The 72,089-nt window shown below is 44.1% G+C and overlaps 3 protein-coding genes and 2 long non-coding RNA genes across 5 annotated transcripts; 3 read left to right on the top strand and 2 right to left on the bottom strand.

Moving 5' to 3' along the window:
- The first annotated feature begins 27,090 nt into the window (after window positions 1-27,090).
- On the top strand, window positions 27,091-29,298 carry LOC123407466 (vesicle-associated membrane protein 714). Its single transcript, XM_045100599.1, has 4 exons — window positions 27,091-27,518; window positions 27,808-27,998; window positions 28,100-28,263; window positions 28,892-29,298. Exons 1-4 carry the CDS (start codon window positions 27,296-27,298, stop codon window positions 28,980-28,982), a joined length of 669 nt encoding a protein of 222 aa, XP_044956534.1. The 5' UTR covers window positions 27,091-27,295; the 3' UTR covers window positions 28,983-29,298.
- Window positions 29,299-37,788: 8,490 nt separating this feature from the next.
- LOC123408658 (casparian strip membrane protein 2-like) lies at window positions 37,789-39,190 on the top strand. The gene has a single exon (XM_045101716.1). The coding sequence runs from the start codon at window positions 38,276-38,278 to the stop codon at window positions 38,942-38,944; it is 669 nt and encodes a 222-aa protein (XP_044957651.1). The 5' UTR covers window positions 37,789-38,275; the 3' UTR covers window positions 38,945-39,190.
- LOC123408659 (serotonin N-acetyltransferase 2, chloroplastic) lies at window positions 39,153-40,013 on the bottom strand. Its single transcript, XM_045101717.1, has one exon. It carries the CDS (start codon window positions 39,893-39,895, stop codon window positions 39,296-39,298), a length of 600 nt encoding a protein of 199 aa, XP_044957652.1. The 5' UTR covers window positions 39,896-40,013; the 3' UTR covers window positions 39,153-39,295.
- A 2,062-nt stretch (window positions 40,014-42,075) lies between these two features.
- Window positions 42,076-43,709, top strand: LOC123410100. Its single transcript, XR_006612967.1, has 2 exons — window positions 42,076-42,387; window positions 43,484-43,709. It is a non-coding gene; the product is annotated as an uncharacterized LOC123410100 (long non-coding RNA).
- On the bottom strand, window positions 42,721-43,225 carry LOC123410101. Its single transcript, XR_006612968.1, has 3 exons — window positions 43,121-43,225; window positions 42,845-42,936; window positions 42,721-42,733 (listed from the first exon to the last, which is right to left on the bottom strand). It is a non-coding gene; the product is annotated as an uncharacterized LOC123410101 (long non-coding RNA).
- Window positions 43,710-72,089: the final 28,380 nt, after the last annotated feature.

Below are 72,089 nucleotides of genomic sequence, written 5' to 3'. Positions count from 1 at the left end.
ACGTGATGATCGGGTGTGATAGACTCAACGTTCACATACAACGGGTGCAAAACAGTTGCACACGCGGAACACTCGGGTTAAGCTTGACGAGCCTAGCATGTGCAGACATGGCCTCGGAACACATGAGGCCGAAAGGTCGAGCATGAATCGTATAGTTGATATGATTAGCATAGAGATGCTTACCACTGAAACTATTCTCGACTAACGTGATGATCGGACTTGAGATAGTGGATTTGGATCATGTACCACTCAAATGACTAGAGAGATGTACTTTTTGAGTGGGAGTTCTTAAGTAATATGATTAATTGAACTAATTGTCATGAACATAGTCTAACGGTCTTTGCGAATTACGATGTAGCTTGCGCTATAGCTCTCCTGTTTTTATATGTTCCTAGAGAAAATTTAGTTGAAAGTTGATAGTAGCAAACTTTGCAGAGGATTGTCCTCGTTGCTGCGCAGAAGGCTTATGTCCTTAATGCACCACTCGGTGTGCTGCACCTCGAGCGTCGTCTGTGGATGCTGTGAACATCTGACATACACGTTTCTGATGACTACACGATAGTTCAATGCAAAATACTTAATGGCTTAGAAGCAAGGCGCCGAAGACGTTTTGAAACGTCACAGAACATAAGTGATGTTCTAAAGAGATGAAATTGTGATTTCATGCTTGTGCCCTTGTTAAGAGGTACGAGACCTCCGACAAGATTCTTTGTCCACAAAGTAAAGGAGAAAAGCTCAATCGTTGAGCGTGTGCTCAGATTGTCTGAGTACGACAATCGCTTGAATCGAGTGGGAGTTAATCTTCCAGATGAGATAGTGATGGTTCTCCAAAGTCACTGCCACCAAGCTGTGAGAGCTTCGTGATGAACTATAACATATCAAGGATAGATACAATGATCCTTGAGCGATTCGCGATGTTTGACACTGCGAAAGTAGAAATCAAGAAGGAGCATCAATAGTTGATGGTTAGTAAAACCACTAAGTTTCAAGAAAGGCAAGGGCTAGAAGGGATACTTCGTGAAACGGCAAAACAGTTGCTGCACTAATGAAGAGACCCAAGATTAAACCCAAACCCGAGACTAAGTGCTTCTGTAATGAGGGGAACAGTCACTGAGGCGGAGCAACTCGAGATACTTGGTAGATAAGAAGGCTGGCAAAAGTCGAAAGAAGTATATTTGATATACATGATGTTGATGTGTACTTTACTAGTACTCCTAGTAGCACGAGGGTATTGGATACTGGTTCGGTTGCTAAGTGATTAGTAACACGAAATGAAAGCTACGACATAAACGGAGACTAGCTAAAGGCGAGGTGACGATACGTGTTGGAAGTGTTTCCAAGGTTGATATGATCAAACATCGCACACTCCATTTACCATCGGGATTGGTGTTAAACCTCAATAATTGTTATTTGGTACTTGCGTTAAGCATGAACATGATTGGATCGTGTTTATTGCAATACGATTATTCATTTAAAGAGAATAATGGTTACTCTATTTGCTTGAATAAATCACCTTCAATGGTTTATTGAATCTCGATCGTAGTGTTACACATGTTCATAATATTGGTGCCAAAAGATACGAGGTAATGATGATAGAACCACTTACTTGTGGCACTGCCGCTTGAGTCATGTTGGTATAAATTACATGAAGAGGCTCCATGCTGATGGATCTTTATACTCACTTGATTTTGAATCACTAGTGACATGCAAATCATACCACATGAGCAAGGCCTTGTTTTCATTGAGATGAAACAAGATAGTAACTTGTTGGAAGTGATACATTTTGATGTATGCCGACCAATGGGTGCTGAGGCACGCAGTGGATATCATTATGTTCTTACTTCAATGACGATTTGAGTAGATACAAGAGTATTTACTTAATGAATCACAAGTGTGAAATATTGAAAAGTTCAATTCTGTTTCGGAGTGAAGTTCGTCGTAACAAGAGGATAAACTGTCTACGATATGATCATAGAAATGAATATCTGAGTTACGAGTTTTGGTATGCAGTTAAGACAATGTGGAAATTGTTTCGCAGTTCATGCCACCTGGAACATCATAGTGTGATGATGTGTCTGAACGTCATAGCCACGCACTATTTGGTATGGTACATGCTATGATGTCTCTTATCGAATTACCACTATCGTTTATGGGTTATGCATTAGAGACAACCGCATTCACTTTAAATAGGGCACCGCGTATTTCCGTTGAGATGACACAGTATAGACTGAGGTTTAGAGAAATCTAAATGGTCGTTTCTTGAAAGTTTGGGGCTTCGACACTTATGTGAAAAAGTTTCAGTCTGATAAGCTCGAACCCAAAGCGGATAAATGCATCTTCATAGGATATCCAAAACAGTTGGGTACATCTCCTATCTCAGATTCGAAAGCAAAGTGTTTGTTTCTAGAAACGGATACTTTCTCGAGGAAAGGTTTCTCTCGAAAGAATTGAGTGGGAGGGTGGTAGAACTTGATGAGGTTATTGAACCATCACTTCAACCAGTGTGTAGCAGGGCGCAGAAAGTTGTTCCTGTGGCGCCTACACCAATTGAAGTGAAAGCTGATGATGGTGATCATCGAGCATCGGATCAAGTTACTACAAACCTCGTAGGTTGACAAGGTCGCGTACTACTGCAGAGTGGTACGGTTACCCTGTCTTGGAGGTCATGTTGTTGAGCAACAATGAACCTACGAGTTATGGAGAAAGCAATGGTGGGCCCGGATTCCGACAAATGGCTGGAGGCCATGAAATCCGAGAGAGGATCCATGTATGAAAACAAAGTGTAGACTTTGGAAGAACTACTTGATGGTCATAGGACTATTGAGTAAAGATGGATCTTTAAAAGGAAGACAGACGATGATGGTGATAAGTCACTATTAAGAAAAGCTCGACTTGTCGCAAAGATGTTTCCGACAAGATCAAACAGTTGACTATGATGAGACTTTCTCATTCGTAGCGATGCTAAAAGTGTGTTAGAATTATGTTAGTAGTTGTTGCATTATTTATGAAATATTGCACATAGGATGTCAAAACATTGTTTCCTCGACGGTTTCCTTGAGAAAACATTGTATGTGATACAACCAGGAGGTTTTGTCGATCCTAAAGATACTAGCAAGTATGCAAGCTCCAGCGATCCTTCAATGGACTGGTGCAAGCATCTCGGAGTTGGAATATACACTTTGATGAGATGATCAAAGATTTTCGGTTTGTACAAGGTTTATGAGAAACTTGTATTTCCAAAGAAGTGAGTGGGAGCACTATAGAATTTCTGATAAGTATATGTGGTTGACATATTGTGGATCAGAAGTAATATAGAATTTCTGTAAAGCATACAAGGTTGTTTGAAATGAGTTTTCAAAGGAGTACCTAGATTGCGCTACTTGAACGTTGATCATCAAAGATCTATGGAGATAGATCGAAAGCGCTTAATGGAAGTTTCAACAAGATCTATGCCTTGACAAGTTTTTGAAGGAGTTCAAAATAGATCAGCAAAGAAGGAGTTATTGGTTGCGTTGTGAGGTGTGAATTTGAGTAAGACTCAAAACCCGACCCCGGCAGAATAAAGAGAATAGACGAAGGTCGTCTTTTATGCCTTGGCCGTAGAATCTGAAGTATGCCATGCTGGGTACCGCACCTGATGTGTACCTTAATTCAAAGTCTGTTGAGAGGTACAGAGAGTGATCCATGATTGAATCACTAGCAGCGGTCAAAATTTATCCTTAGTAACTGATGGACTAAGGAATTTTTTTCGATTATGGAGGTGGTTAAAAAGTTCGTCGTAAAGGGTTACGTCGATGCAAGCTTTGACACTAATACGAATAACTATGAGTAGTGCAACGGATTCGTATAGTAGAGTAGATATTTGGAGTATTTCTGAATAGCACATAGTAGCAGCATCTATAAGATGACATAAAGATTTGTAAAGAACACACGGATCTGAAAGTTTCAGAACCGTTGACTAAAACCGCTCTCACGAGCAAGACGTGATCAGACCCCATGACTATATGGGTGTTGGATTCGTTGGAATCACATGGTGATGTGAACTAGATTATTGACTCTAGTGCAAGTGGGAGACTGTTGGAAATATGCCCTAGAGGCAATAATAAATTAGTTATTATTATATTTCTTTGTTCATGATAATCGTTTATTATCCATGCTATAATTGTATTGATTGGAAACACAGTGCATGTGTGGATACATAGACAAAACACTGTCCCTAGTAAGCCTCTAGTTGACAAGCTCGTTGATCAAAGATGGTCCAGGTTTCCTGACCATAGGCAAGTGTTGTCACTTGATAACGGGATCACATCATTAGGAGAATCATGTGATGGACTAGTCCCAAACTAATAGACGTAGCATGTTGATCGTGTCATTTTGTTGCTACTGTTTTCTGCGTGTCAAGTATTTGTTCCTATGACCATGAGATCATATAACTCACTGACACCGGAGGAATGCTTTGTGTGTATCAAACGTCGCAACGTAACTGGGTGACTATAAAGATGCTCTACAGGTATCTCCGAAGGTGTTCGTTGAGTTAGTATGGATCGAGACTAGGATTTGTCACTCCGTGTGACGGAGAGGTATCTCGGGGCCCACTCGGTAATACAACATCACACACAAGCCTTGCAAGCAATGTGACTTAGTGTAAGTTGCGGGATCTTGTTTTACGGAACGAGTAAAGAGACTTGCCGGTAAACGAGATTGAAATAGGTATGCGGATACTGACGATCGAATCTCGGGCAAGTAACATACCGAAGGACAAAGGGAATGACATACGGGATTATATGAATCCTTGGCACTGAGGTTCAAACGATAAGATCTTCGTAGAATATGTAGGATCCAATATGGGCATCCAGGTCCCGCTATTGGATATTGACCGAGGAGTCTCTCGGGTCATGTCTACATAGTTCTCGAACCCACAGGGTCTGCACACTTAAGGTTCGACGTTGTTTTATGCGTATTTGAGTTATATGGTTGGTTACCGAATGTTGTTCGGAGTCCCGGATGAGATCACGGACGTCACGAGGGTTTCCAGAATGGTCCGGAAACGAAGATTGATATATAGGATGACCTCATTTGGTTACCGGAAGGTTTTCGTGTATTACCGGAAAAGTTTCGGGCTCATCGGTACTGTACTGGGAGTGCCGGGAGGGGTGCCGGGGACCATCAGGAGGGGTGTCACGCCCCAAGGGGTCTCATGGGCTATGGGAAGAGATAAACCAGCCCCTAGTGGGTTGGAATAAGTTCCCACTAAGGCCCATAAGGTTTGAGAAGGAAAAAACACAAGGTGGAAAGAGTTTCCAAGTGGGAAGGTGGAATCCTACTCCAAGTAGGATTGGAGTAGGACTCCTCCACCTCCAATTTCGGCCAAAACTTTAGGTTTTGAGGCTGCCTCCTCCCCTCCCTCCCTCCTATATATAGTGGAGTTTTAGAGCTGATTTGAGACAACTTTTGCCACGGCAGCCCGACCACATACCTCCACGGTTTTACCTCTAGATCGCGTTTTTGCGGAGCTCGGGCGGAGCCCTGCTAAGATTACATCACCACCAACCTCCGGAGTGCCGTCACGCTGCCGGAGAACTCATCTACCTCTCCGTCTCTCTTGCTGGATCAAGAAGGCCGAGATCATCGTCGAGCTGTACGTGTGTTGAACGCGGAGGTGCCGTCCGTTTGGTACTAGATCGTGGGACTGATCGCAGGATTGTTCACGAGGCGGATCGAGGGACGTGAGGACGTTCCACTACATCAACCGCGTTCACTAACGCTTCTGCTGTGCAATCTACAAGGGTACGTAGATCGGAAATCCCCTCTCGTAGATGGACATCACCATGATAGGTCTTCGTGCGCGTAGGAAAATTTTTGTTTCCCACGCGATGTTCGCCAACACTACTTGCTTTCATGAGAGAAGCCACTAGTAAACACTACGGCCCCCGGGTCTATTCACATCCATCATTTACACCTCCGCTTTTACTTTGCTTTGTTACTTTGTTGCTTTCAGTTCTCACTTGGCAAACAATCTATAAGGGATTGACAACCCCTTCATAGCGTTGGGAGCAAGTTTTTGTGTTTGTGCAGGATCTTGAGATACTCCTCCATCGGATTGATACCTTGGTTCTCAAACTGAGGGAAATACTTACCACCGTTGTGCTACATCACCCTTTCCGCTTCAAGGGAACACCAACGCAAGGCTCCAAGGCCACGGGGGAAATCCTTTGCATACTTCCCTAGGAAGTCCCTTAAGGCGTAGCTGAAGCTGAAGGATTCCTGGTGCCGTCGACACGACATTTCCGGCGCCGTTGCCGGAGATCTTTTTTGAGATAGCAAAAGTATTTCTGGCACCGTTGCAAGGGAAGCACACCTGACATCAGAAGTATTTATGGCGACGTTGCCGGGGAGGAGAAATCAAGATTTATCCAAGTAGGTCTCACAAACTCTTCTCTTGCATTTACTTTTGTTGCCAGTTGCCTCTCGTTTTCCTCTCCCCCACTTCACATTTGCCGTTTTAATTCGCCCTTCGCCTTCGCCGTTTTCTTTTTCCTTTCCGTTCCCTTTCGCCCGTACGCTCTTAGGTCTGCTCGTGAGAGAACTTTCCTCATGGCCAAACCAAACTATTTCAAAAAATTGGAAGAGACTGAAACTAATGTCAAAAGTTTCATGTCTTCTCAGTTTGACCAAAATAGTTACTTCCGTAGGGAATTAAAAGAGCAAAATTGCTTTTTTGTCTGTTTGAATAAAGAGGTTGATGATATGCCCAATGATTTCCTGGCACTTAGTTCTCAGTTTGCTCACCTTGAAAATTGGTGGGCCAAATTTCTGACAGGCACGCTACCTTGGTCAATAAGATGGCAGCTAAACCTGAAATTTGTGATGCAAATCACGAAGATCTTAAAGTGCTTGGTGTGTCTCCTCTTGAATCTGTGTTTTCGCGTGTCAAACCTACTTATGGAGGGGCTGGATATGAATCCACTTTGGTTGAAAAACGCCCCAATGATTCGGAGTCCACCTATCTTGATGATAAAGGTGTGGAGAGTGGAGTAGAAGAAGTCAAAATTTTGGGTAGTAATGAAACTCCCACTTTGGTTTTCAAGGAATTCAATTATGATAATTGCTCCTTGTTTGAATGCATTTTTTGATGCAATCCATTGCAAACTCTCGACATTCTTATAGCCAAAGCAAAGCCTTTACCACGCATATCGTAGATGCTATGATGAAATCTCTTGAAGAGAAGCTCGAACTAGAAGTCTCTATACCTAGAAAACTTCATGATGAGTGAGAACCTACTATCAAAATCAAGATAAAAAACTATGAGTGCAATGCTTTGTGTGATTTGGGTGCTAGTGTTTCCGCGATTCCAAAGTCTTTATGTGATATTCTTGGTTTTCATGAGACTGAAGAGTGTTCTCTTAATTTGCATCTTGCAAATTCTACTGTCAAGAAAACCATGGGGAGGATCGATGATGTTCTTATTGTTGCAAATAAGAACTATGTACCCGTGGATTTCATTGTACTTGACATAGATCGCAATCCTTCATGTCCCATTATTCTTGGTAGACCTTTCCTAAGGACTATTGGTGCTATCATCGATATGAAGGAAGGGAATATTAGATTTCAATTTCCTTTAAAGAAGGGCATGGAGAACTTTCCTAGAAACAAAATAATATTGCCTTATGAATCTATTATGAGGGCTACCTATGGTTTGAGCACCAAAGATGACTATACGTGATCCCATCACTTTCGCCTAGCTAAGGGCGTTAAACAAAAGCGCTTGTTGGGAGGCAACCCAATGAATCTATCCTTTTTCTTTCTGTTTTGTGTTTTCCACACTTTCATAATTCTGTTATGATTGTGTCTTTTGTGTTTCTTTTTGCGTTTGTGCCAAGCAAAACCGTTATGATTAGTCTTGGGGATGATCGTTTGGTCATGCTGGAAAAGACAGAAACTTTCTGCTCACGAAAAGAATTTTCATTTTTTTCTGTAAGATCTTTTGAGTTGATTATTTTTGCTGCTGATTGCTACGCTAATTCTTCAGACTGTCGTGATTATTCCGAATTTTTGAAGTACCACAGGTATACGAAACATACAGATTGCTACAGACTGGTCTATTGTTAACAGATTCTGTTTTTGTTGTGTTGGTTGCTTATTTTGATGAAACTACGGATAGTGTCGGGGGGGTATTAGCCATGGAAGATTGAAAGTACAGTAACTCAACATCAGCACAAGTAGAATTTAAGTTTTCTACAATACCTAAGGAGTTGGTGGTTTGCTTTCTTGTACTAATGTTATCACGAGTTTCTGTTTAAGTTTCATGTTGTGAAGTTTTCAAGTTTTGGGTGAAGTTATTATGGACAAAGAGATAAAGAGTGGCAAGAGCTCAATCTTGGGGATGCCCAAGGCACCCCAAGAGATTCAAGTATGCCATAAAAGCCTAAGCTTGGGGATGCCCCGGGAAGGCATCCCCTCTCTCGTCTTCAATCCATCGGTAACGTTACTTGGGGCTATATTTTTATTCACCACATGTTATGTGTTTTTCCTTGGAGCGTCTTGTATCGTAGGAGTCTTTTATTTTTGTTGTGTCACAATCATCCTTGTTGCACACCTAGAGAGAGAGACATGCACACACCGTGATTTTGTCGAGCTTCACTTATATCTTTTGGTAGACAATTCAGCTCACATGTGCTTCACTTATATATTTTGAGCTAGATACTTTTGCTCTATGTGCTTCGCTTATATCTTTTAGAGCACAGCGGTACGTGGCTTGGTAGTTGATCTATGCTTTGAAAGTAGTCTCAAAAGGGGTAGTTATCCAAAGGGATACGAAAACTTCCACCTTCATGTGCATTGAATAGTTAGAGAAGTTTGATTCATCTCAATTAGTTTTGAGTTGTGGTTATGGTAATATTGAAGTCATGCTAGTAAGGTGTTGTGGATCTAGAAATACTTGTGTTGAAGTTAGTGATTCCTGTAGCATGCACGTATGGTGAACCACTATGTGATGAAATCTGAGCATGATTAGTTTATTGATTGTCATCCTTTGCGTGGCGGTCGGGATCGTGCGATGGTTTATACCTACCAACCCTTCCCCTAGGAGTATGCGTTGAATTCTTTGTTTCAATTACTAATAAAACTTTTGCAACAAGTATATGAGTTCTTCATGACTAATGTTGAGTCCATGGTTTAGATGCACTTTCACCTTCCACCATCATTATCTTTTTAGTGCCGTGCAACTTTCGTCGGTGCACAAAACCGACCATTAGCCTCCCTCAAAACAGCCACCATACCTACCTACTATGGCTTTTTCAAAGTCATTCCGATATATATTGCCATGCAACTACCACCATGACATGTGCCACCACGTCTACATTGCCATTGCATGATCGCAAGATAGCTAGCATGATGTTTCCATTGATGTCTATGCCATGCTAGATCATTGCCACGGTACACTACCGAACGCATTCCATATAGAGTCATCGTTACTCCGAGTTTTGAGTTGGAAGTGTGATGATCATCATTAATGGAGCATTGTCCCATGTGAGGAAATAAAAGAGGCCAAAGAAGCCCACCATATAAAAAAAAGGCCAAAGAGCCCACCAAAATAAATAAAAATGAGAGAAAAAGAGAGAAGGGACAATGCTACCACTTTTTCCACACTTGTGCATATTAAGCACCATGATCTTCATGATTGAGAGTCTCTCGTTTTGTCTCCACCATATAGCTAGTGGGAAATTTTCATTATATAACTTGGCTTGTATATTCCAATGATAGGCTTCCTCAAAATTGCCTTAGGTCTTCGTGAGCAAGCAAGTTGGATGCACACCCACTAGTTTTCTTTAAGAGCTTTCACATACTCATAGCTCTAGTGCATCATTTGTATGGCAATCCCTACTCATTCACATTGATATCTATTGATGAGCATCTCCACAGCTCATTGATATGCCTAGTTAATGTGACTATCTTCTCCTTTTTTTGTCTTGCAACCTCCACCATACTCCACACCATCTATAGTGCTATAACCATGGCTCACGCTCATGTATTGCGTGAGAGTTGAAAAGGTTTGAGAAAGTAAAGGTGTGAAACAATTACTTGGCCAATACCGGGGTTGTGCATGATTTAAATTCATTGTGCAATGATGATAGAGCATAGCCAGACTATATGCTTTTGTAGGGATAACTTTCTTTTGGCCTTGTTATTTTGAAAGTTCATGATTACTTTGCTAGTTTGCTTGAATTATTATTGTTTCCACGTCAATAGCAAACTATTGTTTTGAATCTAATGGATCTGAACATTCACGTCACATAAGAGGAATTACAAAGGACACCTATGCTAGGTAGCATGAAAGCATAAAAAATTCATTCTTATCACTTCCCTACTCGAGGACGAGCACGAGTTAAGCTTGGGGATGCTTGATACGTCTCAAACGTATCTATAATTTTTGATGGTTTCACGCTGTTATCTTGTCTTCTTTGGTTGTTTTATGTACCTTTTATATCTTTTTTGGGACTAACTTATTAATTCAGTGCCAAGTGCCACTTCCTGTTTTTTCCGTGTTTTTGACTCTTTTCAGATCTGATTTTGGAACGGAGTCCAAACGGAAGAAAAACCCCGAAATGATTTTTTCCCGAACGGAAGAAGACCAGGGGGCTTTTGGGCCAAGCCAGGTGGGCTCTAGGGAGCCCACAAGCCCCCACTCCGCCACCAGGGGGAGGCGGCGGTGGGCAGGTTTGTGGCCTCCCTGGCCGCCCCCTGACCTAGGTTTTTGGCCTATAAATTCCCAAATATTCCGCAAAAAATCAGGAGAGCCTCGAAAATACTTTTCCGCCGCCGCAAGCTTCCGTTTCCGCGAGATCTCATCTGGAGACCCTTCCCGGCGCCCTGCCGGAGGGGACTTTGGAGTTGGAGGGCTTCTTCTTCATCATCATCGCCCCTCCAATGACTCGTGAGTAGTTCACTTCAGACCTACGGGGCCGTAGTTAGTAGCTAGATGGCTTCTTCTCTCTCTTGGATCTTCAATACAAAGTTCTCCATGATCTTCCTGGAGATCTATCCAATGTAATCTTCTTTGGCGGTGTGTTTGTCGAGATCCGATGAATTGTGGATTTGTGATCAGATTATCTGTGATATATGTTTGAGTCTTTGCTGATTTCTTATATGCATGATTTGATATCCTTGTAAGTCTCTCCGAGTCTTGGGTTTTGTTTGGCCAACTAGATCTATGATTCTTGCAATGGGAGAAGTGCTTGGTTTTGGGTTCTGCTATGTGGTGACCTTTCCCAGTGAAAGTAGGGGCAGCAAGGCACACATCAAGTAGTTGACATCAAGGATAAAAAGATGGGGTTTTTATCATTGGTTTGAGATTATCACTCTACATCATGTCATCTTGCTTAAGGCGTTACTCTGTTCTTATGGACTTAATACACTAGATGCATGCTGGATAGCGGTCGACGTGTGGAGTAATAGTAGTAGATGCAGACAGTATCGGTCTACTTGTTTCGGACGTGATGCCTATAGAAATAATCATTGCATAGATATCGTCACGACTTTGCGCGGTTCTATCAATTGCTCGACAGTAATTTGTTCACCCACCGTCTACTTGCTTTCATGAGAGAAGCCACTAGTAAACACTACGACCCCCGGGTCTATTCACATCCATCGTTTACACCTCCACTTTTACTTTGCTTTGTTACTTTGTTGCTTTCAGTTCTCACTTGGCAAACAATCTATAAGGGATTGACAACCCCTTCATAGCGTTGGGAGCAAGTTTTTGTGTTTGTGCAGGATCTTGAGATACTCCTCCATCGGATTGATACCTTGGTTCTCAAACTGAGGGAAATACTTACCACCGATGTGCTACATCACCCTTTCCGCTTTGAGGGAACACCAACGCAAGGCACCAAGGCCACGGGGGAAATCCTTTGCATACTTGCCTAGGAAGTCCCTTAAGGCGTAGCCGCAACTGAAGGATTCCTGGTGCCGTCGACACGAAAATTTCCGGCGCCGTTGCCGGAGATCTTTTTGAGATAGAAAAAGTATTTCTGGCACCGTTGCAAGGGAAGCACAGCTGACATCAAAGCGCAACAGCCCACGAGGAAGGAGGCGAAGCACCTTGAGTAGCAAACTCCCGCGCGCCCCTTTCGTGTCTCCAGCGACGTGGACTCCAGGTAGTTGTTGGAGAAGCTGGCGGTGGTGGCATCCACCCCCGACCCGGACGCGCCGGCATCATGTCCGTCGTTCCTGCAGATCCAGCGGGTAAAAACGTGAGCTTTGACCTTGAAAGGACTGCGGGAGAGAGCCTGCGGTTGGGAGCGAGAGGAAGATGCCGACGGAGAGAGGGAGGGTAGGGCGACAGTGATACGGGGCCATGGATGGGCGACGACTGGGGCCGCGAAGGGCGGCAATGCCGGCGGCGGAGAGGAGCGAGAGAGTGTGTGGGCGAGCGGTGCGCAAAGCGATAGTGAAAAAGAAACGCCCGGAGTGAGGGCAAATCAGGAAACTTGAAAAGAAATTGAACGTGACGAAAGTTGTACGTGACCACCTCTAGCGCCTTACAAAAGTTAACGGAGGGAGTAATTTATTATTGCCTCTAGGGCAAATTTCCAACACCTTGGCCTCCTCCCTAGGTGGGAGGAGGGTTTACCCTCTGGTCCATGGCCTCCATGGATCCAGAAGGGCAGGAACCCCTCCGATATTGGATCTATCTCTCAGTTTCTCTTTTCTTTTTCGCTCCTCTTTTCTGGCCCTTCACCGTTTCTTAAATATCCGGAGATACCTAACTCTGATCAATCTGAAATTTTGAGGCGATTTTTATTTTGAAAATATCTTTCTTGCGCCCGAAGTAGAGCTCCAACCGTCTTAAGGGGTGGACACAAGTCATCAGGACGCAACCACCCCCTGGTCGCGCCATGTTGCCTTGTGGGAGCCTTAGGCATCGTGTGTCGTTGATTCTTCTTCCCAAAATTCACATATATTCCAAGAAAATCTTTGTAAATTTTTGTCGCGTTTGGACTCCATTTGTATGGAATTGCAGCAAAACAAAAAACACACAAAAACAAGAAGTGGCACTGGGTGCTGGATAAGTAAGTTAGTCCCAAATATAATAAAAAATATTGCCAAAAGTGTATGAAAGTTGTAGAACATTGGCATGAAACAATCACAAATTAAAGATACAACAGAGCGTATCAAGAGCTCATGGAGACACTCACACACTCGTCCAACATTGTGTTGGTTGTCAGCTTTTTGCAAATTAAAGCCACATGCCCACAACGGCTCGTAGGATGATACCGACCACTTGGCTTTTTGCGGTGTGGGGTTGGACATGGTGGGACCACTCAAAGGGGGTCTAAGAAAAATAAATATTTACTGGTTATGGTTGGTAAATTCACTAAGTGGATTGAAGCCAAACCGGTCACTTTTGCCAAGTCCGGACCAGTTATTGATTTTATATCCGGTGTGGTTCACCGTTATGGTGTCCCCCGTAGTGTAATAACGCACAATGGGTCCAATTTGAGAGCTCGAGAAGTGAAGGACTGATGCTAATTTGGGCATCAAGCTTGATTACGCCTCTGTGTATCACCCACAAACCAATGGACATGTTGAACGAGCCATCAAACTCATCATGAGAGGAATCAAACCGCGCCTCGTGCGACCTCCGGTGGAGTCTGATTGCCATTGGGTAGAGGAGATCGACTCCATACTGTGGGTTGCGCACCACCCCAAACCGGTCAACGGGGCATACTCCATTTTTATGGTATACGGGGCGGAAGCGGTCCTCCCATGCGATATCATCCATGATGTACCTAGAGCGCGCATGTACGAGGGAAAAGAGGCCGATCTAGATCGGCAGGACAACTTGAATGCACTAGAATAAGAACGCGGTATAGCTCTCGCACGTTCCACCTTTTATCAACAGCGGGCTTGGAGCTACGAGAGCAGGGAAGTTCAAGCGAGAGCATATAATGTGGGCGAGCTTGTGCTATGCCACCCGGAGAAGAGGAAGAGTAAACTTGGACTTAAATTGGAGGGGCCCTTCATAATTGATGAGGTACTTGCAGAAGGAGCGTATATTCTCTGCATCCACTCAGATAATCACCTTGAACCAAATCCATGGAAGGCAGCTCGTCTTCGGCGTTTCTACAACTAGACTCGTGTCGTCAAACTCAACTAGTTTTTCTTTTATCTTTTCAATTTTTATGTACCTTCTTTTCCTTTTAAGATTGATTAGCATATCTGAGGCTATGTTCGGCTAGATCGAACTATTTTCATGAAAATGTATTTTCGCGTAACACCTAGGGGCCTCTTAGTAAAAGCTGATCAAAGTGTGCATCGATTTTTCGCCTTTATGATGTATGTGTCCTTCCTATATTGTTTTAAAGCCATTATATGCATCTATTTGACTTAAGATTTGGCCAAGCTAGGTTGCCTTGCTCCTATGATTATCCTCTACGTTCCTGATTGTTCGACTAGAGGGTAAAGGGAGCACCACTGCAATTGTTGCGGTCGGGTCAGTCGGAAATGTACCTGAGACGGGTGAAGACGAAATCTAGGGTTCGTAAGGAAATAATTGATCAGGCACAAAGGAAGTAAAAAATAATTAGGTGAGCATCACCAAAACCGGGGGCTATTTTTTCCAAAGTAACCATCATCCGCATACTATGGATATTCAGTTATCATGTCTACGTTAGCGTAGCAACCCAAAGAAAAGATCCCATGGAGGAACTATTTTCTTGGGAAGAAGTTTCTTATGTTATAAAAGTAATACAACATAACTCCACAATCATGATCTATCTATTAGCACCATATAGTCGGATACCCTGGTTCTTCAAACTGTTTCCCCATTATCACAGGTTACATAGTACGGAACACTCGCCGACTACTATCAAGGGAGGTAGAAGTCGATGGCCGGTTAAGGCAACACATACAAATTGGATGGAGGAATATGTGATCTAAAGTACATAGTTACATCAAATGACACATCTGGCCATTGATCTAGATTATCTATTATCATGTCCAAATGACAGTCTTATTGCAAGAGGCGCGCAACACACATCACTTGACCATAAACCAAGTGGAGAGGCACCTCGTGACCATCTCGCCCTATCGGCCCAACTTGAGCCAGTTGCTCTCGGTCAAGTTTGGTGAACCTGGTCTTCACCATTGCACATGCCTCTCATGCACCTTTCTTGGCAGGCTGACGTTTTCCATAATTCAAACCAGCATCGAGTCCCTTTAAAGCGGTCTGTCAGTTTGGCCTTCTCCTCTCGGGCTTCTTGATCGGCCATAGTGCCTTGATCATGCTCTTCATTGCCTTTTTCCCTCGCTCATGCACAATGGAGAGTTCCTTTAAAAGGTTACCTATAAACGAGCTCGCTTCTTCGTCACGACGACGAGTTAGGAGAGCTACAAAGAGAAGTGGTATATTTCTTAGTTCGGGATTGTATGTATATAGAACTTCAAGTTCAGAGTTTTAATTACCAAACATGCCACCCTTCAATCTATGGTTCTCTTCGGTGGCATGTGCTAGTTGAGTATTTAAACTCTCAAGTTTACTTGCTGCTGCTGGCTACGCCTATAGGGATTTCCTTGGCAAATATGCAAAGGATTCCCCCGTGGCCTTGGAGCCTTGTGTTGGTGTTCCCTTGAAGAGGAAAGGGTGATGTAGCACAGCGGCGGTAATTATTTCCCTCAGTTTGAGAACCAAGGTATCAATCCAGTAGGAGGATCGCGTCAAGTCACAAGTACCTGCACAAACACAAAGAGCTTGCACCCAACGCTATGAAGGGGTTGTCAATCCCTTATAGATTGTTTGCAAAGTGAGAACTGAAAGCAAAAATTAAACAAACAAAAGTAAAAGTAAAAGCGGAGATGATAGTTGTGAATAGACCCGGGGCCGTAGTGTTCACTAGTGGCTTCTCTCATGAAAGCAAGTAGACGGTGGGTGAACGAATTATTGTCGAGCAATTGATAGAACTACGCAAAGTCATGACGTTATCTATGGCAATGATCATATCTATAGGCATCACGTCCAAAACAAGTAGACTGATACTTTCTGCATCTACTACTATTACTCCACACGTCGACCGCTATCCAGCATGCATCTAGTGTATTGAGTTCATAAGAACAGAGTAACGCCTTAAGCAAGATGACATGATGTAGATGGACAATCTCAAATCTATTATGAAAGCCCATCTTGTTACCCTTGATGGAAACAACACGATGCGTGCCTTGCTGCCCCTTCTGTCATTGGGAAAGGTCACCGCACGGTATGAACCCAAAACCAAGCACTTCTCCCATTGCAAGAATCATAGATCTAGTTGGCCAAACAAAACCCAAGACTCGGAAAGACTTACAAGGATATCAAATCATGCATATAAGAAATCAGCAAAGACTCAAATATAAATCATAGATAATCTGATCACAAATCCACAATTCATCGGATCTCGACAAACACACCGCCAAAGAGGATTACATCAGATAGATCTCCATGAAGATCATGGAGAACTTTGTATTGAAGATCCAAGAGAGAGAAGAAGCCATCTAGCTACTAACTACGGACCCGTAGGTGTGAAGTGGACTACTCATGAGTCATTGGAGAGGCAATGATGTTCATGTAGAAGCCCTCCAACTCCAAAGTACCCTCCGGCAGGGCACCGGGAAGGGTCTCCACATGAGATCTCGCAGAAACGGAAGCTTGCGGCGGCGGAAAAGTGGTTTCGTGGACGCCCTGATTTTTTCTGGGATTTCAGGGAATAAATAGGCCAAAGAGCTAGGGCAGGGGAGCGCGTGGGAGTCCACAAGCCTGGTGGCTGCGGGCCCCCCTGGCCGCGGCCAGAGGGCTTGTGGGCTCCCTGTGGGCCTCCTGCCTTGGCCCTCAAGTCCCCCGATCTTCTTCTGTTCTAGAAAAATTTATTTCGGGGATTTTATTCCGTTTGGACTCCGTTCCAAAATCAGATCTGAAAAGAGTCAAAAACACAGAAAAACAGGAACTGGCACTCGGCACTGAATTAATAAGTTAGTCCCAAAAAAGATATAAAAGGTATATAAAACATCCAAAGTTGACAAGATAACAACATGAAATCATCAAAAATTATAGATACGTTTGAGATGTATCACTTGCGTGTTGTTAGTTTTCTGCCTCAAGTATTTTCTTTTCATCAATACTCCGGAACAATAACCGACAACCGGTGTCGTGATGCGATTCAGCATATCTTTGCGATTCTTTGGCCGTGTCCAGATCTTTTTGCAATTGACCTATGGACTCGGCTACTATAAAGTAAACTTTAATTAGGAAATGTAAAACTGAAACTGTGAACCTTTTGGAGTAATTTCTCACCGTATGCTTCCCTTTTGAATTTCTTCACTTCCTCCAATTTGGCCTTCGCAGCCTCCAGCTGTGTTCGGTGGATTTCAAGGTCGTTGGACAACTTTTTTTCATCTCTCACAACCTGTAAAACATGGCAACATGGTTTTTTAGACCCCTAACTAGGCTTACCCGACCAACTTAAGGCTTGGGGGCTACTGGGTTGGGATTTGTGTGCAGTTGTCAAAATCAAACACATACCTTGAGACTGGTTAACATGCGGTTGGCGACTCCCTTAAGTCCCGCTCAGGAAGCTTCGAGGTTTTCATCCACCAAACTCAAAGCGTTAAACTCATGTTCGGAAAACTTAGGATGGTGTAGTGACTCTTTTCGACGACAATGACCTATAACGCTTTCAACTTAGGAATTAGTAACCGAAACCTCCTCTGGATCCTATGGAAGTTGGTTTGCAGCAAGAACCTCGGCATTACCTCATGCTACCGTGGAATGTGTTGGCTTGCGATCATTACCTTGAACCCTCTCGACGTCTTCGGATTGTCATTCTGGGCATAATTTTTCGGTTGGGGGGAGGGCGGTTAACTTCTTCTATCGAGTGCCTCCATTCCTATTTTAAAATTTTCAAGGGTCCAATCAGCCAAAATTACTATAAAAGAAAATTAGAATTATGAAAGTAGGGTTATGCTCACCCATTCGATGGGGTTATGATTTGAGTAGCCTTCCTTGATGCTCATACTGATGAAGTCTTCCTTTTCTCCTTTGAAGAGGTTGGCTAATATAGCAGATGTCACTACCTGGTTGGCGGGACCTTCCCGTTTGTACTGTGTGGCATCACTTGAGCCATTATAATGCCAGAGAGGATGGGATCTTTGTTAAAGAGGTTGTACACATTGGTTTATGGTCGCGGTCATCACATCAATAATGGTCAGCTTGAAGTGTGCCAACAGTCTGAACTTGGCAACCAACTATCTCACTTATGAACTATCCTCCTCGAAAGGACTCTTCGAGCGCCAGTTGAAGATCTTCTTTACGGGAATGGTTGAGAATTCGAGTGCCAAACAAGAGCGAATAGAGGAACGTCCTCAACATAGAACCATCCGGAGGTCCACTCTTCGGAGGCTTTGTTGGGGTCTCTCCCGGATATCCCGTCCGAGTTATGCGCCATACTTTGTCTCCGCCTACTTCACAAATTGTTCCTCCTTGAGTACGAGGGACGAGGAATAAAAACTTCCTCCACAGATCGAAATGGGCTTCACAACCGAGAAACATCTCGCAAAGGGCAACAAAGCCCGAGATGTGAAGACTGGATCCTGGGGTGAGGTGGTGGAGTTGAATCCCGTAGAATTCTAATAAACCCCTTAATAAAGGGTGAATTGGGAAGCCCAAGACTCGTAAGAGGAAGGGAATGGAACATACCCTCTCTTCCTTGCGGGGAGTAGGGAATTTTTGTGCGAAAGCTTTGCCATTTGCAGAAGTTAATCCGAAATGGGAAGGCACCAGATCCGAGGAAGGGAGATACCCTTGCACCTCTAATTCACACAAACGAAGACGAGAGATAGAACATCTTGCCGAGTCGCCTCGGGGAGGGCCATCAGAACGCGAAGAGGAGCTTAGAGAACTCGCCATGCCTCTGGGCTTTCTGGTGTTTGCTACGTCAACAAAACTCCATCCCCGGCAGTGGTGCCAAAGATCCTTCTGTCGTCTCTTGAGCTTGCGTTGGTTTTTCCCTTGAAGAGGAAAGGGTGATGCAGCACAGGAGCAGTAATTATTTCCCTTAGTTTGAGAACCAAGGTATCAATCCAGTAGGAGAATCTCGTCAAGTCCAGAGTACCTGCGCAAACACAACAGAGCTTGCACCCAACGCTTTAAAGGGGTTGTCAATCCCTTCAAGATTGTTAGCAAAGTGAGATCTGAAGGCGGAAAGTGCAACAAAGTAAAAAGTGTAAGGCTGAAAATATGGTGTGGAGTAGACCCTCGGGGCCATAGTGTTCACTAGAGGCTTCTCTCAAAATAGCAAATATCATGGTGGGTGAACAAATTACTATCGAGCAATTGATAGAACCGCGCAAAGTCATGACGATATCTAAGGCAATGATCATACATATAGGCATCACGTCCGAGACAAGTAGACCGATACTTTCTGCATCTACTACTATTACTCCACACATCGACCGCTATCCAACATGCATCTAGTGTATTGATTTCATGACGAACAGAGTAACGCCTTAAGCAAGATGACATGATGTAGAGGGATAATCTCAAATCAATGATGAAAACCCCATCTTTTTACCCTTGATGGCAACAACATAATACGTGCCTTGCTACCCCTTCTGTCACTTGGTGAGGTCACCGCACGGTATGAACCCAAAACCAAGCACTTCTCCCACTGCAAGAATCATAGATCTAGTTGGCCAAACAAAACACACAACTCGAACAGAATTACAAGGATATGAAATCATGCATAAGAGAGATCAGAAGAAACTCAAATAAGATTCATAGATAATCTGATCTCGACAAACACGCCGCAAAAGAAGATTACATCGGATAGATCTCCATGAAGATCATGGAGAGCTTTGTATTGAAGATCCAAGAGAGAGAACAAGCCATCTAGTTACTAGCTATGGACCCGTAGGTCTATGGTGAACTACTCACGCATCATCGGAGAGGTCATGGTGTTGATGAAGAAGCCCTCCGTATCCGAATCCCCCCTCCAACAGGGCACCAGAACGTGCCCAAGATGGGATCTTGCGGAGACAGAAGCTTGCGGCGGCGGAAAAGTACTTCCGATGATCTCCTGATTTTTTGTGGAACTTTTGGGGATATATAGGCGCAAACCCTAGGGCAAAGGAGGTCCAGGGGCCCCACAAGCCTGAGGGCCGCAACCTCCCCCCTGGCCGCGGGGTGAGGGCTTGTGGGGCCCCTAGGGCCCACTTGCCTTGGCTCTCAAGTCTCATGATCTTCTTTCGTTACGAAAAAAATCTTTTCGGGGATTTTATTCCGTTTGGACTCTGTTTCAAAATCTCCTCTGAAAGGGGTCAAAAACATGGAAAAACAGGAACTGGCACTTGACACTGAGTTAATAAGTTAGTCCCAAAAAATATATAAAAGGCATGCAAAACATCCAAAGTTTGACAAGATAATAGCATGAAACCATCAAAAAATATAGATACGTTGGAGACATATCAGTGTTCTTCTCGACGGCTGGGGAGACACGGTGTGTTGCTGGAAGCATGCTTGGCTTATGTAATAAGCGGTTTTCCCGATTACACGTGAAGGACTTTTGTGAAAATATTATTGGAACCGCCTATCTCTTGTTGGCGCACGAGAACTGAGGGGTGTGATTAACCCTGTATAAGAAAATTAATTTTGTGAACCATGCGACATTTCGACAATCGAGAATGCGATGCAAGCCGGACTCGAGTCAGCCAAACATAGGGGATGAGGGGAACTCGTCTCGCAAGATGAAGACTTTGGACGCGTAAAGATGCTAGATCAAGACTGCGACATTGGATGCTAGTTCAGGGGCTACTCAGAGAGTCCGGGAATAAAGGGTCCTCGGGCCGCTTACCTACTTTCATGGGCCAAAATCCTTGGTCGTCCTATAACTATCACTAGAATCCAAATTACAAGACAACACTATATCCAAGACGGACTCTTTGGAGACTTGGTGTGCACCCCATGGCAAGATAATAATCGGGATGTGTTCTACTTGGTATAACCGACATTGTGTAACCTTGCTACCCCCGGTATCTATATAAATCGTACGGCTTTAGTTCATAGAGGAGGTTAAGATCATTACTCATAGGGTTTTAGACCACAACATACAATCTCGAGGTATGTCAACTCTGTATTCGATACCCCACCATCAATATAAACAAGAGGATGACGTAGGGTTTTACCTCCATCAAGAGGGGCCAAACTTGGGTAAACATCGTCTCCTTTGTCTCCTCTTACCTATTGATCCAAAATCCACAATTCGAGACCCCCTACCCGATATCTACCGGTTTTGACACCGACAAGTGCCACTTGAAGTTTTGTATGCACCGCTTGACTTGTTGCGAAGTTTGGCATCATTTGGATCAATGTGCACATGGTGGCATACTTTCCATTCAAGGCTCTAAGAATCTTCTTGATGATGAATTTGTCAATCATCTCTTCGCTTCCTAAGCCGGCAATCTCATTTGTGATGAGAGCGAGCCTAGAGTACATTTCAGCGACTCCTTCACCATCCTTTATCTTGAACTTGTCAAGTTGACTTTATAGCACATCAAACTTAGATTCCCTGACGAATTCGGCACCTTCATGCATATCAACCAAAATATTCCAAATTTTCTTTGCATTCTCAAGACGACTAATCTTGTTGAACTCTTCGGGGCATAGACAATTAAATAGAATGTAGAGAGTTGTATTACAACATCTTCAATTCATTTGCATTCGCTTCACGATCCGGTTCCTTTCCATCACCAAAGAATTCACCTTGCAATCGAACACGAAGAACAGCCCAAACGGCGGGGTTATGACCAAGAATATGCATTTTCATCTTATGCTTCCAGCTAGCAAAGTTTATACCATCAAAATATGGACCTCTACGGTGGTAATTTCCCTCATTAGATTTCATACTCTCCTAGATTGTGAAACCAATGCAATGGAGACCAATGCTCTGATACCACTTATAGGATCCGGATTATGTCTAGAGGGGGGTGATTAGAGTACTTGACCAAATAAAAACTTAGCCTTTTACCAATTTTAATAATTGGAAATTTTTAGAAATTATATCGAGTCAAGCACACCCTACACATGCAAGTCTAAGAGTATAGCAGCGGAAAGTAAAGACCTGCACAGGTAAATAGAGGGTAGGGATAGGAATATCAAACGCGGAGTTCACACACAGATTTTTGGCATGGTTCCGATAGGTGGTGCTATTGTACGTCCATGTTGATGGAGACTTCAACCCACGGAGGGTAACGTCTGCGACAGTTCACGGAGGGCTCCACCGACGAAGGGCCCGCGGAGAAACAACCTTGTCTATTCCATCATGGCTTACGTCCACGAAGGACTAGCCACACTTGGGGTAGATCTTCACAAAGTAGGCGATCTCCTTGCCCTTACGAACTTCTTGGTTCAACTCCACACGAAGTCAGAGGCTCCCAAGTGACACCTAACCAATCTAGGAGACACCACTCTCCAAAAGGTAATAGATGTGGTAAGTATGATGAACTCCTTCCTCTTGTGCTTCAAAAAATAGTCTTCTCAACACTCAAGCACTCTCTCAGATATTTTTATTGGTAAAAGAGATTGATTGGGTGGAAAGCAACTTGGGGAGGCTAGAAATCAAGATCCATATGGTTGGAGTGGAATATCTTGATCTTAACACATGAGTAGGTGGTTCTCTCTCAGAAAATAGATGGGGCAAGTGTTGGTATGTTATGGGTGCTTCCTCTACGAATGAGAGGTAGATGGAGGGGTATATATAGGCATCTCCAAAAATCCAACCGTTACAACATTATTGCCCAAATCGGTGAAACCAAAGCAAAAATTCACTTGCACCGACTAGTGCAAAATGTGGCAACTTTTGGCATTTCGGTGAGACTGATATATAGATCTCGGTGGTCCGATTTGGCTGACCTAGGCAGTTATCCACACTCGGTGGCACCGATTTGCAAAAATCAGAAATTCTGATTTTCAGCAAATGGTAATCACGGAGTTGGTCACTCTTTTTCGGTTGCATCAAAATCAAGACTTGGTGGTACCAAGATTGTTGGGTTGGCTCTGGATTCTGTCTAGGGCAGAACTCGGTAGGGCCGATTTGGAAATATTGGTGGCACCGAATTTGAGTACTTAGGCTTTGGACAGAATATTTGTGGGAGAATTTCATGAGGATTTTTGGTGGCTAATTCTAATCACTTGAGCAACGATATTATCATAGATACTATTAGAAATATGCCCTAGAGGCAATAATAAATTAGTTACTATTATATTTCGTTGTTCATAACAATCGTTTATTATCCATGCTAGAATTGTATTGATTGGAAACTCAAATACATGTGTGGATACATAGACAACACACTGTCCCTAGTTAGCCTCTAGTTAACTAGTTCGTTGATCAAAGATGGTCAAGGTTTCCTGGCCATAGGCAAGTGTTGTCACTTGATAACGGGATCACATCATTAGGAGAATCATGTGATGGAAAAGACCCAAATTATATATGTAGCATATTGATTGTGTCATTTTATTGCTATTGTTTTCTGCGTATCAAGTATTTATTCCTATGACCATGAGATCATATAACTCACTGGCACCGGAGGAATACCTTGTGTGTATCAAACGTCACAACGTAACTGGGTGACTATAAAGGTACTCTAGAGGTATCTCCGAAGGTGTCCGTTGAGTTAGTATGGATCAAGACTGGGATTTGTCACTCCATGTGACGGAGAGGTATCTCGGGGCCCACTCGGTAATACAACATCACACATAAGCCTTGCAAGCAATGTGACTAAGTGTAAGTCACGGGATCTTGTATTACGGAATGATTAAAGAGACTTGCTGGTAATGAGATTGAAATAGGTATGCAGATACAGTCGATCGAATCTCGGGCAAGTAACATACCGAAGGACAAAGGGAATGACATACGTGATTATATGAATCCTTGACACTGAGGTTCAACCGATAAGATCTTCGGAGAATATGTAGGATCAAATATGGGCATCCAGGTCCCGCTATTGGATATTGACCGAGGAGTACCTCGGGGCATGTCTACATTTCTCGAACCCGCAGGGTCTGCACACTTAAGGTTCGATTATGTTTTAGTATAGTTGAGTTATATGTGTGGTTACCGAATGTTGTTCGGAGTCCCGGATGAGATAACGGACGTCACGAGGGTTTCCGGAATGGTCCGGAAACGAAGATTGATATATATGATGGTTTCATTTGGTTACCGGAAGATTTTCGGGCATTACCGGCATTGTATCGGGAATGATGAATGGGTTCCGGAAGTTCACCGGGAGGGGGGAAACCCACACGGAGGAAGCCCAATGGCTTGAGGGTGGCTCACCAGCCCTTAGTGGACTTGTGGGACAGCCCAATAAGGCCTTGGCGCCAAGAAGAGAAAAAACCAAAGAAAAAAAAAGGGGAGGTGGGAAGGAAGAGAAGGACTCCACTTTCCAATCCTAATTGGAGTAGGATTGCTCCTCTCTTCCTGGCCGGCGCACCCTTGAGGACTTGGTCCTCAAGGCAAGCTTCCTCCCCCTCCCTCCTATATATAGTGGTGATTTAGGGCTGATTTGAGACAACTTTTGCCACGTGCAACTCAGATCTAGACACCATAGTTCTTCCTCTAGATCGTATTTTTGCGGAGCTCGGGCGGAGCCTTGCAGGAGTAGATCGTCACCATCATCGAAGAGCCGTCACGCTGCCGGAGAACTCATCTACTTCTCCGTCCTACTTGTTGGATCAAGAAGGCCGAGATCATCGTCGAGCTGTACGTGTGCTGAACGCGGAGGTGTCGTCCGTTCGGCACTAGATCAGAACGGATCATGAGACAGATCACAAGACGGTTCGTGAGATGGATCGCGAGATGGTTCGTGGGACGGATCGCGAGACGAATCGCGGGACGGTTCGTGAGGCGGTTCGTGGGGCGGTTCGAGGGACGTGAAGACGTTCCACTACATCAACCGTGTTTCTTAACGCTTCCTACTATGCGATCTACAAGGGTACGTAGATCCAAATCTCCTCTCGTAGATGGACATCACCATGATAGGTCTTCGTGTGCGTAGGAAATTTTTTGTTTCCCATGCAACGTTTCCCTACAGATACCTCATCCCCTTTTAATGGTATGGGTTTCCTATGGACTCAATTGTGATTTCTCACATAGAAGCAAAATGTAGAGTCTTGAAGCTTGTTGCCAATTGATGTTCCTTGCACCTAGGGAATCTCCTCACAATCCTTTGCCAATTGGTGTCTAGATTTCTCTGAAACTGAAAGATTAGGACAAAATGTTCAATGCACTGGAGATATCGAAAGATATTCTTGAGTCTCAACCAATTGTGTTTGGTGGATCCAATGCATGCACGGTGATATGGAACCATAGGTCCCAACATCTTATTTCCATCTCCTCATGGTATAGATGAATCATTCTCTAAGTCTAGAGAACGAATAACCATGGAAATTATGAATGGATAATACTTGTCCATAATCAATTCCTTCAATAGAATCTGGATATAGACAACATGGTGTACCATATTATATGGGTGAAGGTGTTCGAGTTTTCACCCAAATCTTTCATCTCAAATTCCGTCATTTAGATGATCAGATGCTTAACATGAATGGGTAACCTCATCGTAGAAGTAATCCTTATGCATAAGGAACTCATTACGTCGCTTGTACCAAATGTTGCGACGATAATAATAAGTCATATGGTGACTTATTGATTTTACACAATGTATGTCGCGTTTTGCATTTTGATTCAGAAGCGAGATTCCAATGGGAACCATCTATGTCTGAATCTAGTGATCCACATGGATATGTAATCACTACATCTATCAACTGCATAGATAGATAATTTTGTACCGCCAATGCTATAAGTTATCGAAAAAAGATTCCACCTGTCGAGAATAATTGGGTATGTGCGTGAACCCTTGTGCTACAATACTTGCTCTATGTTTCACCACCTTGTTCTCAATTATATTTTTAAAAGAAAATTGGTGTAGGCATTTCTTATGTGAATACTTTTCAATTATTGAGTAAGATTATTTCTACCTAAATTATACCATTTGCTTGAGTTTAGTCCAAGTGTTGTTCACACTTTGCCATGGCTATGGTCTTTGGATCTCAATCACTTGAAAGCTTTTTTCAATCTAGTTGAGAAATGTATGTTAATAATTATAGACTTCCGGTTATATGTTCCTTCGAAATTTATATATCAATATATAGTTGATGAATATATCATTGCCTATGGTGACTGCTTGCGATTTTCCAATACAATTGAGTTGGGCATTCTGAGCAATAGGGCAACAACATACGTGTTAAATACAAGGTATTTTAATTTTTTACTTTTGATACGATCGGTATAAAATCATGTACTACCTCTGTACCTAAATATAAAAAAAATACAATGTAACATGCTTTTAATTATAAATACAAATTGGTTTTCGCTTAACCAGGGTGCCTATTTCTATACCATAGGTACCTGGGCAAACACCCGTACTATCAATCAATGAGTATGGTTGAGGATATGCTAGTTTTTTTATTAGATTTGATAGCCAGCGATATTGCTAAGTCCTGTGAATGAAATTTTTGTTTAATTATAAAAAAAAGCACAAATGCTTAAGGAGAAAACAATTCATTTCACACCAACACATCACATTTTACATGGGCTAACAAAATGAGATCCCATGCAGCCTGGCTAACAAGCAAACAGATAGCACAGATAGGTGTGGAATAATACTTTCTTCGTGAACTAATATAAAAACGTTTAGATCATTATTTTAGTTGTCTAAATACTTTTATACTACTTTCATCGTACCTAAATATAAGTTTTTCTAGAGATTCCACTAATAGACTACATACAGATGTATATAGACATATTTTAGAGTGTAGATTCATTCATTTTGCTTCGTATGTGGACTTTTAATGAAATCTTTTAAAAGACTTATATTTAAAAACGGAGGGAGTATTAGTTATGAGTATAAAGCAAATGATGGGAGCGAGGGAGGGAAACGAAAGGAAAGAAAATTGGGCGAAGAAAAGCGTGAATGTAGAAGAATAGAATAGAAAAGGGTAGTCGACGGCAGTACGGCACGGCGCCGCTCGAAATCCCGAAACCCCTTCCCACATCCATCGCACCTCTCCTCCCAATCAGTTATACTAGACGCCTCCCTCCCCTCTTCCTGGACCCAAGGTCAGATCAGATCAGCTCAGGCCGCCTCCGCTTCCCAGTTCCACTTCCAATTTCGATTTCCACCCCCGCCCCTTGGGAAGAGGAGGAGGAGGATGGCGATCGTGTACGCGCTGGTGGCGCGGGGCACGGTGGTGCTGGCCGAGTTCGCCGCCGTCTCGGGCAACGCCGGCGCCGTCGCCCGCCGCATCCTCGAGAAGCTCCCCTCCGAGGCCGAGGCGCGCCTCTGCTTCGCGCAGGACCGCTACATCTTCCACGTCCTCCGCTCCCCCGCCGACGGCCTCACCTTCCTCTGCATGGCCAACGACACCTTCGGACGTCAGTACTTACGACTAACCCCCTCCTCCTCCTCCTCCTCCTCCTTGAGTCTCCAGTTCTGTACTTTAGCCGATCGAGCTGTAGCTATATCAGTTTTCTCCCCTGTGTAGGGAGATTTTGCTCCCAGCCACGACATGATCTCGGATTTTTGGGATAGAATTGCATACTCAAGTTTTGTGTACTGAAGCAACCAATTATAGATCATCATGCCTTGCCAGCATCTAGTAGCTTATCTGTAATCGCTCTGCTCGTTGTTAACACTTTGGCATGCCGTCTGTTCGTGATGCAGGGAGAGTTCCCTTCATTTATCTCGAGGACATCCAGATGAGGTTCATGAAGAACTACGGCAGGGTCGCCCATTCCGCGCTGGCCTATGCCATGAACGACGAGTTCGCCAGGGTGCTCCACCAGCAAATGGAGTTCTTCTCCAGTAACCCCAGCGCCGACACGCTCAACCGCCTCCGGGGCGAAGTCAGCGAGGTGAGTGCCACAAAATGTTTGCATTTGGGACATTTCTGTCCTATTATGTTCTTAATTTGCAGTGCTGAGCTTACAATGCTTGTGCTTGCGAAAAACTGCAGATACACACGGTCATGGTTGATAACATAGACAAGATTCTGGACAGAGGCGACCGCATCTCGCTTCTTGTAGACAAGACCTCCACAATGCAGGACAGCGGCTTTCACTTCCGCAAGCAATCCAAGAGACTTCGAAGAGCTCTATGGATGAAGAATGTCAAGCTTCTGTAAGTGCTACACATCTACATCTTCAGTGATTTACTTTCTTTTCCTTCTTGTTAACTTTTGAGGACACTGGCCGCCAGCTATGGATCAGTAGCATGGCCATTGAAAGTTTGTGTGCAAGTCCCTATTGATACCACAAAGCACCTCCAGATCTGGCATCTACATGACCAGATTCCAGCCAGTTATAGTTTTCCATGTCCCCAGATTCAGTCTAGCTGGAAACTGTCGTTTCCGATCAAAAGCAACTGTTAGTTTTATGAGAAATGCAAGATATGTGCTTTGCTTAAAGAAAATATGGGGAAATTATACAGATAAGAGTACATTACACTGTTCGGGTAAGGTGTAATTTTAGAGGAGCTTTCGTAATTTGAACTAAATTCTAGAGCTCATCCAAACATCCCCCAACACTCTAGTTGAATTGCTTAAGTTAGTGTGTCATGACTGAAATCACTGAAACCCCTGTTCTGACTAGGAAACCCCTGTTCAACTAAATTCTAGAGCTCTGTATTGGCAAGTGCAGCTAAGCAGTAGCTGTCTATAACACCAGAGTTTTATTTGTTTTGACTTCTACATGTCAGTTCAACCTGTTTGGCAGCCCCTGAGATGTTCCTTGTTCTGCGTTTGTTGCAGGGCGGTGTTGACGGCGGTCATTGTGCTGCTACTTTACCTTATCATTGCTGCTTTCTGCGGAGGCCTGTCCCTTCCATCGTGCAGATCATAGAACACCAGCTTGACACCATACATGATGTTCCAAGTTTGGCTCAGCTTCCAAGGCGAAAACCCTATGTTTTGGTCGACAGATTCGTAGTTGAGTTCTCGGTAGATTGTTTTTGCTCATACAAGTCGATATGAAATGTTTGTACAAAACCGGGTCTGCGTGTACAGTATGAAATGTCGTTTGTGCTTCTTTGGGTATGTTTGTGGCAATAGTCAAGAGTCGTTCGGTGCACTGGTTTGCGGAAATTTTTACTGATGTATAGTACTTTCCTTTCTGGAAAAGATGTGAACACTGAACAGAGTATGTTTTCTTTCTTCTATGTTCTTTTGCTTGCTCTGCTTGTGCTTGGATGTTGAGCAAATTGTCAGCTGTATTGGGATGGATGTTTTGGAAGCAGTAACGTCTGTTGATCTGAATATTTCTGTGCTCGGCTTACATCCTGGTTGCTGTGGAAGCAGCTCAGGCTGCAACTGGATGTGGGCTGTCCCCGGTGTCCACATCCAAGCCCACAAAAATAGCATTTGTCGACACCCATAGTAGGAAAAAAAATATGCGGGACTTGGTGGGCTTTCCCACTTACTCCCTGCAAACGACAGGGCGAGGGCGAGGTGCTGCCACTGTTACGCTTTGGGCAGTGCTCTGCGCCGGCCGAAAGTTTTGGCCGGGCCGCACGATCCACCAACTCCCGCGCGTCCGCACTGTTGGATCTTCATGCAACATTTTTTTCTTCGATGTAGCAAAAATTCGACACAATGCAGTAATTTTTTCAACGGTTACAATAAAAAATAAAATTTATCTCCCCTAATAATAAAGCACGCATAGCTTCTTTCGTACGTCGTCGGTCATTTTGCAGAAACATCCCTTGCTTTTCCGATATTCAACCCGCGTTTTTAAGTTATAAAAAAATGTTTCGCTCATTTACATAAACCCCCTCCCCGGCTTATCCATTCCCGTCCTGAGAGAGAGGACGCACTACGCCGACGTTGACTTTGTCGGGGGAGGGGTCGGCGAGGAAGGCATCCGTGACGCCGAGGATGGGGTCCTTGGGCGTCGGCTCGGCGTGGCCGAGGAGCGACGCCATGGCCCGCGCTGGGAGCATGGGCGGGGCCCCGCGCCGCCGGATAGCGGACGCCGCGCGGCAGTACAGCGCCATGGCGGATCCGGCTTGAGGGATAGGCGGTGGGCTTCTTGGCCGGTCAGTCGGTCGTCGGAGCAGGGGAGGGGAGGGGAGTGGTGGAAGGAAATCTGTGTTTGTGTGTGTGTGTGTGTGTGTGTGTGTGTGTGGAAGCTCGCGGGAGATTGGGCAGGGGGAGGAGATCGCGTGGTACGCGGACGGCGAGACTGTCGTGCGCAGCGAGCACAATCCCAACATCGCTTATGCCTACGGTATGTAAACCGAGTGATTGATGGTGAGACTCACTAAATTTGAAGTGTTGAAGGATGAGTGGATTGCTTGAGGGCCCGAAGTAGTAACAGAAGCATAACTGCTACCTTCTGAACAATGCCACAATTCTGGTCTTCTGCACATATGTTGAGTAATAGTGTAACACAGTCGATAAATTATACAGAAATGTTGATATATAATTGTGTAGGCAGATTGTTCAATGGAATGACCAAATGTTTCTGCTTGAAATCGTTGCCGCATTCATTAAGTAACAGCAAACTCTGTTTTCAATTTCAAAATTCTCTTCTAAGTGGCTAATGTGAAATTTGCAACCAGATCGTGTGTTTGGACCAACTACGACAACACAGCAGGTATATGATGTTGCCGCTCAACATGTTGTCAGTGGTGCCATGCAAGGAATAACTGGTACTGACTATGTATTCTCTTATTCTTCTGCATTATGTTTTATAAAGAATTCTTAATGTTTTGTGGATAGGAACGAGAAAGCGGATGGAGCAACAGAACGGAAGAGAGGAGCGGTGTAGTTTGTTTTTTTGCTTTTGATAGCAGAGAGAGCGGTGGGGATGGAGATGAATGTTAAGTTTTTAGGTGGAGGTAAAGCTCCTCTGCCCTGCTTCCTCCTATGCGGCTGTAGGAGATCGAGCGAGGAAATAATCAGTTGAGACTTGAGAATGATTGGCAGAATAAAACGCAAGGAATTGTGGTGGTGGAACTCGGGTGAAGACTGAAGAAAAGAGAAACATGAGGATTTTTGTAGCACCTTTCACACAAGCGGTTTGGGGAGGCAGTGAACAATAAAGAAAATGCAATTTTTATGTGCAAAGATCCCGCTGAAAGTAACACCACGTTGCAGACATTTTACTAAGCTGGAACTCATATGCCGGCACTTCGCCAAAACGCGGTCATGCTCCACCCAAGGTTGCAATTTTCAGTGCCTGAATTTTTTGTTGGCCAAACTGTTAGAACAAAACCTGGAAGTATTTGTTGGAATTATGCCCTAGAGGCAATAATAAATATAGTTATTATTATAATTCCTGTATCAAGATAATTGTTTATTATCCATGCTATAATTGTATTGAATGAAGACTCATTTACATGTGTGGATACATAGACAAAACACTGTCCCTAGCAAGCCTCTAGTTGGCTAGCCAGTTGATCAAAGATAGTCAGTGTCTTCTGATTATGAACAAGGTGTTGTTGCTTGATAACTGGATCACGTCATTAGGAGAATCACGTGATGGACTAGACCCAAACTAATAGACGTAGCATGTTGATCGTGTCATTTTTGTTGCTACTGTTTTCTGCGTGTCAAGTATTTGTTCCTATGACCATGAGATCATATAACTCACTAACACCGGAGGAATACTTTATGTGTATCAAACGTCGCAACGTAACTGGGTGACTATAAAGATGCTCTACAGGTATCTCCGAAGGTGTTCGTTGAGTTAGTATGGATCAAGACTGGGATTTGTCACTCCGTGTGACGGAGAGGTATCTCGGGGCCCACTCGGTAATACAACATCACACACAAGCCTTGCAAGCAATGTAACTTAGTGTAAGTTGCGGGATCTTGTATTACGGAACGAGTAAAGAGACTTGCCAGTAAACGAGATTGAAATAGGTATGTGGATACTGACGATCGAATCTCGGGCAAGTAACATACCGAAGGACAAAGGGAATGACATACGGGATTATATGAATCCTTGGCACTGAGGTTCAAACGATAAGATCTTCGTAGAATATGTAGGATCCAATATGGGCATCCAGGTCCCGCTATTGGATATTGACCGAGGAGTCTCTCGGGTCATGTCTACATAGTTCTCGAACCCGCAGGGTCTGCACACTTAAGGTTCGACGTTGTTTTATGCGTATTTGAGTTATATGGTTGGTCACCGGATGTTGTTCGGAGTCCCGAATGAGATCACGGACGTCACGAGGGTTTCCGGAATGGTCCGGAAACGAAGATTGATATATAGGATGACCTCATTTGATTACTGGAAGGTTTTCGGAGTTACCGGGAATGTACCGGGAATGACGAATGGGTTCCGGGAATTCACGGGGGGGGGGGGGGGGGCAACCCACCCCGGGGAAGCCCATAGGCCTTGAGGGTGGCGCACCAGCCCTTAGTGGGCTGGTGGGACAGCCCAAAAGGGCCCTATGCGCATTGGAAGAAAAATCAAAGAGAAAAGAAAAAAAAAGGAGGAGGTGGGAAAGGAAAGAGGGACTCCACCCACCAAACCAAGTAGGACTCGGTTTGGGGGGGGGGGGAGTCCTTCCCCCCTTTGGTTCGGCCGACCCCCTTGGGGATCCTTGAGCCCCAAGGCAAGGTCCCCTCTCTCCCACCTATATATACGGAGGTTTTAGGGCTGATTTGAGACGACTTTTCCACGGCAGCCCGACCACATACCTCCACGGTTTTTCCTCTAGATCGCGTTTCTGCGGAGCTCGGGCGGAGCCCTGCTGAGACAAGATCATCACCAACCTCCGGAGCGCCGTCACGCTGCCGGAGAACTCTTCTACCTCTCCGTCTCTCTTGCTGGATCAAGAAGGCCGAGATCATCGTCGAGCTGTACGTGTGCTGAACGCGGAGGTGCCGTCCGTTTGGTACTAGATCGTGGGACTGATCGCGGATTGTTCACGAGGCGGATCGAGGGACGTGAGGACGTTCCACTACATCAACCGCGTTCACTAACGCTTCTGCTGTACAGTCTACAAGGGTACGTAGATCACTCATCCCCTCTCGTAGATGGACATCACCATGATAGGTCTTCGTGCGCGTAGAATTTTTTTTGTTTCCCATGCGACGTTCCCCAACAGTATTAGCTTACCACGTGCTAGAAATTTCAAACCTGCCTCGGAATGTTTTAGTCTGTTCATGTGTTTATCTTGGAATCAATAGGTAATCACATACCAGAACTTTGGTAGTATATAGCTCAAACACAAAGCTGGGTTGTTAAGCTTATCAGAAGAGAAACCTGACATGTAATGGTTCCATGAAACTGGTTTACATTCTTCATTGTTGTGCTTCTGGCACAATGGGTGTGTAGAATGGACAGATTTGCGAGACATACGTGTTTGCATCAATACATCAAAGTTTCTTTGCGTACTGGTAGTTCTACTTCCGATGTTTCTGCGGTATATTTCTGCGGGATATTGTTCTGTTGGTAATGGCTCTGAATGTGAGGGTGCTAAGAACTACTTGCTGTGTTGTGTTGTTCCCTTCATTACATGAAGTAGATTGAATGACAGTAAAGACTGGTGATGTGATATCTCACTATATGTCTATATGTCTATTTCAATCTACTCTTTCTGTTTGTAAATATAGAACCTTTTAAAGATTTGTCTTATAAATTAGTAAGAATTTATAACATACGTGTTTGCATTCTGCGGCATTTGCATTCTGCGGCATTCGTGTTTGCATTCTGCGGTTTGCATTCTGCGGCAAACACGTATGTCATTCTGCCGCAGAATTCCACTCTAACCTTGAATTCCACTCTAACGGTTTAAGTGAATTCAGATATCTGATTTTTTTTCTTGTTCAACCAAATGAATTTATGAACCTTGCCAAAAATCCTTGAGGTATCCGATTTTTTATTGTTCAGCCAAATGAGTTTTTGAACATTGCCAAAAATCCTTCAGGTATCTGATTTTTTCTTGTTCAACCAAATCAATTTTTGAACCTTGCCAAAAATCCTTCAGGTATACATTTTTTTTGTTCAACCAAATGAATTTTTCAACCTTACCAAAAATCCTTTAGATATCTAATTTTTTCTTGGCCAACCAAATGAATTTATGAACCTTGCCAAAAATCCTTCAGGTATCTAATTTTTTCTTGTTCAACCAGATGAATTTATGAAACTTGCCAAAAATCTTTCAGGTATCCAATTTTTTCTTGTTCAACCAAATGAATTTACGAACCTTGCCAAAAATCCTTCGGGTATCCGATTTTTTCTTGTTCAACCAAATGAATTTTTAAACCTTGCAAAATATCCTTCAGGTATACGAATTTTTTGTTCAACCAAACGAATTTTTGAACCTTGCCAAAAATCCTTTAGGTATCCGATTTTTTCTTGGCCAACCAAATGAATTTATGAACCTTGCCAAAAATCCTTGAGGTATCCGATTTTTTTGTTTGACCAAATGAATTTATGAAGCCAAAAATCCTTGAGGTACCGATTTATTTTCTTGTTCCACCAAATGAATTTATGAACCTTGCCAAAAATCCTTTAGGTAGCCGATTTTTTCTTGTTCAACCAAATGAATTTATGGACCTTGCCAAAAATCCTTCAGGTATCCAACTGTTTCTTGTTCAATCAAATGAATTTATGAACCTTGGCAAAAATCCTTCAGGTATTTGATGTTTTCTTGTTCAACCAAATGAATTTTTTAACCTTGCCAAAAATCCTTCAGGTATCTGATTTTTTCTTGTTCAACCAAATGAATTTTTGAACCTTGCCAAAAATCCTTCAGGTATACGATTTTTTTGTTCAATCAAATGAATTTATGAACCTTGGCAAAAATCCTTCAGGTATTTGATGTTTTCTTGTTCAACCAAATGAATTTTTTAACCTTGCCAAAAATCCTTCAGGTATCTGATTTTTTCTTGTTCAACCAAATGAATTTTTGAACCTTGCCAAAAATCCTTCAGGTATACGATTTTTTTGTTCAATCAAATGAATTTTTTAACCTTGCCAAAAATCTTTTAGATATCTGATTTTTTCTTGGCCAACCAAATAAATTTATGAACCTTGCTAAAAATTGTTCAGGTATCCGATTTTTTCTTGTTCAACCAAATGAATTTATGAAGCCAAAAATCCTTTAGGTATCCTATTTTTTATTGTTCAACCAGATGAATTTATGAACCTTGCCAAAATCCTTTCAGGTATCCTCTTTTTTCTTGTTCAACCAAATGAATTTACAAACCTTGCCAAAAATCCTTCAGGTATCCAACTTTTTCTTGGTCAAACAAATGAATTTATGAACCTTGGCAAAAATCCTTCAGGTATCCGATTTTTTCTTGTTCAACCAAATGAATTTATGAACCTTGCCAAAAATCCTTCAGGTATCCATTTTTTGTCTTGTTCAATCAAATGAATTTTTGAACCTTTCAAAAAATCCTTCAGGTATACGAATTTTTTTTCAACCAAACTAATTTCTGAACCGTGCCAAAAATCCTTTAGGTATCCGATTTTTTCTTGGCCAACCAAATGAATTTACGAACCTTGCCAAAAATCCTTCAGGTATCCGATTTTTCTTGTATGACCAAATGAATTTATGAAGCCAAAAATCCTTCAGGTATCCGATTCTTTCTTGTTCCACCAAATGAGCTTATGAACCTTGCCAAAACATCCTTTAGGTATCTAATTTTTCTTGTTCAAGCAAATGAATTTATGAACCTTGCCAAAAATCCTTCAGGTATTCTACTTTTTCTTTTTCAATCAAATAAATTTATGAACCTTGACAAAAATCCTTCAGGTATCCGATTTTTTCTTGTTCAACCAAATGAATTTATGAACCTTGCCAAAAGTCCTTTAGGTATCCGATTTTTTGTTGTTCAACCAAATGAATTTTTGAACCTTGCCAAAAATCCTTCAGGTATACGATTTTTTGTTGTTGAACCAAATGCATTTTTGAACCTTGCCAAAAATCTTTTAGGTATCCGACTTTTTCTTGGCCAGCCAAATGAATTTATGAACCTTGCTAAAAATCCTTCAGGTATCTGATTTTTCTTGGTCAACCAAACAAATTTATGAACCTTGCCAAAAATCCTTCAGGTATCCGATTTTTTTTGTTCAACCAAATGAATTTATGAACCTTGCCAAAAATCCTTCTGGTATCGGATTTTTTCTTGCTCAACCAAATGAATATATGAACCTTGCCAAAAATCCTTTAGGTATCCATTTTTTCTTGTTCAACTAAATGAATTTATGAACCTTGCCAAAAATCCTTCAGGTATCCGATTTTTTCTTGTTCAACCAAATGAATTTATGAACCTTGCCAAAGCTTTGTACTGATTGATAGTATTACTTGAAACCAATTTAACTAGAAATGCTATCTTGGAGCGGGGACACTAACTTGCTTAGCTTCTGGGCAACGCGATTCGCTCCTTATAACTGACTCACATAATGCACTGAGGCTGGTATGTGATACACCTCTCCCCACATCTGTATTATAAATACAACTGGTGGGGGTATTCTGTTGGTGACCTGTAAATTACAGGCGTATAGATTTACACGGGTAGAAAATATCAAACCATCCAAGCGGGGCCTGAACTGAATTTATGTCCCATAATTGAAGAATTTCAGACTTCGTTTGTGCAATATGACGAGCTGCATCCAAAACAGACAGCCCCATTGAAACAAATTGAAGCATTGGATAACACAAAGCAAGTTTACAATTGAGATCTTTAACTGACTAGTACATTCACTTGTTATGTTAAACTGGTGTGTCAATGATTTCTAACTTGGTGGTTGGCCTTCTTATTACTGCATGTTGCTTACTGGTACCGTATAATATACGGTGTTTGTTGAAGTGATGTTTAGGGATTTCAGTGCTGCTACTTTTCTTATATAAAGTTAGTCAAGCTTTATAATTTGGGAAACGATTACCTTTCATCGGTCGATCGCGCGCGGCTGTCCGCCAGCTCCGTAGCCGTTCGATTTGATCAGACAGTCGCACAACATCCCGCGTCTGCCAAAGCCGCTTTCATTTCCTGCAACTGGCCTATTGTTTCAGGATACGTATTCTTGATACTGGATAACAGTAGGGATGTTTCTGGGGCTCGTCTGGCTCCACTCTATTCTTGCTCAGTCAATTTGCTTTCCTCCACCGCTTGGTTCTCTGCTCCTCTTTCTGCAACATGATCTCTGCTGCGAATTTTTTTTGTAACATTATCTGTGTTGCAAAAATTTATTTACCAAGATCTATGTTACAAAATGTTTCTGCAACATGATCTTTGTTGCAAAAATAAAGGACCACAGGCGACCGCTAGATTGCGAGATTAGGACGGCGATCCACTGACTATTTGTTTCAGGAGTTATTTCTGCAACGCGGTTGTTGTTTATACAACGCGACTGTTGTTTCAGGAATTATTTCTACAACATGGCCATTATTTCCGCGACGGAGATGATGTTTCAAAAATTAACCCAGGCTTCTTGATGCCATCTTCTCGAAGACGGTAGTTTAGCTCCTACACGTCGACGGCGGACTAATTTTACGACGGGCTGGCGACGGCTTCGCGTGGGGCACAGCTGTGTAGAGGCCAAGGAAGAGTGTCTAGTTTCCGCAACAAACCGGTTGTTGCGGAAAATAAGGACTGGCCATGCGGCGGGATGCGGATGTTAGATCAGACGGATGTTAGCTCGGGCATCCAACGGCTGGCTAGGTGACGGATAATTTTTATAAATCATTCAACAGACGCGTAGCGTTTCCCTTATAATTTGACTTGAGATAAATTTTATATGCAGACTAAAAACCCGAGGGAGTACATCTTTTGCGATGCCGGCCACCTTGTTTGAACTTTTGCCTCTCTTTTTCCCGCTAAAATATGTGTGAGGATATCTGTACGCTTCGTTTTTTCAGTTGAACTGCTCCCGGTCCTGTCCTGTACTCCCGTTCCGGTATCGGTGAATGCAGAGCAGTTAGAAAAGCAAATTCCAGCAAACTAAAGCAACCACTCCTGCAAACCCAACCACACTCAACTTGTTCACCATCAAGCTCTTCGATCAATCATTCTTCCAACTATTCCATTACCTCTGTACCCGATCTGCATGGTGCCTGCTTGCATATATGCTGCATTGCGGCATGGCATCTACGCAACAAGCAATCTTCATCTCCATCTCAATCTCCCAAACAAGCAGGACGTACCTAGCAGCTAGCCATCCTAGCCAGCATGAGCAGCACCAACGAGGCCACCGTCATCCACATGGACGACACCACCGGCAAGGCACCGGTCACGTCTGCACCACCGCCAGCTGCCGCAGCCGCGCCGGTGCAGCAGCAGCAGCGCAAGTCCGGCGGCGGCGTGCCGTTCATCCTGCGCAGCGGCGCCGAGGGCTTCCGTCGCTGCATGGCCTTCGTGGACCTGCTGCTCAGGGTGGTGGCCTTCGGGCCCACGCTCGCGGCGGCCATCTCCACGGGCACCTCCGACGAGACGCTCTCCGTCTTCACCGAGTTCTTCCAGTTCCGTGCCAGGTTCGACGACTTCCCGGCCTTCACCTTCTTCATGGTCGCCAACGCCGTCGCCGCGGGGTACCTTGTGCTGTCCCTCCCCTTCTCCATCGTCGGGATCATCCGGCCCAAGGCGACCGGCGTCAGGCTGCTGCTGCTCGTCTGCGACACGGTGATGGTGGTGCTGGTGACGGCTGCTGCGTCTGCGGCGGCGGCCATCGTGTACGTGGCGCACGAAGGGAGCCGCCGCGCCAACTGGGTGCCCATCTGCATGCAGTTCCACGGCTTCTGCCAGCGCACCAGCGGCGCCGTCGTCGCCTCCTTCCTCGCCGTCCTCGTCTTCATCGTCCTCGTCCTCCTCTCCGCCTGCGCGATCCGCAGACAACGCTAGGCTGCCTACGTGCCATCGCCGACCGAGGTCGATCGCTCGAGACGCTTTCGAAACAATTCTGGTCTTGATTGCCCTTTCTCTACTTTACTTTGATTTGGTCGTGCTCATGAGTGAACTGCGTCGTTTCATATACTCCAGTGTCCTCTGGTGTAAGGTGTTCGTCAATCAATTGTTCGTCGATCACTGTGCAATGTAACTACTATACAAGTGTATCAATCAATTTCAACATTTCCGACCTGTCTCCAATCAATCAGCTGGCAGAACAAGGAAGAGGAAAGAAAGAAATGCACAGCAGAGATGCATGGATGAATGATGATGGCACATTATATAGAATATAGATAGTAGATTAGATCACTGTTGCTTCTGGTTTTGCTTGCTGCGGTAGTAGGCCATGCCCCGGATGCCGTCGGGGTCCATGGCGAATCCCAGCGGGCGGTAGAACCCGACCACCCTGGGCTCGGCGTAGAGCACGATGTTGCCGACGCCCTTGCGCCGGAGCTCCGCCACCAGGCGCTCCATGACGGCGCGGCCGAGCCCGAGGCCCTGGCACGACGGCTCCACCACCACGTCCCACACCACCGCATTGAACACCCCGTCCCCGGCCGCGCGCGCGAACGCCACGGGGCGCCCCGTCGCCTCCGACGCCAGCCACGCCACCTCGCTGTGCTCCAGCGCGCGCCGGAGACGCTCCTCCTGCCGCCGAGGGAACCCCACGCGCGCAAACACCTCGTTCAGCGCCGCCACGTCCAGGCCCTCCGCGGTGCGCCGCACCGCGAAGCCCCGGGAAGACAGCTCCGAGTCAGACACCGTCAGCTGGACGCCCGCGACGGCGCCGCCGGCCGACGCGGCGGGACGGCGCAGGAGGAACGGGTTCCTCCTCGGGTTGAGCTTGACGGCGGCGTGGAGGAAAGTGCGCGCGCGGAGGCGGGGCTGCAGCTGCGGTTGTTGCATGGCTGGTGTGCTGATGCCTTCGGACTCCTGTGGCCATGGACTGCTTGCTTATCCTTCCCGGCTGTCACCTTAGGTTTCTTCCCGCCACTAATTCTGTTGCACAGGTTGTCGGGTTATCTGCCAATGTTAAAACACTTTTATTTTGGTAGACCCCTTATACATTAAGGCCTCGTTCGGCTCTGGTGTATTCGCAGGCTTCAACGGGTATTTTACCGGTCGGTGTAGGAATCCCGAAAATTCCCAGCAGGTCCATTCGGTACCACGGTATTGGACCGGCCCATCCCGAAAATTACACCCCAAACCCTCCAGTATTCGTGTGAGAGGAGACGCGACCTAACCCTCGTGAAATTTCTCCCCCGGCTGTGACGGCGCCGCCTCCTCCGCCCTCCTCCCTCCCGTAGTTCGCCGCCGGGATCCAAGCCGAGCCAGATGCTGCCTCAGATCCCGAGGCCTCTTGGCTCTTGACGTCGTCGTTGCCGCTGCCGTTGCCGTCCGCGCCGAGGCCTCTTGGTTCTTGGCCTCCGTTGCCGCTGCCGTCCGCGCTCCGACGGCAGATCCTTCCGAAAACGTGTCATTTTCGCCGGTATGGACTGGTTTCACCTCACCCCTCCCCTCCCCTCGGTGCTCCTATGATTCTTTGACAGCCGGCAGATGCTCTGGTTTCATTTAAATCAGGTTCTTGCATTTAAATCAGGTTTTTCCTTCGGTTAGTAGTAGAAGTTTTGGGTACAGGGATGCAGCGGGTTGTGGGTACAGGGATGCAGCGGGTTGGGGTGCAGCTTCTAGTTAAGATTCAGAGGTCTGTATGTAAAGGGGCAAAGCAGAATGGTAAGATTCTAGTTAAGATTCACAGGCTTAAAGTGGAAGGTGGTTCTGTAAAAGAAAACTGATTAATTGATTCTAGTTAGAACCTGTCTGATTAATGAACTGATGTTACACACTATCTGTAAAAAAAAACTGAAACTAAGCTCTACTACTACACAGTTTCTGAATTTAATCAGCTAGCTAGCTGGCTAGTGTCTTCCTTGTCTGTTGTGGGAAGCTTCTCGTGCTGCCCTCCCCATAATCTCACCCTCTCCAGCGCCCTCGATGCCTGAAACCAAATTAGGACACGCATTTTTAAGATTCTAGTTAAGATTCTAGTTCATTAACCAGCTTCTAGTTAAAGTGGAAGGTGGTTCTGTACCTCTTGCTCTGTAGATATCGTCAAGTGCTAATGCTGTTATAATTATATGGATCGTGTTGCTAGTTGGAATTTGTTATGTGAATTTGTTCTTTTAACCGGAGAAGATGCTATATATTTACATGTCGACACATGCTTTCTCAATTATGTTGCTGTTTTGTTTTTTTATACCTTAGACCAACAGTTTTGTTTCTTTATAGGTACCCGAGCCTTGGTTTATAGTGGGAGTGGACGAGCCGCCACCTTCGTGGGATCCGTTAAGACGCCAAAGTTTGGTATGCCTTGTATTTACTAGGGCTTGTTAGCTCTCTAATTCTTGTTAGCTTTCTAATTCTTGTCATTGTTTCTTGATTGCTTCGGTATTAGTTTTGAAATGAAGTCACGGGGTCTAGATCATATTAGGAAGAGAAGAGAGGAAGATGATGATGAGATGGTCCTTTTCATCCTTCCATTATTGCACTCGTACTTAATGGACAGTAGAGGACGGGGTGAAAAAAACAAAGGCATAGCTCGATCCTTTATGGCAAGCAACGTGTTGACGAACTTCTTGAAGGACATGTGAAGAATTGCTTGGTAGCTTTTAGGATGGAACCATACATCTTTAAGTCTTTAGCATCATATCTTAGAAGGAAAGAATTGATAAAAGACACAAGACTCAAGGTGGAGGAGAAGTTAGCATTCTTCCTGTACATGTTGTCACATAATTCATCATATGAAGATATGCAACTGGAATTCAGGCATAGTGGATCCACCTTTCATGAGTACATCAACGAGTTCTTTGATATCATCCCTGCCCTATGTACTCGCTTTGTGGAGCCTCCACGCATTGACGAACCACATCCAGTAATTGCTACCGATGAACGATTCTATCCATACTTCAAGGTTCTTATCTTGACACTTAAAAATTCCTTACCTTTCTCCATTAAAATCTCAAAAGTTAATTAGCAAATCTGTTTTTTTTACAGAATTGTATAGGTGCTATCAATGAAACCCAAGAAGGAGAAGCGCAAGAACAGTGGTGATGTGATTGCTGGAGCATTAGAGAAGTATATAGAGTTGAAGAAAAGGCAAGTAGATGATGAAGCTACATATTTGGCCAATGAAAAGGCAGATGCAACAAAATTACATGAATTCTCTATCACCAAGTGCATGGATGTGTTGAAAAAAATGGAGGATGTGACCCGCGTCGAGAAGATCAAAGCATTCAACGTCTTCAAGGATGCTGCAAACCGTGAGATTTTCATCAATGCCGCTGATGATGATAAAGATACTGCTGTTATGTGGCTTCGGAGCCAAATGTCCCCATGAGGTATGTTCAAGACAGGTAGCAGACATAACTTCTTTGTTATATAATTATGTGATAGTTGATGGTATATTACATCTCTTCCTTGTTATAATTCTCTGATAGTTGATGGTATATTACATCTCTTCCTTGTTATAATTCTGTGATAGTTGATAAAACTTGCAGACATAACTTCCTTGTTATATAATTCTGTGATATATTAGTTAAATTTTGGGAGATTCACCATGTGGAGGCAGTGGTTCAACTCAGATCCTTTTGCAAACGATGTTATGTTTGATAACATAACGTCGAATGCTCTAGAATTCAGATCTTTAGTTAGTTTTAAACCACATTCCAGGCAGTGTCTTCTAGTCTGTACAGAAAGCATTTACACGTGGAAAAGGTAGTTAGCTCTACAGGTTTTGCTGAATTCAAATTATCTAAATCATAATATAATATACTAAAGCTCGGTAGAGTAGCTTACTGGTTCAAGAACCGTCCAACATATAGCTGAAAAGGGGACATCACGTGCAAGTTGTGCTCCCATACCTGTCCATAGAAGATGGTATCCCCGAGCTGTTTGCACTGTCAAAAGTATAGTTTAATCAAAACAAATGAGAATATAAAGCTACAATTATTGGTTCGTTTCTATAAATTTTTGAGAATAATGTAGCTGGTATGGACAATTGTTGTGCTGAAGTCATGCAATGATTTGACTGATTCATTAGTTACAGGCCAACAGACAGTATACTAGACATACAATTTTCAGGGTGGCTGATGCTTTGCCTGGATGAAAGTACGCCTAGCATAGTCTTCCACATTCCAGGGGGTTTCGCCCCACCACTTGATTGCATGAAGGCCTATAAACTGATGCTTTGCCTCGATGAAAGTATACCTCATGTAAAATCTGTACCTGACCACCTCGACGTGGTCAAATCTACAGGAGCAGTGGTGGTAGTACAAAAATTAGGTTCATTGTCAAAAATAGCAGTAGTGGTGGTAGTACAGGAGCAGTGGTGGTGGTACAAAAATTAGTACAAAAACAGTTGATGCTTTTACTTTCTCATTATGGGTGATCATTGACAGTTACACTGACTGCTGTTTGTTTTGTTTTGTTCCGCAGCCTGCAGCTATGAGATCGTTGCACTGGCAACAAGCACCCAATAAAGAAAAGCGCAGTCGGTGTTAGCCCCTTAGATCTGCCAGAAAGTGGTTCATCTCATAAACTGGCATTTTACCAGCACTCGTTTTGAGCCTCCTGCTGATCTTATGTCATGTAAAATAAAGCAAACTAGGTTGACCTTATTTGGGAGTCGCTTTCTATTTTCAATGCCTACTTGTTGCACAAATGGAATGTTTCATTTCTCCTAGGAGTCAGTTTGCTATTGATGATGACATGATTTTCAATAAATTGTCGACCTCGGATCTTTGATGATGCCCCTTGATGTCTGCTATTTTATGTCATTTGGTGTCTGTTCCAAACCATATCAACAGTTATTTTATGCCCCTTGATGTCTGCTAAGTTATGTCATTTGGTGTCTGCTATTTTTATTTTTTTGATGATGCACATTCTGGTTAGATATATTAGTTTTAAACCTTTTCAGCAGTTATCTGAAAACTCTAGTACCAAACAAGGTCTGGGGTGGGGGATTATTGGGGAATTGAGGGGATTTGGTGGAGGGGAGGGGATCACCAAATCCCCTCCAATCCCCAAGCGTATTTGGTGTGAGAAAACACCAGAGCCCGTCGGTGCCACCTCCCCCTCCCCTCTCTAGCCGGAGATGCACTCGCGCTACTCCTCTCCAAACCCACCGCCTCCGACGACGATCCCCAACCGCACCCCCACTTGGGACCGTATCCTCCTACCCCATCACCACCGGCGACCTCAGGTCCGACCCGCGAACTGGCGAGGCGACAGCACCCGAAGGACCTAGCCCCTCACCCACCCGCCCATGGAGGGATGGATGGATGGGGATGGGGAAGGCCGGCATCCAGGTCGGCAACGCGTGCTGGGAACTTTACTGCCTCGAGCACGACATACAGGTTCGTCCCCCGCATCTCATCCCTTCTCTATCCTTGCCTATTGGGATTTTAATAGCAAACATACATAATAGCTGGATTAAATTTTTGATGTCGATAAGAAGTATTGGTGTTTCGTTACAGATTGTTTGCAACTCAAATGTGTTGAACAAATCGTTACAAACTATCCATGCAGGTATGATTGTCTTCTGTACATGCAAGTATGATTGTCAGTTATGTAGTTGTGTATACGTTTTTGCTTTTCTTTTTGGTGGTGTCTCACTGATCTTCCTCTGTTTGGTATCATTATTTTACTTTCTTTAGTTAGTTCGTTATATTACTTGAGATGTTTATGTGATGGCTTTGGCCTTTGTGTCAAGAGTCATTGATAGATATGGTGCCGACTCCTCAGCTATAGTCAGGATTGTTATTCCACAATTGAACTTTGGATTATTTTTGAGAAATGTTCTCTGGTAGGTTTTTCTCTTCTATCAATCTATGTAATATGAGCTTGCTTGCTTTCACCTATTGACACACTTCCCTAAGAGGACTGATTAGCATTAGCTAGGATTGTGCCTTCTGATGGTATTCATGGATCTGGCTTCTCCATAGCATTACTGGTCCATTCCATAAGAACCTGAAATTTTGCCTTGATACAATAGAAATTTATTTTCTGTTCATCTGATCTATATTGGCTTGCTTGCCATGTCCATATTATTTTGGCATCATACTTAGCTATGTATGTGCTTCTGCAGGTGTTCTCAACCATTGCTGACAACCAGACACAAGTGGGTATGAAAGTGTTGCAAGGCGAGCATGAGATGGCAATAGACAACAAACCGCTGGGCAAGTTTGACCTAGTCGGCATTCCACCAGCAACAAGGGCTCGCCACAGATCGAGGTCACGTTCGGCATCCACGCCAAGAAAAGCCAGGTTGGTAACCATGTTGTCATTCCTCCTAATAATGATTCTCAAGTACTGTGATTGTTGGTTACTCCACCAGTTATATATATAGTGTTGCATGTTCTTGTCATTTCCTTGGTGGTGTATCTAGGGCTGGGCGTTCGGTTAATGTGGTTAATACGGTTCGGTTTATTCGGTGTTTTATAATTTCGATTTTGTTGAAGTGGCCACCGAAATAATCATACAGAAATTAGCAACCGAACCATATTAACCAAAATATATTGGTTTGGTTTATTCGGTTAACCGGAAAACCAAAATACATGAACCCATCAAAGCCGGGACGTATAACAAATAGAGAACAAAGTCTCACGTAGGAACGTATAACAAATAGTCTCGCTTATGTAGCAGCAAAAAAATAGCATAATTCTTATTTTCTCACACACAAGTGGAGGGAAATCAAATGAAATGATGTAAAATAGATGACTGGTGATAGAAACGTGAATAAATGGGACTTCATCACAGGAACAAGGCTTCAAGCTCTCAGATCTGCAGTACTACTTCCATGGCTTCATACGACAAGGTTGCCGGAAACAAACATCTGAGGATTTTGTACAATAAATTTGCCAGCATACCTCGGTTGCAACTACATGAAAAAATGTATATTTTTGAACCTGATAAGCTGTAGTAAAGTTAGTAAGGGTCCGCACCATATTTAGGAAGTAGAATCATCGACGATGGTCGAATTAACCTTATTGGAGTTGTTGTTAGAAATATTAATTTCTTCAAGTAATGCTGAAAATATATATAAAAAAATTAATTAACAAGTGACATGGGAGAACTTAAAGAAAAATAACTCAAGTAAATTATCGACTTACCTTCCTCTAGCTTAGTTAATTCTGTAGTGTCCTCCTCGTCATTTATAGAAATAGATCGCCTCAACCAATATTGTGTGCACACAAGTGCTTGAACCATGAATGGAGTTAGGGAGCTCCTGAATTGATCTAAAATACGACCACCAGTGCTGAAGGCCGACTCCGATGCAACCGAAGATATAGGAAGCTTTTATGATCCCCCAATATTTATTGTACTTAGCTATCATCCTTTTAGCCATGTCCCTACGCAAAGAATCTTCGCTTTCACACCATTGCCGCAGGAAGATGATAACATCAGCTATCTCATGAAAAAATATGTGAGTTGTACAGTGTAGTGATGCGGAAACACGAACAGTAAGCTCGTAGAAGTGTTCCAAAAATTCTGTCATCTTTCTTGCATTAACCCAATCTGCGGCTTCTCGAACTCTAGGACCTTTCTCACCATTTAAATCAAGTGCATAGTATGGGTCATCATCAACATACCTATAGAAAACCTGCTCATACGATTGATGCAGCTCTCAACATAAGGTATGTTGAGTTCCATCTAATAGGTACAGTAGCTCGCACACGTGCCCCTGAAAAGTCGATTTCCTTTAGTCCATCAGTAACCATCAAGTTTATAACATGTGCAGCACATCTCATATGAAGATACTTCCCTTCAGCAATACTAGTTTCTGGGCAAAGTCCATGTCACCATCAATGAAATGTGCTATAACACACATATAGTTCTGTTTCTGGGCAGAAGTCCATGTGTCAGTGGTGAGGCATACTCTCTCACATGTTTCCTTAAAGATTTTTTTCAGCTTCTGTTTCTACACATTGAACATGCTAACAACTTCTCTAGTAGTTGTTCTCCTAGATGGCACATTAAAACGTGGGCATGCCTTGGACATAAACTTTCTAAACCCTTCTTTCTCAGAAAATGCAAAAGGGAGCTCATCTGTAATAATCATTTCAGCAAAAGCCTTCCTAAGCTTGTAAAGTGGGCTGCTTATCATATCTATTCCTATTAGGATTCTTCTTGCATATTTTTAAATGAGATTATTCTGCAGACAACATTTTTACCTCATGTGTGTTTTTATTCGAATAACATGATGATGGTTGTAACATGTAGTGAATTCCTTGGACAAAGACCAAATGTGTTAACGGACTACCTTGTATAATTTGTCACACATATTAATTATAGTACTTATTTTATTTTATGGCTACATGAGGCCACGATTAATGTTGGGTACTAGTTTACTAGTGGCATAATTCTTATGTATTGATGGCAGCAACAATACTTATGTTAACAATTCTTCACCCTGCGTGACGAATAGTTTCCTTGTTCTGAAAGCCTTACAATCATTTTCTTCTTGCAGGTGGCAATGGCAAGAGCATATTATGCAGAGGAAGAGGATGAGAAGAAACTTGTGGTTCTCATCCAATCTTTGTGGAACTTTCTTTATGTGCGATTGTGCATTTGTTGGGTCCCTTTTCTGTGCACTTGGACTTGCAGAAGTATCCTGTTGTGTACATGTAAAATTATTTTGATGTGCCCTTGTTAGGCGTTGAACCTTAATATGCATGGAGTCGGTGGATGATGTATTGTATTTGATGTGATATGCTACTGAAATGAAATATACATTTTATTTGCAATCTTTTATTCTGTTGTACTTATTTTTGATGGGCCTATCCTGAGATATGCATGCTTCTAGCAAAAAAAAATGCTTCAACCCAAACAAATCAGACATTTTCAATAGTAAAATAGGTATTCGGCCAGGCCCATGTAGCTAGATTGGTGGACAGGGATCTGTAAGTTATGATGATTCCATTTGGTCACTAGCAATGCCACATCAGCTTGGCCACGTCAGATCCTAAGTTGCTCACATAAATGGCTAATGACCAAACCAAAATTTTGGTCGATAGAAACCTCTGCCCAAAATTTTAGAAAGGTCATGTTTGTTCATTCTTGACGGCCAACTGTTGACGTTGTAAATTTGGTCAAAAAACGACAACAATGACGAATCAATGACCAATATAGGGAGTCATAATTGACCTTATTTCTTGTAGTGTCCGGAGATTTCCTCTGCGTCTGGTTTTGACGGCTACGAAAGGAAGACGAGATAGCGGAAACACAATGAAAAGAAACTCCTGGATGAAAATTGAATCACTGAGAAAAAGGGCGGGAGGGTGGGAAAAACAAAGACAACATGGGACAGATGAGATGAACTCCGGAATAAAGAGAGAATGATCTTGCAAAATTGGAGAGGATTGATTACACTTGGAGAGAAACACACCGGTTGGAAAAGAATTAACATGACGACTCCGGTTGACAAGAATTAACAAGAGAATTGATTAAGCAAAAGGATTTACATTCTCACATAAAAAATATGAGAACACAGATTAGGAAAGATCTGAAATCACCACTTGACATCGAAGCAACTTGAATTACGATATTCAACAAAACAAAGGATGAGGCTTACGAAACAAGCCAGAACAAACTCATGAGAAAGATTTCGTTCGACATTTTCGTGGACGGGATCGCACGGGCACGATTTACAGTAGCCATCAAGTGCAAGGCAGTGCACCCGACAAACAAAGCGTCCCCGAGTCGTAGCAAGCTACAAGGACTCTTTAAGACACAACGTGTACCGCTGTAAGTCGACCGTGAACAAAAGAATCCACTAGATGTCGAACCCCAACCTAACATCATGCATTTGTTGGAAGATTGTCCTATAAGCAACCACTTGAATTCCCACCTATGAATTCCCGAAATATCTGGTCATGCAATCTGGTACACGGATACAAGGAGTAATAATCACACAACTCCTATACTAACCCGTCACCTGTATCACATCCGTCAACACACGACCAAAATCTCGGACCTTCATCTACAACAGACCCTCGTGATCACAACGATACAAAGTATGGAAGTACTCCCGAACAATCTGCACCAGTACTGGGGACATCGGGGTTATCTCGCCACTACTAGTATTGAAGCAATTACGAACATCCTTCGTTCTGAGATACTAAGAAATCTGAATGATAACGATGTGCTCAAAAATCCCCTGGAGCTCAACTCCGCGGAAGAAGATCAAGTCAGACAGGAGGCACCAAGACAGAACTCCGTCACATCGGTATCATATAGATCGCAAGAATATCCGGGTGATCCTAATTTTTTTTTAGTGGGAAGAGGAGTAGAATAAATTATTACGTCAAGATTCCTCACCAGAGCATAGAAGAGGAGAAAAAAGAATCCTACTCTCCGATATATAACTAAGACTCAAATAGTTTTTCACTAGACTCGACTCGGCCAAGTTCGATCAATCAAGGGGGCTCCTAGGTCGGTCCTTGCTCTGATACCAACCTGTCATGCCCAAGATGCGACCCTATCCTCAATTTGGCACGAAGGCCTCGTCAGGGATAGAAGCGCATCTCGTCGTGTCGCAAGAATGGATATCGTTACAAGTACATGTACTGAAAAGAAGAGATATATATATTCAGAGTTGGCTTACACTCGCCACAAGCTACATCAGAGTCACATCAGTACATTACATAATCATCAAGAGTAAGAGCAGGGTCCGACTACGGACAAAAACAAACGACAAAAGAAGAACGACGTCCATCCTTGCTATCCCAGGCTGCCGGCCTGGAACCCATCCTAGATCGACGAAGAAGAAGAAGAAGAAGCAACTCGAAATGAACAATCAACGCGCTCGCGTCAAGTAACCTTTACCTGTACCTTCAACTGGTGTTGTAGTAATCTGTGAGCCACAGGGAACTCAGCAATCTCATTTCCAAAGGTATCAAGACTAGCAAAGCTTAATGGGTGAGGCAAGATGAAGTGGTGAGGTTGCGGCAGCGGCTAAGCACATATTTGGTGGCTAACTTACGAGTACCAGGAATAAGAGGGGGAAGATCTACGCATAACGGACGTGAACTACTGGTGATCAAATGAATGATCCTGAACACCTACCTACGTCAGACATAACCCCACCGTGTCCTCGATCGGAGAAGGAACTCACGAAAGAGACAGTCACGGTTACGCACACAGTTGGCATATTTTAATTAAGTTAACTTCAAGTTATCTAGAACCAGTGTTAAATAAAGTATCCACGTTGCCACATAAGCGCGGGCACGGCTTTCCGAAAGATTTAACCCTGCAGGGGTGCTCCAACTAGTCCATCACAAATTACCACAAGCCGCATAGAAATCCTCAATCACGAAGCTCGCGATCTCGTTGGATCTCCTAGTGGAAAACCTCAACTCTGAGATTACCCAAAGCATCACCAGAATCCCGATGCACAAGATATCTCGTCAAAGGTAAAACTAATCCAGCAAGGCCGCCCGACGTGTCGACGATCCCGATAGGAGTCGCGTACCTCGTTCTCAGGACACGACGGATGAGCTATGGTTACCACGCCAAACGCCGAGTTGCCCCGGGTAGCGTTAATAAGCTGCTCTGTTTTGGACCAACACTCATGAGGAGCACTGGCCCGGGGGTTGATTAAAATAGTCCGCGGGTGCCGGCGGGTCCCTATGCAATTTTATTAGGTGATTAGGCAAATGCAGTACCAATGTTGGGCCTTGCCAGACCATCTTTAATCTAAAACGAATTATCAAGGGGGTCCCCATAACAACCCCGATCGTGTTAGGAGCGCTCAATTATGGAACATAACACCGGTAGCCGGTATCTAAAGGGGGCAAAGGTGGAACAAAACACCAGGCTAGAAAGGCCGAGCCTTCCACCTTTTACCAAGTATATAGGCGCATTAAATTAAATAGCATTAATATGGTGATATATCAAGGAACCCATGCTTTCACATGGAAGCATCTGCACCTGCAACTAGCAACGCTACACAGGGTTAAGCAAGCAGTAACATAGCCAATCAGTGGTTTGCTAGGTCGAACAGGCTGATGGTAATCATGGCATTGTTGAGAGGCTGAATTTAACAGGTGGTAGGCAACGAGACATAAACGATAGAAGCGGTAAACTAGCATGGCAATGATAGTAATGGTATCTGGGGAAATGATCATCTTGCCTGAGATCCCGCTTGGAAGAAGAACGACTCCGTGAAGCACACGAACCGACGTGGTCGAACGGGTCCTCACATCCGACACGCTTGCGGAACTCTATCGAGACGGGGAAACCGGAAACAAGCATCAACACACGATATTCACCACACGATGCACAACACATATGATGCATGAGCTACTGAATACATGCAAGTCACGACATGACAATTCACACAATCACACCTACACATTAAGTGAAGTTCAATATGCACGAGCTGCATATTGACGAAACTGCACGTTAATTATTTAGTTCACTCCCGGTTATCTACACGACAATATTAATGTTGTCAAACATGCAAGAGGTGAAGCGGAAATTAACCTACCTATCTAGGCATTTTAAATGAGGTCGGAAATGACATATAGCATCTCCGAGACGACCTCACATGTTAATTTACAATTCTGTCCAGATCTGAACTAATGCATTTAATTGGTCGTTAAACAGCAAAACAAATAGGTTCACGTGATTCTACGCGTCAAGGCAGGCAATCTACACGTACAGAACATCTCCAACGGAGCTACGGATCAAAAGATACAAGCACCGCAAGATATGATGGCATGAATGCAAAATGTGTGCAATGGCGGCTACAAGCACTTCATCACATACAAACAGCCAGAGAAAATGAAACTACACGAGATTCTAAGCAAGTTTCATGTAGGACACGACCAAATCGGAGCTACGGTTCGGAAACTACGAGCAAAACAAGAAAACGCTACAATCTGCCAAAATCAGCCACATAGCATCTTCTACGCCCCACAACTACGGCTACACAACTCCGATGAGCTCGAGCAAGGCATGGCACGGAAGAGGGCAAAAGTCACAACTACAAACAACTAACAACAACTAGCATGGCAACAAGGAGCACTAGGAAAAGAAGACACAAAATGGCATCTCACACACTATTTCAGACTTAGTGAAAATAACACCTCCTGAAAGTGCACTTTTCAGCCTGAAGCAATATTGACAGCAGCAAAACCTAAAGCTACAGGACTCCAAAAGGCATGAAACTTAACAGCATGCTAGAGAAACATAAGGGGTACCACTAACTCCATTGGACCAACCCCAAAAGAGCTACAGATCACAAGCTAGAAGCAAAACAAAACAGCAACAAAATAATATCAGAACCCAGACTTAGAAATATTTCAGCTCCTCCAAATCAGCACTATTTCTAGCAACTAGAGGGCAGTCAAACAACACCTAAACATGCATTTCTATTGCAACTAAAAATACCAGGGGCTAATCAAAACATCCGAGATCAACTCTCTAGTTGACAACTAATTCAAACGAGGCACGGAATAAATCCTACGAATTAAACAAAAGGGCTTCACGACAAAATATCTCGCGAACTAACTTCCTCAAAAGCTAAAACTAATTGCACAGAAAACTCCATGGGATTTTTCTACCCCGGAAACATATACAATAAGTGGGGTTTGCAACGCAAAATAAAGCCACACAATAATGCGGGAGAAAACCTATATACGGGAAAAACAACTACCGGCAATCCCCTACATGCAACAATACAAAAGACCACTCTAAAATGCATGCAAAAATGACCCCTAAACCATAGGCATTTCTATCTTGGCATTCGAGTAACTCAAACACGCGAGGAAAATAAATGCGGGCACCTGCTCATGGAGACAGCACGTAAATCCACGCGTTAGGCACTCTCAATGGCGTCAAATAAATATGCAAGTTTCAAAATCATATTCTACGTGAAATTGTACGCCAAAACGATATACCGATCACCTCGATCCGACTAACGGAAGAAAAGATACATGCGTTTGAAATTTACGTATATCTCTGGAATTAATTACAATTCCAAAATGCCTAATAAGCTATTGGGCCGAACAGGGGGCGCGGCTTAGTTACCTGTCGCCTAGGCGAGGAGTACGAGCTGCTCATCTCGGTTGGGCCGGCCTGGGAGGGGCGGTGGCATGCCGAGGCGGCCAACTGGGCCTGGCCGGTGGCTCGGCTCGCTCGGCCAGGGGCGCTTGGAGGTGGGCCGGGGAGAGCGGTGCCAGCTGGGCCGGCTCGGCAGGAGGCCCACGCGCGGGCGCAGGAGGCGCTGCCGTCTCCACTCTCGATCCCGAGCGGCGGCGCGACTGCTCCTGCCGCGGCGGCCGGCGAGGGGGGGGACCACCAGGGGCGCAGGGCCACGACGGGGAGGCGAGGGCGGCGCACGCGGAGGGAGAGCCGGCGGGGCTGCGGGGTAGGCCGGCGGCGAGGTCGATGCCGGCTGCGCGGGATCTCGTGCGGGGGCATACCGGTGGGGAGGCCGGCCTGCGTCGGCGGGCCGGTGGCCGAAGGGAGGCGGCGGCGGGCTTGCCAGTGGCCGGCGAGGAGGCGCGGCGGCGCGGCCGAAGGGCGAGGTCCCGGCGGCGGCGGGTTCCACGAGGCGGCGGCTGGCGCAGCTCGGCTGCTGCTGCGTGCACGGGCGGCGGCGGCCGGATCCGGGCCTGGAGCGGGCCTGCTATGGGCCTCGCGGGCCGGTGGCGGGCAGGGAGAGGGAGGAGAGGCTGTGGCGGCTAGGGTTAGGTTTATGGCGCGGATCCCGAGGAGGATTAGGGGGGCGCCCAAAATAGGCAGGGAGGGGTGCTTAAATAGGGAAAATGGGCTAGGGTGGAGGGTATCTGGGGTTTTTCGACCCTCTGGACGCGTTCGTGCGGTCCGATCGGAGAGGCGGGTTAGGGTTAGGTGTGTAGAGTGGCGTTGGCTAAGATGAGAGGGAAGTGGTGCGGCGCGGCATCGACTTTTAAAACACCGACAGACGCCCGACGAGTAACCGAAGACGGTGCCGCTACGGTCGACCGTTCGGGTATCAGGCGGTCTCCGATCGCGACGAAATTCGACAGGCGGCCTAGCTAAAACTAATCGCGACCGCGTGTCAAGTTTCACCTCGATCAGAGAGAGTTTAAAACGCACATTAAAAACAGGGTTTCGACGGTGCCGCGGGCACGTGCGTGTGCGGTCGGACTCAGAACGAACGACGACGAGAACCGGCAACTACTAACGAATGCAAGTTTTGACAACGGGCGGCAACGGAGATGCCGATGCAATGCAGATGATGCGCATGATGCGATGATGATGTGACAAATAAATAAATCACATGACGAAAACGGAAAGAGAGGGGAATCTTCTGAAACGTCGGCGCCAGGGTGTCACAGTTCTCCCCAACAACAAGTATTTAGGAACAGACGGAGTAATACCGATTGTATTTCGGTTTAGACGTGTGTTTTTTGTTTTTTAATTATTGTCGCCACGTCAGCCCGCACGGACGCAATGTGCCACTGTTTTTGCCGATTGGCGCGCATTCCGTGTGCCTGCCTTTCATGCATCGCCGTTAGCATCGCTGGTCTCCCAGGCCTCCCCTTCGTTTCTTCTTCCCCCGCCGCCGAGCAGATCTCGCAACTCCCCCGCCACCTAGCAGATCTCGCAACTCCCCCGCCGTCGAGCAGATCACGCAGCCCCTCCGTCGTCGACGATGCCACGCGGACGTGGCTGCTTCGGACGCCGGTGGTTTGGATGCAGGGCCGGCAGCAGCCGTCGTGGAGATGGCGTTGGCGGCAATAGGAGTAGCCACCGCACCAGCATGCTACTGGTCGTCGAGCCTTACGGGGCCTCAGACGGTTGACATCTACCGTCACGGCATCATGGTCCCACCGTCGTGCCGCCTAGCGCACTGGTGGCACGTGGTGACGGACGGCTATGCCACGCCGGGCCCCGCTCAAGCAGGCCCGTGGAATCCCGAGGGCCGCCAAGCGTTTTGGGAGGGCCGCGACTTCGACACTGTCGTCACCTTCTACAAGTCTCGGGGCCTTCGCGCCGACGGGCAAAACGCTCCCGTGGCGCCCCCCGCCGTCCCGGCCCTACGTCCGGTCCGCCGAGCACGTGCCCCCCAACCGCTCTCGCCGCGGCCCCAGCCAAGCCACCGAACATTCCTTCCAAGCTTGCCGTTATGCAGGAGGAAGGAGATCCTTTAGAGTCACCGGGTTTAATCCGCACGATGTGAGACTCAACGAGGGAGACGACCTAGGTTCCACAGCCAGAGTTGGTTGACCCAAGGGATCCGGCGGCGAGCCGGAGTTATGGCAGGCGATAAGGAATTCGATGGATATGCTAGCGTGGGAGGCGGCGTCAAATGAAGAGTTTTTTGCGCACTTTGGTGCACCCGACGGCACCGACGACTTTGACGACTCAGACGATGGTGAAGATGGCGGCGGCGCTGTAGAAGTTGTGGATCTTGTCGATAGCGACTAGGGATAGTTTGGTTTTATTTCATCATCTAAATTTCGAATGCAAAATTTCGTTCAATAAATGATGTAAGATATCCTAAAATATGAACGAAATTGTGTTGCTTTTATGAATTATGTAATGTTTTAATATTTTATTAGTTTATTATTAACTGGTTTCAATTTGTTTTTAAAATTTTAATTGGATTGAATCGAAAAGTATTGACAAATATTGTCATAAACTATGTAAAATATGATACGTTTATGTTTACTTATTTAAATTGCATAATACTTAAGTGCATAGTAAAATAAAAAATTACGACCATGTGTGCATGACCAAAGAATGACCCCAGCCAAGATTTCGATCAAAAATAGAGACCAAACGCGCGCTGCGTCATGTCCGGGCGTTGTTATAGGTTTTTTTCACCAATAAAATTGTATAAAATGCATACCGTGTTGAAAAGCTACGAAACTTGGCATACATGCTTGTCATGATGATATAAAAAATTGGTTTCATCTAAAGGATGTCGAAAAAATGTGCTTAGAGACGGACCCTTCACTCCTACCCGAAAGGCCTCGGCAAAAGAAGATCATTTTTTGGTCATCTTCAAAATAACCATATATTTTGCAAGCGGGTTGACATGTCCAACAGACTATTCAATGCAAAATGTGATCGAGTTCCGACAACATACGCATGTTGCGTCACGTCTGGGTGTTGTTTTAGGGGGTTTTCACGTGTAAAATTATATAAAATGCATATATTGCTATGAAGCTTGGCGTTCATGCTTGTTATGATGGTACAAGTGCATAAAAAAATTGGGTTCATTTGAAGGATGTCGAAAAAAGCGTATTTCGCAACGGGCCTTTTCGCTCCTACCCGAACAACCTCGGCAGAAGAAGGTGAAATTTTGGCCATCTTCAGAATGGCCCCATATTTTGCAAGCGGGTTGACATGTGCAAGAGAGTACTCAGTGGAAAATTTCATCGGGTTCTGACAACATACACACGTTACGTCACGTCTTGGCGTTGTTTTAGTGTTTTTTCACCCGTAAAATTGTATAAAATGCATGCATTACTAAAAAACAATGAAACTTGGCATTCATGCTTGTCATAATGGTACAAGTGCATAAATAATTGAGTTCATTTAAAGGATGTCGAAAAAATGTGTTTCCGTGATGGGCCCTCCGATCCTACCCGAATGGCCTCCGCAGAAGAAGGTCAAATTTTGGTCATCTTTAGAATGACCTAATATTTTGCAAGCGGGTTGACATGCTCAACAAAGTACTCATGGCAAAATTTCTTCCGATTCCGACAAAATACGCACGTTGCGTCACGTCTAGGCGTTATTGTAGGGTTTCTTCATCCTGTTAAATTGTATAAAATGCATATTTTGTTAAAAATCTATGAAACTTGGCATTCATGCTTGTCATGATGGTACAAGTTAATAAAAAAAATTAAACGAATTCTAACACCAAACGTAAATTGCGTCACGTCCGTCCGGTGTTTTCGGGTATTTTCCTCCCGAAAATCGTAGAAAATGCATGTAACGTAGAAAACAGTCGAAAACTAGCATCGATGTTTGTGATGGCCATGCCAACGTGTGAAAAAAATTGAGCGAGTTTTAGTCGTTTGAAACGGAGAACGTGTTGGACACGTGCCATACCAGCATAGTAAGTCGGTACTGCTTGTACATGGTCTGCATCATGTCACGCATGAAATGACACCAACTTTTAGCAGCACGTGCCAACATCCAATCTAGCCCCCACACAAATAATGAACGAATTCTGACACCAAACGCACGTTGTGAGGTTGTGTCACGTCTGGCCAATGTTTTCGTGTATTTTCTTCTGGAAAACCGTAGAAAATGCATGCAACGTAGGAAACGGTCGAAAACTGGCATGGCTGCTTGTGATGGCCATGCCAATGTGTGAAAAAAAATTGAGTGAGTTTTAGTCACGGGAAACGGAGAACGTGTTGGACACGTGCGCTATCGGCACAGTGAGTCGGTACTGCTTGTACATGGTTTGCATCATGTCACGCATGAAATGACACCAAATTTTGACAGCACATGCCAACATCCAATCTAGCCCCCCGCACAAAGAATGAACGAATTCCGACACCAAACGAATAATTGCGTCACGTCGACTGGTGTTTTCGGGTATTTTCCTGTGGAAAACCGTAGAAAATGCATGCAATGTAGGAAACAATCGAAAACTGGCATGGGTTCTTGTGATGGCCATGCGAGCGTGCGAAAAAAATTGAGCGAGTTTCAGTCATGGTAAACGGAGAACGCATTGGACGACACAGTGAGTCGGTACTGCTTGTAAATGGTCTGCATCATGTCACACATAGACACCAACTTTTGGCACCATGTGCCAACACCCAATCTAGCCCCCACACAAAGAATGAACGAATTCCGACACCAAACGCACCTTGCGTCATGTACGGCCGGTGTTTTGGGGTATTTTCCTCTGGAAAACCGTAGAAAATGCATGCTACTTAGGAAACGGTCGAAAACTGGCATGGATGCCTGTGATGGCCATGCGAGCGTGTGAAAAAAATTGAACGAGTTTCAGTCATGGAAAACAAAGAACGTGTTGGACACGTGCCCTACCGGCACAGTGAATCGGTAGTGCTTGTACATGGTCTGCATCATGTCACGCATGAAAAGACACCAACTTTTGGGAGCACATGCCAATATCCAATCTAGCCCACCACACAAACAATGAACGAATTCCGAAACCAAACACGTGTTGCGTCATGTCCGGCCGGTATTTTCTGGTATTTTCCTCTAGAAAATAGTAGAAAATGCATGCAACATAGGAAGCGGCCGAAAACTGGCATGGATGCTTGTGGTGGCCATGCCAGCATGTGAAAAACAATTGAGCGAGTTTCAGTCGTGGGAAACTGAGATTCATAATAATCCCGCATATCCTTGAAGTAGGGTTTAATGAACACATACGCTTAACCAATCTGGACCCGCCACATGGAACTAAATTTTGTTGGGGAACGTAGTAATTTCAAAATTTTCCTACGCTTCACAAGGATCTATCTAAGGAGAAACCAGCAACGAGCAAAGGAATAGAGCATCTTCATACATTTGAAGATCGCAAAGCGGAAACGTTGCTAGAACGCCGTTGATGGAGTCGTACTCGCAGCGATTCAGATCGCGGTGGATTCCAATCTATGCACCGAACAACGGCGCCTCCGCGTTCAACACACGTGCAGCCCGGTGACGTCTCCAACGCCTTGATCCAGCAAGGAGGGAGGAGAGGTTGATGGAGAGCTCTGTGAAAGTGCGTTATATCGACTAGAGGGGGGTGAATAGGAGATTTTTCGAATTTCATCACTGAGGAAATTCCTTTTGAGGAAATTCCTCACTGATGACTAACTTAAAGTGGAAACATCAAAGGATCAGGAGTGCAAAGTTTCACTACAGCAGTTTTTCAGGATGAAGAATATGAAAACAGTTTGCACAGTATACATGCACGCAGAAAACAGATGAGGATTAACTTGCGTGAAGAATTTGGGGTTGAGGAATTTCATAGAAAGTCTTCAGCAAATTCTTCAAACAGTGACAGTGAAAATCATCAACACACAATCTGAGGAATATAAAGAGTTGAGGAAATAGAACCCGTTTCACAGTGAAGACAGTGGTTGATGACCCAGTTCCAACTGCTGTGACAGTTGTACATCTGGTTTGGAGCGGCTTGGTATTGAAACCAAAAGACACACAGTCCCGGGACACACAGTCCCGGGACACATAGTCCCTACCGTATTCTCCTTGGGCTAAGAACACACAGTCCTCGCCCAACACTCGTGGTAAGTCTTCAGGGCAGACTTCCAAACCCTCACAAACTTGGTCACCCCGCGATCCACAATTTATTGCTGGATTTCTCTAGACCATGACGCCTAACCGTCTGGAGGATGCATAGTCCTCAAAGGTAAAAGGCTTCAGTCCCACACAGGAACAACTTCTTCAGTGATGTTCAATCACTTGGTTCTCGGTTTGTGGTTTGGTTTTTGGGGTATTTCCTCACTGATGAATTACTCTCGAAGTCTCTGAGGAATTTGGGTTGCTCTTATGACAAGTGTCAGTTTCTAATGGAGCAGTCAACCAGCTAATGGTTGTGGGGGCGGCTATTTATAGCCTGGGAGCATCCCGACATGATTTGACATTAATGCCCTTAAATAATATGACCGTTGGTGTGGATAAGACCAATGATGTGGCGTGGCTATCGATAATGGTCGGGACCCTCAACTGTGAGAGTCCTCATGTCACTCATATTCCTCACTTGAGGCTTTTGGTAGGATTAGGCTTGGGTTGAGCATCATGAGGAAATTCATTCCAATTTGTTACCTCGACCCCCTTTAACAATACGGTGTTCCTATTACTCAAGTGTGAAGAAAACAAAACAGAAAGAATAAATCTTCATGCTTCAAAGTCTTCAGAATGATTTTCTTCAGGACACACCGAATTCCTCAATTTCAATATCTTCATGAGGAATATCAATTTCAACCCAAATTCTTCGTGATTCAAGTTTTCAGGTTCAGACCAATTTCTTCAACTGAAGATATACATTTTTAGGGGTCCATATTCATCGAATATTTCAAACTCCTCAGCGACTTATAGATCTTGTGTACACTCAAGAATACATTAGATACTTAACCTATAAGTCTTCAAACCACCAAAATCACTAAGGAGCACTAGATGCACTTACACTCCGACAACATGATGACATGGTGACGGTGAAGCTACGTGGCACTCCGACAGGGCTTCGCCAAGTACTACGGAGGAGGAGGAGGAGGAGGAGTAGGGCTGCGTGCGTGCATTAAAATTTTGAGGAATAAGCATGCGAACAAAAACGTTCAAAAGCTTGAGAGTACCATCGGTCTTAAGTTACAACTCATTACATAAACACTTCAGAAGAGCCAAGAGTTTGTATCTTAAATATAGTTCATAAGCCCCCAAAATATCCCGCGTGAAGACTAACTCTCAAGTTTCTCCCCCTTTGTCATCAAGTGACAAAAAGGGACAAACTGAGGACTAACGCCCGTGAAGACTTTCACTCCTTGGCAGTTGATGAAGACGCGTGAGGATTCTTGGGAGCAGTCTTCCTCCTTGGACCGGTGGCAGTGTCTTGTTGTTCTTCATCAGATTCGGCAGTGCGGAATGAAGAAAAAGAACTGTCCTCAAGGTCTAGAACTGGAATTGGCCTGAATTTCTTCTTTGTTGGCCACGACCAGTCGAAGTCCCGCACAAACTCCAATTCTTCAAGTTCTGCCGGAGTCTTCAGATGAGCTAGTGTAGCCCAGGTGCGATCAAAAACCTCATGAAGATAATAATGGTTAAGCTTCACAGCATTCTATGTTTCATTGAGGGTTTTCACAATGGCGCCGAACTGGCGTTTGACCCACTTGTGATTCCGATCCACCTTCTAGTGAAGACTGAGAAGAAGCTCTCTGGTATTCATCACCCGAGGAGCAACATGACTTGGAGGATGGGTCTCGGTGTCATCCCATGAAGAATAAGCTTCGGGCTCTCTGAACTGGCCATCAAGGGGCCGACTGCCTTCATCAATGACGGACTTGCCTTTTCCTTCAACAGGCTCGAAAGTCTTCTTGTTGACCCTTATAGGAGGCATATAACCGACATGGTTGTTGAAATCAGCGTGATAATTGATGCCTGACCTTGTTCTGATGAATCTCATGATCCATGGAGCATATATCTTGTGGTCAAAAGGAGACATTGCATTCTCGGCCAAAGTCTTGAAGAAGAAATCATGAATGTTGATGGGAATACCATGTAAGATGTTGAAGAGGATATTCTTCATGATGCCTACAACATCTTCTTCATCATCATGGCCCTTGATTGACGCAAGAACGCTGGAGAGGATTCTGTAAACCGTCCTGGGTTCATATTTGAGCTCATGGATCAGGAAGGTTGTTCTTGGTGGTTGCCTCTTAGCCAAAGGCTTCATGAGGACATCCATCAGCTTGTTAGGCAGCTCACGTTCATCATAAAGCTTCACGGCCTGCTCTGAGGGAATTGATACTTGTAGTTCACCCAGCAGCTCATTGGCAGGAGCCTTGAAGTGTGTGGTTTGCGTCATCCAATCGAGCACCCATGTGTTGATGTCTGTTGGATCTCCTGAGATGTGAAGAGTTGCATAAAATTGAAGAATAAGCTCACTGTTCCAATCACAAATATCCGAGCACATTGGGAGGAGTCCATCTTCAAAAAGGACGTTGAGGACTGGAGCAAAGCATGGTATTTCTTCAAGCTCAACATGAGGAATATGCCCGTGTTGGAAAATCTTGTTCCTTCCACACAACACAGAGGCATAGTAGTTGAGCCGTGTCCTTGTCCAAAACTTCAGATGCCTGATGCGAGGCTTGTCATAGGGATTTTCTCCGATGAATAACATGCGTTCTTCAAAGAAGGACTCCTTTTAAAACTTTGGCCGCTTGGAGAACGGCTGACGCTGCATTGGCTGAAGATTTTGCGGCTGGACTTGAGGGGAGGCAACTATTGCAGACTCTGGGTTGAGGACGACAAATGCATTTTCTGGGTCTGGTGCATTTTCCTCAGCATGGTTCTCAGGGTGAGGAATTTCATCAACTTGAGCTTCAGGCTGAGGAACATGCTCTGGTTGAGCTTCAGGCTGAGGAATGTGGTCTGGTTGAGCTTCAGGCTGAGGAATGTCGTCAACTGGAGCATCCTGTTGGGGGTTTTTCTCTTGAGGAGGAATAGGTTCATCCTGAGCCTCAACTTGAGGGTTTTGCTTAGGAGGAGGAGGAGTTGGGTCAGCCTGATCCTCAGGTTGAGGATTTTGCTCAGGACTGTGACTTTCATCAGGCTGAGGATTTTCACTTTGTTCTTCCTCAGCTTGCTTGGTGACGGAGCCAGATTCATCAGCTGGTGCAGCTGATCCTTGTGCAGTTTCTTCATGAGGAATGGAAGGCTGAGGACTGTCGTCAATGCGAATTTTCTCATCAATATGTTCCTCAGATTCAACATTCTTTATTTCCTCATCTGGCCCTTGCTCCTGGTCTTCTCTTGCGAAGGGAATCATCTCGTAAGAAGGAGCGTTGTTAAGAGGCACATGATCCAGAGGAGCATTTTCTTCAAGTGCTTTGAGGCGCTTGGCCTCAGTGTGTTCTACTGCTAATGAAGCTTTTCTCTTCTTGGCTTCCTTTTCAGCAGCCCTGGTCTTTTTCACGTCTGATGCAGACAGAGTCATTTTCTTCACCTTTGAAGCTTTTGGTGAAGGTGTTTTCTCAGCAGAGACATTTTCATCAGCTGGCTTTGAGGCACCAGCTGGAGCAGAGTCATCAGCTGGCTTTGAAGCATCAGCTGGAGCAGGGTCAGTCTCACCAGCTGTAGAAGAGTCATCAGCTGGATTTTCCTTGGTGATTTTCTCAATCGCCGGTTCATCCACACGGCTTCCTTGAGGGAATGTCCTCAGCATGAGCAGTTTCATCAGCTGGTTCTTCAATCAGAGGCTGAGGAGTTGGTACAGGAGGGGCAGCCTTCTTGTTGTAGTCGTCAACAACTTTAGTGACAAATTTGATGAAGTTGCTTTTGAGACTTTGACGGTCAGAGAGTTTAGAGTACTTATCTATCAAAGTCTTCAACTTAGCCTGTGTTGACACAAGTGCATCAGGCGTCAGGTTGAGGAGATTATGCCTGAGAAATTTCTCCTTTTTGAGCTTGGCAACCTTGGCCTGTTTGGCTTGCTGCTCCTTCCACTTGGCCTCGTTGATGAATGTGGCCACCATGTGGCTGATGCCTGGGGGAAGTTTCAAATCATCAAGTGGAGTGTTGGGGTCCTCATACCAGATGTTGATGTAGTCGAGGAGGACTTTTGGGTCCATGGCCAGAGGAATGGAGCTGCCAGAAGCTTGAGCTACCCCCTCTTGCTTGTTTCTGATGATGGCCTACAGAGTGTCATCATCAAATTCATCACTACCTTCTGATGCAGAAGGGACCTTGATGATTTTGCTTGGGCTTGGTCTTGTTCTTCTCCCAGCAGTCACTTTAGTCTTTAGAGGAGTTGGTGAAGATTTTCTCTCCGAGCTTGTTGCAGATGGGACTGAGGAGATGGGGACAACGGGCAATGGCTTCACTATTGGCTTCTGTTCAGGCTTTGAAGCCTTTGGAGCTGAGGGTTTTGGTGCTGATGCTGGTGCAGTTTTCTCTTGAGGCTTTGAAGCCTTTGGTTTTGGTGGCACAGACTTCAGTTGAGGAATTGCCGTACCAGAAGTCTCAGCTGCAGAGGAAGTAGCGGTAGTTGCAGTAGCAACAGATTCTTCATTAAACTTCCTCATAGCAGCCTCTGCTTGCTTTTGAAGCTTTGACAAGTGTTTTCACTTTTCCTCAGGATAGTCATCAATTGTTTTGAGGCTTGAGGGGTGTGCTTCTTGATAATCCTCAAGTGGAGCCCGTTTGCCAGGAGGCTTTAGAGCGAATTTCTTCGCGTATTTGGGAGTGACGAATCTGTACTCCTTCCACTCCTTAGCCCATCGACGTTGTATCTTTTGAAGCCGGATCTTTCTCTTGGACATAGTTTCATTTTCATCAGGAGTGCAGTAATCCAGGTATATATCCTCAGGGATATCTGTGGCAGTGTTCTGCTCAAGTTTCTTGCCTCCTTTTTGCTTTCTTTCATCCTCCATTTTCTTCAGCTGAGGCTTTTGCTGATGAGATTGAACTCTTGAGGATTCTGATGAGACTTGTAGATTTTCTTCAAGAAACGCTGCAAATGAGTTAATTTGATGAGAACAGAGAGATTCATCAGCTGACATGTGTGTACATGTGAACAAAGTATAGTTGCGAGGAATTTGGAGAGGTCATATGCGTTCTCAGATTTGATGAAATGAAATTTTTTGACAGTTGAGGAATTTTACCAGTGGTTGAGGAATTCGTCTAAGCATACTGTTCTTGGGTTCCAGAGTTGTACAGATCCAAAAATTCGCACAACTGAGGAATCTCGTGAAAATCTTAGATGCTTAGTGAAGTTCATCAATAGTTTGGTGATAGGCAGTGTTTGAGGAAAAGAAACTGAAGGATTCTTGAGGAAAAACAGATTTCACATCTCAAAGGTAAAATAGTAGATCAAACTGGCTGTAAAAATAGGGTTTTTATTTACCCTAGATGGCGCGCACGGAGAAGAGAGAAGTAGTAGCAGTAGATGCTCTTTCGGTGCGTGTCCAATGCGCCTAACTCGGCAGCAGAGGACGACTATGGCGGCGGCGGACGAAGATGGTTCGGCTCCGGCGTAGTTTCGACGACGGAGAGGTCGAGGCAGTCAAGCTCTTCTTCGCCGGCGTCGAGACTTCTAGCGGTGGCGCTAGGGCTTGGAGCTTTGCTGTAGCAGGAGGGCGATGGGACGAAGAAGATTTTACCGAGGGAGATGGGGACATATTTATAGTCAGGCGGTAACTGTTGGCGCGAAAATATCGGACCAAATAACCCCTGTCTCTACATCTCCGCAGGACACGTGTAGCTCACGAGAGAAGCGGTGGAGATCGTGAAGATCGTGGAGATCGTGGTTATCCGAACGAGGAAAGTGGGGTTCAGTTACTGTGTATTAAAGAACATTTTTGAAGATTTGAGGATTTTGCTACAAAATCATCAGCTGACAAGGACGCAGTGAGGATTTCGAACAAAGTTTCAAGTAGAACGCATATGAAGAATTGAATAGACTAGGTGAGAATAGCATAGAGGGAAAGTAGGGTCCGATCACATTCATTTAGATGAAATATCAAATTGAAGAAATAGATATAACTGAATGTTGTTGAGGACTTGAAATCACAGTCTATCTAGGTAAACGAAAATCATCAAGTGTTTTTGAGGATTTCTAATAACTTGAGGATTTTGTGACAAATCGTCACTATGATGAATTTCAGTTTTGAAGAAAAACGATTTTGAAGAACAACTATTTTGAAGAAAATCAAATTTTGAAGAAATTCAGCTTTGAAGAAATTCAACTTGAGGAATTTCACGTTGGGGTGGTGGCGTGACCCACCATATAAGAATGTTGATTACAGACGCCGCGTACAATTGTCGCAGGGCCCTGAGAATCAATTTCTTCGTTGATTTCTTCACACTTAGAGTGATATTCTTCATTAGTTGAAGAAAATCGATTCATCATGTGTTGCACATCTAAGTCATCAATTTTGCGGAAGTGTTAGGATGTGTGCATGTTTTTACAAAACATTTGAAGATTCTAAGATATTTAGCTCACACCGCAACTTGCAAAACCTTTTCTCATCCAAGGGCTTAGTGAAGATATTTGCCAGTTGATCATCAGTCTTCACATGGTCGATGAGGATATTGCCCTTGAGGACATGGTCCCGAAGAAAATGATGACGAATCTGGATGTGCTTGGTCTTCGAGTGCTGTACTGGGTTGTATGCAATCTTGATTGCACTCTCATTGTCGCAGTAGAGAGGCACATTCTTCATGTTAATGCCGTAGTCCTTGAGGGTTTTCTTCACCCATAGCAATTGAGCACATCATGAACCAGCAGCAATGTACTCAACTTCGGCAGTGGAGAGTGAAACACAGTTTTGCTTCTTTGAGGACCAGCAAAATAGTGATCTTCCGAGGAAATGACATGTGCCAGAGGTTGACTTGCGATCCACACGGTCACCAGCATAGTCAGAATCAGAATATCCCACAAGATGAAGATTTGAGCCCTTGGGGTACCATAATCCTAGTGTTGGTGTGTGAGCTAAGTATCGAAGAATATGCTTCACAGCCTTATGGTGTGATTCCTTCGGTTTTGCTTGAAAACGTGCACACATGCAAACACTAAGCATTATATCTGGCCTAGATGCACATAAATACAATAAAGAGCCAATCATAGAGCGATATACCTGCTGATCGAATTCTTTACCATTTTTGTCAGTGCAGAGGTGGCCGTTGGTAGGCATTGGAGTCTTGGCACCTTTCCAATCATGCATGTCGAATTCCCTCAGCACATCCTTGAGGTATTTCTCCTGTGATATGAAGATTCCATTGCGACGTTGACGCATTTGAAGACCTAAGAAGAATTTCAGCTCCCCCATCATAGACATCTGATATTCTTCACTCATCATGTAAGCAAATTCATCACTGTATTGTTTGTCAGTACAGCCAAATATAATGTCATCGACATATATCTGGCACACAAATAGCTCATTATCATAGGATTTAGTGAAAAGAGTTGGATCGAGTGAACCAGGTTTGAAGCCTTTCTTCATGAGGAATTTCTTCAATGTATCATACCATGCCCGAGGGGCTTGCTTGAGACCATAGAGCACCTTTTTGAGTCTGAAGACTTTGTCTGGATTATTTGGATCCTCAAAACCTGGGGGCTGAGCAACATATACTTCTTCCTCAAGCTTACCATTGAGGAATGCACTTTTCACATCCATTTGATATAAGATGATGTTATCATGATTAACATAAGCAATTAGTATTCGAATAGCTTCAAGTCTAGCAACAGGTGCAAAAGTTTCATCGAAATCTATTCTTCAACCTGTGTGTAGCCTTGGGCTACAAGTCGTGACTTATTCCTCACCACTTGACCATCCTAATCTTGCTTGTTTCAGAAAATCCACTTGGTTCCGATGATATTGTGCTTGCGAGGATCTGGTCGTTTGACGAGCTCCCATACATCATTCAGCTTGAATTGAAGAAGTTCGTCTTGCATAGCTTGGATCCACTCCGGTTCCAGGAAAGCCTCAGCAACTTTTGAAGGTTATGTGATAGAGACAAAGGAGAAATGCCAACAAAAGTTAACTAAGTGTGAAGCTTTTGAGCGAGTGAGAGGACCTGGCGCGTTGATGTCATTGAGGATTTTGTCAAGTTCCACTTCATTTGCAATCCTCGGATGAGCCGGTTGAGGATTTTGTCTGGACTGAGGAATTGGTTCTAGAGAAATTTCCTCACGAGCATCTTCTTGATTTTCATCAGTGATGGGAATGATTTCTTCATCAATTTCCTCAGTGGGAACAATGTCTTCAGTAGCTTTGAGCTTTATTGCTTCCTCAGGAGACAACTTATCTGGATCAGGAGGCAATTGCTCTCTTTGCGAGCCATTAGTTTCATCGAACCGCACATATAGAGTCTCAACAACTTTGTTGTGGTAGTTGTTGAAGAATCTGTAGGTGTGCGAGTCCTTTCCATAACCGAGCATAAAACCCTCATGTACCTTAGGTGCAAACTTTGAGCTATGGTGAGGATCTCTAATCCAACATTTTGCACCGAAGACTTTGAAATAACTTACATTGGGTTTCTTGTCAGTGAGGAGTTCATATGAGGTTTTCTTGAGGATTTGTGAAGATATACCCTGTTGATGATATGGCACGCAGTGTTGATTGCTTCAGGCCAAAAGCGACGAGGAGTCTAATATTCTTCAAGCATGGTTCTTGCCATCTCTACCAGAGTCCTGTTCTTCCTTTCAACAACACCATTCTGTTGAGGAGTATAAGGAGCAGATAATTCGTGAGTAATACCAAGTTCATTAAGATAATTATCAAGACCAGTGTTTTTGAACTTTGTTCCATTATCACTCCTGATATGTTTGATCTTGATGCCGAAGTTCGTCGAGGCCCTTGAAGAAAATCGTTTGAAGACTTCCTCCACTTCAGTTTTATATAGAATGATATGCACCCATGTATATGTGGAATAATCATCAACTATGATGAAGCCATATAAAGATGTTGCATTTGTTAGTGTGGCATAATGAGTAGGTCCAAATAGATCCATGTGAAGCAATTCAAATGGACGAGTAGTGGTCATGATAGTCTTCGAGGGATGCTTGGATCTGGTCATTTTCCCAGATTCACAGGCACCGCAGAGGTGATCCTTGAGGAATTTGACTGATTCGATGCCGATGACATGCTTCTTCTTCGCGAGCGTGTGCAAATTCCTCATGCCTGCATGACCGAGTCTTCGATGCCATAGCCACCCTTCTGAGGTTTTTGCTAGTAAGCAAGTGGCTGGTTGAGGACCTGTAGAGAAATCAACAATGTACAAATCCCCTCTTCTGACACCTTCGAAGACTTTGGATCTGTCAGATTCCATGATGACAACACATCTATATCTACCAAAGATAACAATCATATCAAGATCACAAAGCATCGAGACTGACATGAGGTTAAATCCAAGGGATTCAACAAACATCACTTTGTCCATGTGCCTATCCTTGGAAATAGCCACTTTGCCAAGTCCCAATATCTTGCTTTTACCTTTGTCAGCATATGTAATTTGCTTCAGAGGTGATGGAGTTAGTGGCATATTCATCAGCAAGCTGTTATCACCAGACATGTGATGTGTGCAGCCACTATGAAGAACCCACTCAGTACTCTTGGGTTTGTCATTCTGCAGATGAATTAGTATAGCTTACCATCTCATATGCTTGAGACTTGAAGAATATGATATCAATTTCATCAGATAGGAATTTCATCATAACAGAATTATAAGGACATGTGAAATATTTCTATTTCATCAATATTAGCTTGCGTCCTATCAAGCATTTTCCTCAGGTCTCCAGCAAATTATTCAGATGATGATTTTCATCTGGAGACCTCACTTGCAGAAGTGATTAGTTCGATTTCTTCACCATCCACATCTGAAGGGGTGGTAAAGCCTTCATCATCCTGCGAGCACCATATGAGAAAGGGGGCATTGAAGCTAATGCACTTCTCTTAACAGTAGGGGGGTTAAAGTACTCATATGAATATGCAGAGAACTGGTTTAAAGATTTATGAACATAATGATTTGAAGAATAACGCTCATATTCATATTCCTTGTAGTTTCCCTGCATGTTAGAAGCATTAGCACGGGTACGAGCATAGTTTTGACCAGTTGAGGATTTTGATCCTCTTGAAGACTTTGGTCCTCCTGAGGAATTTGATCTGGGGTTCAAGTTCTTCATCGGCGGTGTCATGAAGACATTCACGTGAAGATTTTCAAGGCAACTTTTGGGAACCCAGATTTTCCTCAAGGGAGGGCCATTCCTGCAGTTAGTTCCAACATATCGAGCAAATACTTCACCAAATTGATTTTTGAACAGTTTATAGTTGGAGTCCAATGACTCATCTAAGGAATAGGATAATTCACATGAAAACCCAGTTAGATTGGATGGATCAAAAGGAGGCCCAGTAGAAGCAACCCATGAGGTTTTGGGATACTGCTCACGTTTCTAATAAGATCCATCAGCATTCAATTTCCTCTCAAAGGCAATTCCTTCTTTCCTCGGATTCCTGTTCAAGATCTGCTTCTTGAGCACATCACAAAGGGTTTGATGTCCTTTGGGACTTTTGTATATGCCTGTCACATACAATTCCTCCAGCCCTGCATTTTCATCAGTGACATTTGTGTTTTCCTCAAGTGAGGAATTTGACACTACAGGAGCAGTTGAAGAGTTTGTAGCATTTGATGATTCTGGTGGAAAATTAGCAGTTTCACGTTCAATGCACTTAAGACACGGAGGAATGAATTCAGCTTGAGCAACGCTGATATGTTGAGCTAGTAATGAATCATTTTCCATTCGAAGATCATCATGAGAAATCCTCAACTTCTCTAGATCAAGCTTCCTTTGAAGAAATTCATAGGAAAGTTTCTCATGATTAGCGAGGAGTGTAACATGACGATCTTGAAGGTTATCAAATCTAGACTAAAGACTTTTCATATCATCAGTGAAGATTTGGGTGAGATTCATTTCATCATTCAACAGATCATCACTTCTATCTAGCAGTTTTTGAAGCTTTTCCAAGGCAGTTTGTTGTTTAGTGGCAATGATAGCAAGTTTACTGTAACTCGGTTTTTTATAATCATCAGGTTCATAGTCACTTGAATCAGAGGAGGAAGCATCATTCAATACATTTGAACCTTTTTCCATGAAGCAATAGGTTGGAGCGAAGTCATCAGCATAGTCATCAGTGTGGATGGTGTTATCATTTTCTTCAAGGTTGAAGATTGACTTGCTGACGAATGTGGTTGCAAGTGCAAGACTAGCGTGTCCGGATTCTGAGTCTTCATGAGAACCCTCCTCTTCATCACATTCCTCAGATTCTGTCTCGGACTCCATTTCCTTGCCAATAAGTGCCCGAGCCTTTCTGAAACTAGTCTTCTTGTGCGATGAGGACTTTGAAGATGAGGATTTTGAAGATTTCTTCTTTTTCTTCGAGTCATCAGAACTGTCATCCTTGTATCTCTTCTTCTTTGATTCCTTTCCCCAACGAGGACAATCAGCAATGTAATGACCTGATTTCTTGCATTTGTGGCAAGTTCTTTTCTTGTAGTCCTCAGATGAAGATTTTGATTTCCTCATATCTCTTCTTGAAGATTTACCGAACTGGCCACGTCGTGTAAACCTCTGGAATTTCCTCACGAGCATTGCAAGCTCCTGTCGAAATTCTTCAGGATCACCAATGCTACCATCCAAGTCTTCTTCTTCAGATGAGGAAATTGCTCTAGCCTTCAGTGCACGTGGTCTAGAATAGCTTGGTCCATATAGATCTCTCTTTTCTTCTTGTTGGAATTCATGAGTATTGAGTCTTTCGAGTATATCAGCTGGATCAAGCATCTTGTAGTCTGGTCTTTCTTGAATCATCAGAACTAAAGTATCAAATGAAGAATCCAAAGATCTTAGTAGTTTATTCACAACTTCGTGATCAGTAATGTCTTGAGCTCCTAGTGCTTGCAGTTCATTTGATATGTCAGTGAGGTGATCAAAGGTATCTTGGCAGCTTTCATTGTCAAACCTCTTGAAGCGATTGAAGAGATTGTGAAGAACATCAACACGAGAATCACGCTGGGTTGATACTCCTTCATTAACTTTGGACAGTCTTTGCCAGATAAGTTTCGCTGAGCCCAAAGCAATTACTCTGCCATACTCGCCTTTGCTCAAATGGCCAAAAATGATATTCTTTGCTTGAGAATCGAGTTGCTTGAATTTCTTCACATCAGTAGCAGAGATACTAGCAGAGATGATGGGGACGCCATGTTCCACAATATACCATAGATCATTGTCAATAGCTTGTAGACGCATCTGCATCTTGGTCTTCCAGAAGGGAAAGTCCTTTCCTTCGAAAGTAGGACATGCTGCAGTAACCTTAATCATGCCTGCAGTCGACATAACTAAAACTCGAGGTGGTTAAACCAAAATCACACAGAACAAGGGAGTACCTTGCTCTGATACCAATTCAAAGTGCGTTATATCGACTAGAGGGGGGTGAATAGGGGATTTTTAGAATTTCATCACTGAGGAAATTCCTTTTGAAGAAATTCCTCACTGATGACTAACTTACAGCGGAAACAGCAAAGGATCAGGAGTGCAAAGTTTCACTACAGTAGTTTTTCAGGATGAAGAATATGAAAACAGTTTGCACAGTATGCACGCACGCAACAAACAGATGAGGATTAAATTGCGTGAAGAATTTGGGGTTGAGGAATTTCAGAGAAAGTCTTCAGCAAATTCTTCAAACAGTGAGATTGAAAATCATCAACACACAATCTGAGGAATATAAAGAGTTGAGGAAATAGAACCTGTTTCACAGTGAAGACAGTGGTTGATGACCCAGTTCCAACTACTGTGACAGTTGTACATCTGGTTTGGAGCGGCTTGGTATTGAAACCAAAAGACACACAG

The sequence above is a fragment of the Hordeum vulgare genome, chromosome 7H (genome assembly GCF_904849725.1).
Source record: "Hordeum vulgare subsp. vulgare chromosome 7H, MorexV3_pseudomolecules_assembly, whole genome shotgun sequence".
Taxonomy (NCBI): domain Eukaryota; kingdom Viridiplantae; phylum Streptophyta; class Magnoliopsida; order Poales; family Poaceae; genus Hordeum; species Hordeum vulgare.
Note: the sequence above shows the minus strand (reverse complement) of the source record. Positions and strands in the feature narration are given on the sequence as shown.

Bases quoted from the DNA above. Each gene is read 5' to 3' on its own strand.
- LOC123407466 (XM_045100599.1), top strand. From the start codon at position 27,296: ATGGCGATCGTGTACGCGCTGGTGGCGCGGGGCACGGTGGTGCTGGCC. The intron at 27,999-28,099 runs GTGAGTGCCACA...GAAAAACTGCAG, and splicing joins TCCGGGGCGAAGTCAGCGAG to ATACACACGGTCATGGTTGA. The intron at 28,264-28,891 runs GTAAGTGCTACA...CGTTTGTTGCAG, and splicing joins ATGAAGAATGTCAAGCTTCT to GGCGGTGTTGACGGCGGTCA.
- LOC123408658 (XM_045101716.1), top strand. From the start codon at position 38,276: ATGAGCAGCACCAACGAGGCCACCGTCATCCACATGGACGACACCACC.
- LOC123408659 (XM_045101717.1), bottom strand. From the start codon at position 39,895: ATGCAACAACCGCAGCTGCAGCCCCGCCTCCGCGCGCGCACTTTCCTC.